The sequence below is a fragment of the Orbicella faveolata genome, unplaced genomic scaffold (genome assembly GCF_042242905.1).
Source record: "Orbicella faveolata isolate gen_17 unplaced genomic scaffold, um_ofav_v1 contig_24, whole genome shotgun sequence".
Classification (NCBI taxonomy): Eukaryota; Metazoa; Cnidaria; class Anthozoa; order Scleractinia; family Merulinidae; genus Orbicella; species Orbicella faveolata.
The window spans coordinates 33,253,419-33,323,154 of NW_028301552.1; the positions used below are offsets into that span (position 1 = coordinate 33,253,419).

Genomic DNA, 69,736 nt, shown 5'->3' on the forward strand with positions numbered 1-69,736 from the left:
TCCATGGGAAAATATGTCCCTAGTAAGAAACTTCCCGCCTTATTTTTTCTTTTTCTTTTTCTTTTTTTTCCGTAACATTTTAACATGCCACAGTTAAACCTGTATTGAGCGGACACGCTTGGGACACTCACTAGTGTCGGCTTAATACAAGGTGCCCGCTCTAAACAGGTTCTAATGTTTTGTACAATAATAGTTAATTATTAACCCTTTTGTATAAACACAGTGTAACACAATGTAGGAACAAAGACTGCTCATAGCCCAATGTCCAGTCAGTCAATGCATGCATCAATCTGGAATAATCTACTTAGCTTTAAACGACATCGCTGAACAAAGTCGATGGAGTCTGAGCTGAGCTTTTAGAAGTAAAAAGTCCTTGAAGTGTCCGCTTATGGCAGGTTTTGTGCAACAAAATGGCTTACTATTGGTGTCCGTGTCCGCTTAACAGAGTGCAAGTTTATTTTACAGCAAGAGAAAATGAGAGCAGTAAATCTGGGAAGAAAATTTTGGGACTCAAGCTGGTGTCCACTTAAAAGAGGATGTTCGCTTAATGTGGAGTCCGCTTAATACAGGTTTCACTGTAACATGTGTTTTTGCTAACGTGTGTCAAACTGTGATCGAAACATTTGCCTCCCGCATAAGTTGACACTCACTCAATATTCTTCATTTCTTTTCAGGTTCCTCCAGCTGAGCTCGAAGCATTATTGATTTCCCACCCGAACATTGACGAAGCAGCAGTGATCGGCATCCCCGATCTCGAAGCCGGCGAGGTTCCTGAGGCATTCGCGGTTCGTCATGGCGGTGTGACGTCAGAGGAAATCATCGAATTCGTTACCAGGAATGCTCCGCCACCGAATAATCTGAGTGATGGTGCGGAGTTTGTTGATGAGATACCAAAATCGTGCAGTGGAAAGATAGTTCGTCGTTTCCTTAAAGAGAAAGGAATTAAAAAGCGTCTTTAATCTAAATGTCGAACTGTTTCGAATAATTAGCAATTATTGGACGAGGTGGCTAGCGGATCAGTTTTTGAGGAAGCCGAAGACAAAGGCAAATAAATCTGCGAAACACGCGTTCTTTCCTTTCGATGAGCTGAAATAAACTAAAGGATAATTTATTGTTGCCCTTTTCGCATTTTGGCTGTTTTGGTCTAATTCTTACGTTTTATTAAGTTATTTTAATAAGCAAAAATCTAGTCCAAGCAGCTGCACAAACCTGCATAGGGTCTGCAATTCCACGATCATCAACCAATGTCATAGGATCGATTTCCAGCTGCTGTTCGAGAAAGGAGCCCGCGCTCCTCCCCCGAACTCACTCTCGGGAAGGAACGTAGACCGGACTCGAAAAAGCGGCGGAAATCGAGCCTACCAATGGCAAGGCCTACAAGCTAAATGTTATATCAGGGAGGACGCGACATAAATAGACGCCAGAATAATCTTCCCTTTACTGTCTCTCTGATCAGCCTGATTTTTCCAAGCTTATTATTTTCAGGCCTTTTGCGTCCAATGTTACAATTAGGGCAAACCTTCCAATATCTCCCCAAATTGACGTATTCTTGCAGCATATAATTACTAGTAAAAACTGGTAAATATATGACTCACTAGCACAAACTTACGGGGTAATTTTTGGCCGTTCTTGAATTAGCGAAGCCGCATTTTACCCAGACGGCATAAGGAAACGAACGTCATGTCAATTTCTCTGATCGCTGGTTAATTCTGTCTTCCACGGAATTTGTTAAAATTCATTTAAAGTCTCTCAAAGTGAAACTACACCTGAACCGTCATTTCCCCCATAATAATATGTAAAGAAACGAAGTACAAGGTTTAGAATATAAATACAAGGAAATACGTGTTGAAAAGCACGATGAAATTCTTGTTGCGTGACGACTAGCGTGACATCATTTATGTGTTTATATCTGAACAGTGTATTTCCATTGGGTTTCGAGCACATCACGCGATCGATCCCTTCACGTTGCTGTTCGAACTCGCATCGCCAGTGAATTGTAGAATTTCGGACAGATTTATTTTCTCAAACAACGTCTACTTACTCGTCGAAACTGTGCTTCCGCAGGAGGTTTTGTTCTACCTGCTCTAACCCCGATCTAACATGGCGATTTTACGAAGTAAACATCCTGATGTAAACATACCCGAGAATCTATCTTGGACGGAGTTCGTTTTCCGGAGCTTTGAGAAATATGGAGACAGGCCAGCTATTGTAAGAGAAGTTTCCTTTTCATCCTTTTTTCTGAGTCTGTAGTTTAACTTCAAAATCACTCGATATATGTTACGTTCTCCACTGCAGTTGAACACTCTATTCCATATTCAGTTGCTGAATATTGTCATCGTGTGCATTCAGGCCTATTGCATAATAACTAGGAATGTCAATGACATGTACATATGCAGTCAAAGCAAATGCTATGACTGTTTTCTGTTCACAACTATGCTGCAGTCTGAACCATTTTAATGTTTTTAATCTTTCCATGAGCGTCGGCATCAGATGTCTGTCATCTGGTACATAAACGATTAACTTCAAGCAATTGTAGTGATTTAAAATTGGAGTTTCCACGACTCGGCTTAAAAGGCAACATTTTTACTCTACCAATCGACAGAAAGCGATGAGAAACGTGAAACTGAACAAAATAAGGCTAATACTACTAGTGGTTAGAAGCTGACTTCGCCCAATATTCTGTCAGACATCAAAATGGGGTTTCCTTGACTTAAGCTTCAACCCACTTCCCCAGGTGGGAGGGGGAGGGGGAGGAGAGGAGTACTCAAGCATAATGGTGACGGGGAGAAACGAAGACTTTTTCTGGGCAGGAAATTTCAGATCTGAGGACTTTCTTGGTTAGAAGTTTTGCAACCCCTTTTTATGGGTGAAAGGTTTTGGTAAGAACTTTTTAAGGGGGAGACACCCTGTCATTTTGACGCTCAGTTGTCATTCCTGTTTTTGTTGTTGTTCCTTTCTTTTGAAGAATGACTGCATTCTACCTAGAGTTTGTGACAGCTGCATGATGAACAAAGAAAGGCGGATGGAATCTCCTTTTGAGACTTAAATAGCAAATCGTGTAGCCCTGTCTCGGACTAAACTAAACTGTTTAGATCTCCCCATAACTATGTAGCCGGGAGAAGCTTGTTGTTGTTAACCAATCTTGGCCTCAGGATCTTTAAGTCATTGAACTGGGTGGGGACAATGCTGGCAGCTTGCTTCGGGTACTTGGGGTGATATGGGTCGGTTAACCGTTCCCCTCCACCCTTCACCTGCACCCCTTTTCAAGGAGAAAGGGGTATGGGAATTTTCATGTTTCCCATAGAGATGCGGTCAGGGGCGGGAACTGGTGCTATGAAATTAATTATCTTTGTTTTTACTGACAGATTGACGCCGTTTCTGGACGCTCCCTCTCGTTTAGTCAGATTAAGGACAAAACTCGACGATTCAGCTCTGCCTTGGTCAAAAGAGGATTTAAAAAGGGAGACGTCCTTGCCATTTATCTCCCAAATCTCATAGAATACCCGATCATTTTCCATGGCGTGGCATGTCTTGGTGGCGTCATCACCACTGTTAACCCACAATACTCGCCCCAGGACCTTGCTCGTCAGCTGAACATCTCACGAGCAAAATATCTCGTGACCATTCCCTCTCTTGCAGTGCAGGCTTTCAGCTCTGGTACGTTGAAGGGAATTCGCTCCGTATTTGTCATCGGTGAAACTCAAGGCTGCGAGTCGATTTCTGCTCTTCTGTCAGATGATGGAGATGCATTTCCTAAAATAGTGAAAATCAACCCAAAAGAAGATGTAGTGTCTTTGCCATTTTCAAGTGGAACGACGGGTATTTCCAAAGGTGTTATGATTACACACTACAACCTGATAGCGCAACTTTGTATCGTGACCAAACAGAGTACTCCTCCTGACCTGCCTGTGGTGCCAACAGTGTTGAATGTGTTGCCCTTCTATCATACCTACGGGTTAACTCTGATAATGGGTTTATATCTCTATCTTGGAGCAAAGGTGGTCCTCCTGTCACGCTTTGAGCCACAGTCTTTTCTACAAGCCATTCAAGATTACAAGGTTTGTTTCGCACTCAAATTACAAATGTAAAGACTCCTTTATTGGTCTCAGTTTAGACTTGTCAGTAGAGATTATCTCCGATTCTCCAGACGTCTTTGCTTATGCTAATCAAGATTTCGAAATCGTAAGGGAAAGTTACATGGAAAAAATTGGCAAATAAAGCGTGCCAAGGTTTAAGCCAAAATGAACTTGGCACCAATGGATTCCTGTTTTAATTTCCCGCGCTTTCCTGTGGTTTCGTGTTTTCTCGCGCTTTCCTGTGGTTTCGTATTTTCCCGCGCTTTCCTGTGGTTTCGGACGGTTTTCCCGCGCTTACCGATGGATTTGTGTTTTTCTGCGCTTCCCTGTAGTGTCGTGTTTTCCTGTGCGGCCTGCCTGCGGTTTTGTGTTTTCCCGCGTTTACCAATGGATTCGTGTTTTCCCGCAGTATTTTATGCCTTAGTTTTTAGTATATTTATAAAGCAATTCCTGTGATTGTTTGGCTTATTTCCTTGCTGGAATTGTTGTTAATTTTACTTTATTTATAGTTGATTTATTTTTTTCTTCTGCAGGTGACAATTCTTCCTCTGGTCCCTCCCTTGGTGCTGTTTTTGACTAAACATTCCATGGTAGACAAATTTGACTTGTCTAGTCTCCAGTCTCTCTCTTCAGGGGCTGCTCCGCTCGCTCGGGACTTGGAAATAGGTGTTGCCAAGAGGCTACCGAGTTTGGTCGCAGTTCGACAGGGTCTTTGTCTTTTTTGTTTTTATGACATCAAATTAACAGAAATTTACTTGTTCTTCATAATGATTACATAAATAGCTATGATACTTTTTATTACCCGCCTGTATTTTGCTTATCCTTTTCAACTTACACGTACTTTTCTTTAGGTTATGGAATGACAGAAATGACTATGGCATCTCACTCCCTGGGCGTGACCGACAAAATAAAGACTGGGTCCGTAGGTTTATTGCTTCCAAACATGGAGTGCAAGGTAAGCCATGTTTGGTACGTTACAGTTCACGACAGGGATTGGTAGGATATAACGCTACTGTTGATTGGAGGAACATGAAATACGTTGTGATCTGTATAAATTAAGACCTTACACAAACCACAACGGCAACGCTAAGCAACTGACATCTCGTCAGGCAAAACAATTAATATACAGCTCTACAACTTTGCCATATTTTCATCTTAGCACATTTCACGTTTCTAGTTTGAACTTGATAATGCGTTTACAAATTACCTGAACATTAGTGAACACACTAAAAGTGAAGACAACCAAGTATTTGAACACTCTTAACGCAAATTGTATTGGCGTGTTTCTTCCTATTCCTGTTTTACCGTCATCACTACAGGTATGATTTAAACTTCTAGAAATTAACTAATGATTGATGGTAAAAGAAGATGAAAGTGAATTTTGCAATTGTCGACGAAGCATAGCACTCACATAACATTGGGTTGCCTATGTTACATGTACACAGGTCATTGATCCTGAAACTGGTAAGATTCTTGGACCAAACCAGGACGGAGAGATTTGTGTGAGGGGACCAAATATAATGAAAGGTGAGTGTTTGTCATATCGTCCTCAACCTACTATCCCTGTCATGTCAACAGAAAAGATGGCATAACCTGACTGGTACTGCTATTTTTGGAGAAGTTACGTACTGATCACACTTGATAATTTCAGGTTACATTGACAACCCAGAAGCGACTGCTAAGACAATTGACAGTGATGGCTGGCTCCACACGGGAGATATTGGACATTATGACGAAGAAGAATATTTTTTTATTGTTGATCGACTGAAAGAACTCATCAAGTACAAAGGATTCCAGGTATACTTTTGTCAGAAAACACTAAATAACTATATATAGGATTTTTAGCAGGAACTGGCGATAAAAAAATGTCTATATAAAACTTTTCATTTTTGTTTTGTAGTTTGAACTGGTGCAATCTCCATGCTCGAATCCTTCATAACCACTTTTTAGTCTCTAGAACCTTCAACTTAACTCTTGTACAGTTGTCAGTTCTCTAATACGCTGATTGCCGCCATTCATAAGCTAGACGGAGGACTGATCAGCTTTTTATGTAATCAGCGGTTATCACCTTTATAGTCCATTTAACAAATTGACGTCAGTTTTTATGCGTCTGTCCTCTTATTGATGATAAATTGCGTCATAAAATTGTCAAAGGGCCTGTGGAACCACGAGCCGCAGGCGAGTGGTTCCGCAGTAAACTTTGACGATGTTATGACAAAAATTATCATCAATAAGAGGACAGACACATAAAAAAACTGACGTCAATTTGTTTTTTACAATAACAAGACCACAAAATGGTCAAATGCCGGGATTAAATTAGGGGAAAAGACGCCGTAAACTTAATTGCCGTAAACAAAGATAAGTGAATTTTATTCAAAATGACGCGAACATTGTCGATAGCTTTTCTCGCTTTTCGTTTGGCTACTTAAAAAAGTCATTAGAATCTCAGTTTGACAACTGAAAGTTGAGCTTGAAAGCTTGCATAAATTAAAATTTTATCCGTCTGTACTCTTACTGAAAAATGAGCCGAAAAAACAAGCGCGGGAGAAATTAGAGTTATTGTAAAAAAAATATATTTTCGCTCACGTGCGATTGGTCTAAACGCGTCACGTTACTGAATGTTTCCCAGCTAAAACTGGGGAATATCCGAGTGATATTTCCCAATTTTCAAAACTCCGCATGTTACAAAAAAAATTATTTGAAGGATAATAAACACAAAGCCTCCGATCCCTTTGGCGCAAAAATATGCTCGGATATTTGTCACTGGGCATTCATATCTGTTCCTTAAAGCTCACAGTTTTCCTTACGCTCTCGGAAAACTGTTCTCGGAACAGCCGGATAATGACCGCGGACAAATATCCCAGCATATTTTCGCGCCAATTGGTGGTTATTGATTTTATTATCCTTCAGTTATAGTTTGTTTGTATATCCTACAAGACTGTATGCACTAAGACACATCTTGTATAGTTACCCGCGCCGCTATAGTTCACCTTCGGTGATTTTATGTCTTTGATAGGTTCCTCCGGCTGAGCTCGAGGCATTATTGATTGCCCACCCGAACATCGACGACGTGGCAGTGATCGGCGTCCCCGATCGTGAGGCCGGCGAGATTCCGAAAGCTTTTGTCGTTCGCCGCGGCGAAGTGACGTCAGAGGCAATAATGGCATTCGTGGCCAAGAGAGTCGCACCACAGAAAAAGCTAAGGGGTGGGGTGGAGTTTGTCGACAAGATACCCAAATCACCCAGCGGAAAAATACTTCGCAGGTTCCTCAGAAACAAAGAAAAGCAAAAGAGTCGTTTATGAGAATTAGGATTCGGTTAGTAGGCAGGGAGAACACTTCAACATTGGGCTGACATTTCAACTAATAGCCGAAAAATCGTCGAAAATTTAACTGATGATAGAGATTAATACTTAAGAAGTAGAAAACATGTACCGTGTTTCTAGCGAGTTTTATTGTAAATCTACTAGCGTTCTATCACGAATGCTGTTCTCTGATTGGCTACGCTACTCACTATCTATTCTGTGATAGATAGTGAGTAGCGTAGCAGTGTGCGCTTGTTAACAAAATGACGGCCGCTTTTTAGTATTTTCGAAGTGTCTGTGAACAGGATTTAGATAAAGTTTTGAACTACTAGTAGATATATACTAAAACAATTAGATTATTCGCTCTCGATTGCTATTCGTGATAGTTGACTCGGGCTGCGCCCTCGTTAACTATCACGCGATAGAAATCTCGAGCTCATAATCTAATTGTTTAATAGAAACACGATTTTTAACTAATAACCATAATTGATTTATTCATTCGTGTAATTTGTTTGGTAAACAATAGCCGCCATGAATGACCTCCTCGGAAAAATATGGCCTTGAACAATTTTAATCAGAACTTGGAATGCTACGTAGAATTTATTGCTGTAAACAAGTGCTTATAGAGAACAACAAATTGTTCTTGAGGATGATCTTAAACAAATAAAGTTTAATAAAAAAACATGTCAAACGAGAAAACTTGTTCTGGGCTATGCAAAAACTTAATTTTTGTTTTGTAGTTACGACGGATGACGTTACGACGCAAGCATTTTTGCTCTGGACTATGTATGACTCTTGCCCACGGCTCATCTTGTAAACAATGGCCGGTTTTATCACGTTTGATATTCTTAATCCCTTTTAATCTTGTCATTCCTATAAACTACCCTTATTAATTGTTGGAGTTTTTTATTGCTTCTTTGGTGATTTTGTATTTCAAAAAAAACTTTTGTTTTCAAGTTTTTTTCAAGTGGAAAGTAATTGCACGTCATAAAAATAACATAGCGAGCGGTAACCTCCTTGAAAGACTGACTTTTTCTCCTACGTCAGCTATTGTTGTCAATGTATGACGAGAGTTATAATTGTTTGTTTCACAGTTTGGCAAATTTGCTAGGAAACCGACCATGGCAACTGACACACATGTAGTAAACAGTTGTAGGCTAGCTCACGGTATTCAAGTTATTTTGTTGTTCATGGCTTCTACAAAATCTTTCCTGATGGAAGAGAATCTTTGCTATTCTTCTGTATGGTTTAAGCATCACGCCATTAATTGGGAGCAGTAGCGAGATTTATGTAGGTTATGGATATTGGTCCAGTTCTTTGTTTTTCTTATAAGTAAATGATGATTATTATAAACATGTATGAATTGAAGCGCATTCGAGGTAAAACAAAAAAAAAAGAACAAAAAGTAGAATAAGGCCGATATTCAGATATCTTGAACGAACAAGCTTGGTTAATGAATGAATTTGGATTGCATGTTGAACACAGGCGGGGGACAATATCGCATCATCTTACCCACTCGGGTGACCAATCATAGAGTAGGATTTCGTTTGTCTTTTTTCTTTATTTATAGATAGGTTTAATATCCGTAAAGGAAACCCGTTGGCAAGTAAACAAGCAGATTCGTGTTTTTAATTAGCCAACGCGAAATCTCTAGATTTGCCGAGTCATCGAGACACGACACTTATATAAAGGCAGTCCGTGACCTCTGATTCGTCCTAAATTACTCGCTGCGTATAGTAGAACACACTTGGATTTTTGAGAATGGCACATCGCATAATAACTCTCACGGCTTTGTTGAACCTTGTTGCGGTCGTTTCTTCAGCCGGTGTAGCATGCCCAGGATCAGCAAGTTACACGCTCACATTTCGTGGTCTTTGGAAATTAGACAGACATCCCAATACACCCTTACCTGGTGGCGCACATTTTTCACCTCTGATTGGTTGTTCGCATGGATCTGACTATGTCATGTGGCGCGCAGATGGAAAAGCCTCCCCTGGAGTGGAATCAGTGGCAGAAGCAGGTTAGAAACATGGCAACGTGTAACCCCCATAAAGCGAACCTCTCGATATAACTAATACTGAACCTTACTGAAGACGCGATGACTAGACAAAATTGTCGATCTTTGCAGCTTATCATGACCCATTCACGAAATCTCAGCTGAACATTTAAACGTATAATACCATCCTGCTTGTCCACTTTTTTCAGTTCTCTTGAAGTCAATTTTTACAGTAGTTTAATGTATACTTTTAGACTTATCAGTAAACTAGATTTTTAGTTTACCTTACAAAAAATAGTTCGTTTTACAATTTATATACTATTATTTTTGACATTATGCATACTTTGTAATTTACCAGTTATTAATCTTTGTCGATATTTCAACCATTATTCCTGTAAATTATTATTATTGTTATTATTATTATTATTATTATATTATTATTATTATAGTATTATACTTGTTGTAAAGCTCTATTGATCTTCTTATTGTAAATAGCACTATATAAAAAATAAATTATCATGATTATTTTTAATTATTCAAAAGAGTCATAAAATAGTACTTTGCTCGTGGTGAATTTTGATTTCAGTTTTGCAACCCGCAGTCGTGGGCCTTTTATTTGTTCGTTCCTCGAGGAGTACAAGTACATTTTTTTTTCTCTTGCTTTGAGAGATAACGTAACGAAAGTTAAGTTAACTCCCAATTCACTTTGTTTACAGGTTCAACCAGTACTCTCGAAAGTGAGATTAACGCCCAGATCACAGCCAAAAAGGCCTGGAAGAGGATTCTTCCTGGTGGTTCGCTGGACCCTGAGGAAGTGCAATCGGGAATTGATGTGGAGGTCACCGCGAACTTTTCCAAGGTGTCGATAATTACGATGTTGGCGCCTTCTCCTGATTGGTTCATTGGAATTGACAGTCTTGACATGTGTGACAATGGCAATTGGCGACAGAGCTGGGACGTCACAATGTTACCCCCATGGGATGCCGGGACGGAGGAAGGGAATCAGTTTTCGAGCTCCAATGCAGCCACTAGCCCGCATGTTAACATTTTCCAAATCACAAACGACATGGGGGGCGCGTTTAATGCCCCAAATCCCATCCCAAGCTTGGGAGAGTTTAGGTTTGTGAAGACAGATAGACCAGCGGAACCAACCGAAAGCTCAGTCGGCAAAGCATCTTCTAATTTTGCAGTGTTCACAAGCGCTGCTTTCATACTAGTGTTGTTGTTTTGAAAAACGTGAGAACAATCTTGCGGACATAGTGACGTGTAGACTTTTTGAACACATGGTAACATTTTTTATACTTTTTCAGTGGCACTTTGGGGAGTAGAAGGGTAGCATTTCTCTGCCTCTCTAAGGAACATCTACATTTCTACATTTATTTAGTCGGATAAAGTCCCGCAAGACATCACATCAACTGTACCAAACATATATGCACGTATGCATACGCTAGACAAAAAGGATAATTAAAAAATAATTCTTAAGTACAATTCACTTAACTCATTTCACGTGCTTTCCTAAATTTAACTTAAAATCAGATAATGACTTGCAATTTACTAAGTCAGCGGGCAGTAAGTTCCACTATGTTATTGATCTAGGAAAAAAAGAAAACTTAAAAACGTCCTTAGATACTTTTGGCATCCTATACTTAAAAGCATGGCTGTTGCGTGTTCTTTTTTCACTGTTTAGTATTAAGTGTTCTTCTATGGTTATGTCCATTAAGTTATGACTAAGTTTGTACATTAGAGTCAGTCTGTTTTTCTTTCGTCTTGTTTCTAATGTGTCCCATTTCAAGTCAGATAGCATGTCTGTCACGCTTGCTGTGTTGTTGAAGTTTTGAAGGCAAAAACGAGCAGCTTTCCTTTGAACTCTCTCCAGGGTTGAAATATCTTTTTTGTAATGTGGGTCCCACGAGGCACTTGCGTACTCCAATTTGGGTCGGACGATGCTGGTGTAGGCCGTTTCGCGTACTTTCCTGGGACAGTTCCAGAGATTTCTCTTCATCACCCCCAAGGATCGACTCGCCTTGCTTGATATAGATGAGATATGGTCAGACCACCTTAATTTACTGTTAACGGCAATTCCTAGGTACGATACAGTCAGACGCATAAGATTTGTAAGCCTCGCTGCGGATTTCGTTTTATAATTTAGTATTAGATGATAGAGACTATTTGGTCCGGTCCCCTTTTAAGGTAGAGCAATCAACTGATCAATCCCGTAGAACCAGTACTACAATCCCAACAGATGACTCTGTCGTCAAGACCTCTATTAGTTTTCTAGTGTTCGTAAGCGCTACCTTGATAGTGACTTTGTTCTTATAATTATATATTATTCAGCGGGTTCTGTTAATCCTTTACGCCCCTAATCATGCTGATTGGTTCGTGAAATAGATCGACCACGATTCTCGATCTATGGCTTAACAGCACATAAACTGAAGGCTTTAGACGGCACTTACTTGAAAATTATCCTACAATTTTTCAGCACGTTACGATTATTTTTAGCGACTAGTAAGGCAAGAGTATTTTACTGATAGTTTTTATGAAAAATGAAACATTGGCATACTTTGACTGAGAGCAAATCACGCGTTTCAAATTGTTTTCCTAGCTTGTCTGGATCGGCAAAGCCGCGGTTGTTTGCCAAAACAATATGTGAATATTGCAATATTGGCGGTGAAACTGATGCCGGTGGCAAAGTGTTTAGTAGTCACAATAAAAAGGAGCTTTCTCATGCATCACTACTCCTGGCGCGTCGAGTGGAAAACGGACAAAATTTTTTCTTACATGATAACCAAGAAAACTCCTCCTGCGCCAAGGACATCTTATTGAATTTTGCGATAGTGGTATCTTTACGATGAGACGTGACACGCTAGCAGTTTTGTTACGTCCATACTCTATTAATAAATTCGATTACATCTTGTAGACTTGTTCTTTGGACGTTCTGTGCAAATACGACCCGATCGATATCTGTTATAACATGCGCAGACCCAGTAACGAGCTGTTAAGTAGCGCCTTCTGTTAGGAATTTTCTTGACAAATGGCGCTTATAATTAGGTTTGAAGAGCGTTTTCGAGTGACCGGTTGGTCTAACTCTACAAATAAAGTTGCGTTTTTAAATTTCTTGCAGCGTAGTGTGGACGGGGCCCAAAATTCCAATCATTCTCTTCCAAATTCTTCAGAGAGGATACTTTTCCTTTGTCATTTTGAAAAAAAGTAATAAAACCTTAAAATTTGCGATAAGTAATAGCGATTGCAGTGGCGGATCCAGACCTTGAACTAAGGGGAGGGGGGCCGGTTTTGTTTTGCTTGCCCTGCCGGCTTTTCTTCCTTCTGTGATTTCTTCTTTCTTTACCCAAAATAAGGGGGGCCCCCGGTCCCCCCACCTCCCCCTAGATCCGCCACTGAATTGGACCGAGTGGAGTACAATTCAGGGATTAATCACACGAGTAATTTCAAAATCGATTTGAAAATACGAGCAAGATTACTCCCTAAATTATACGACACGAGGTCTAATTACTAATTAATCGTATTTATAACAAATTTCAGAATTAAAACTGTATTTTGGGATGTTCTTTTGAGCGGAAACGTCTGTAGCGCTTTTCATAAGCTTTGAAAACTGTAGGAAACATTGGGAAGCAAGCCATCAAAGCGCGCGTAATTGACGTGCGAATCACGTGGTTATCCAATTACAGGTATCCAATCACAAACAGTTCAAGTTGGATACCTGTAATTGGACACCCACGTGGTTGCGCGCCGATTATGTGACAAATAGTCGCGTGGACAACCAATCACGATTGAGGATTTTGTTATAGATACGATTAGTAATGGTAATGAGACTGAGTGGTGTCCAATTCGGTCTGTGATCATACGAATGACAACAAAATTGGACGACCGCGCAGCGGGAGTCCGATTTGTTTATCACGAATATGATTACAGACCGAATTGGACGATACGAAATCTTATTACCAACTGATCATAAAAATTATAATTTCCGAGAAAAGAAGAATAGCCAAGTTATGAAAGAAAGGTAAAATTTGCAGTAAAAGACTGACAAAGGAGACGTAAATTGTTTAATGTCGCTCTAAAATTGAGATTGGCTGATTTAAACTACAACTTTGAAGGTGACTGGTTGATTTAAACTACAACTTTGAATGTCGTTGGCTTATTGAATTGAACTGTCCGATAACAAACTGTCCGATAGCAACTTGGCAAGTGAATTAGTGGAAAATAGGACTTCTTAACCAATCACAATCGAGGAAATTGTAATTTTTATGATTAGCTCAGATATTTGTCCGCGGTTAATTTATTCCGAGCTGTGACCTTTGAGGACAAATATCTGACAAATATCCGAGCATGTTTTCGTGCCAAATGGAGGCTATTGTGATTATTATCCGTGAAATATGTTTCGCAATACACGCAGTTTTGAAAATTGGGGAATATCAATCGGATATTCCCTAGTTTAGAGCCATATTCGGTCGCGTGACGCATTTAGACCAATCGCCCGCGAGCGAAAATATTTGATGGATCATATAGATATTTATAGTTGTTAAGACAAAAGAGGTTTGTTAGTTGCACGCGAAATTAACATGTAAATTTGTATTTTGTGGCTTCTACACGAGTGAAAATAGCCTGTCAATGATTTTAGTGTGGGAATTAGGACTTTTCCATCATTTCCCCTTTTTCTTATTCTTTCCAGGATATGAGTGATCATGAAAGGAAAGTGTTTTTTCTTGCGGTGTTCGATTGCAGTTGTTAGCAATAACTATCCACTCGGGAAAAACGCGGGCAGCTGAATTTTAAATGTGTTTGCTCCCCGGGGCTACCAAACACAAATTTGCAATTTGCCGTCTCATCCAAACATCACATATAAAAGGTGTCATTGACCTTCTTTTTCCTGAATTCCTCGCTGCTTCGAACACAACTACATTTCTAAGAATGGCATCTGGGATGATAACACCTTCGGTCTTCCTGAGCCTTGTCTGCCTTGTTGCTGTCGTCTTGGCTTCAGACGGTGACGAATCTGACGGATGCTCTGGAACGGCCAACTACGTTATGTCCTTCTACGGTCTTTGGAAACGAGACAGACATCCGAATACATCTCTTCCAAATGGCGCACATTTTTCGCCTCTGGTTGGTTGTTCGCATGGATCTGGCTATGTCATGTGGCACCCGTGTGCAAAAGCTTCTGCTGGTGTGGAATTGGTTGCAGAAACAGGTTAGAACATGTTAAATTGTAACCCCGATAGTGCGAGCCTTTTGAGATAGAGTTCCATTTTAAACGCAGTCCGGGTTCGACAAAATCGTTTACATTTCAACTTTCAAGAACTTTTTTATATCTCTGATCACGAATGAGCCTGCTGCCGTGCAAAAAAACATCAATATTCGGTCCATGAATTAATCCGAGGAGTCTTCGCTTGAGCTCGAGATGATCCCGAGTCAATATCACGCATGCAAATCGAGAGCGAATAATCTAATTAAATGAAGAAGCGTTCTCAAGTCGAATTACTCATTTCACTCATCATTTGTCTACAATAACCTACTAGTCCTGCAAATCTTTATCCCTCGGCCTCTTTACAGACACTTCGAGAAAACGTAACTAGAAGCAACGGTCATTTTGCTGACAAGTGCACCCTGCTAATCTAGAACAGAATAGGTAGTGACTAGCATACTGGTCAATACGTCATAGAACGCTAACAATGTGAAATACTCTTCTGATTTGCACCCCTTGAAACAGTGATAGGTTTTTTTTTTCTTTTTTTTTTTTTTTTCAACGAAGGCTGACACCTTCGTCACAGTACACTTTGTACCTATTCTAAGTGAATGTATTCAGAAATATTTCTTTAGCGTAGAATTATGATATATTTCGTGATTCGTGCCTTCATCGAAGGTGTTTGTTTTCGACTGTATTGTCGCCGTTGTCTCTTAATCCGCATACTTAATGATATGCCCGTAGGCGAGTCTGTTAAATATGGTTATTGACCAGCCTTGTTCGGTCAAGATGGCTGGATCTTGGTTTCGTTCTTTTCTTATCCTTTTTTTTTTTTTTTTGGCGTGTTCACTGAGAGACCTCGACTCGGTATATCGGTCCATAAACACGGAAAAAAGAACGAGGCCAATATCCAGCCATCTTGACAGAACAAGCTGGGTCAATAAAGGATTTATTATATAGAAAAACAACACTATTTTCTTACAAGTCCTGCAGTGGCATGGGTAATCCCGAGCGGGAAGATAACGTCATCTTTCCCGGGGCAAAAACACTAGCCATTTCACATTTCACGGGGAAAAAAATAAGGCCATTCATAAATCACGAAAAATGACCACTTTCGTCGCTACCGGAAAGCAGCTTCAAATTAAAAATACGAAATGAATCTATTAATTGTACAGTTAAAACTGCAAATGCATAACTTGTGGATTATTTTATTTTCAGGTGAAACAGGCACTCTTGAAAGTGAGATTGCCGCTCAGATCACCGCGAAAAAGGCCTGGAAGCTAATTCTTCCTGGTGGCCCTCAGCTAGGCCCAGAAGCAATCAAAACTGGAATTGATGTCGAGGTCACCGCGAGCTTTTCCAAAGTGTCGATAATTACCATGTTGGCGCCTTCTCCTGATTGGTTCATTGGAATTGACAGTCGTGACATGTGTGACAACGGCAAATGGCGGGAAAGTATGAATGTCACCATGTTAGCCCCATATGATGCCGGGACGGAGAACGGAACAGCATTTTCGACCAACAATACAGCCACTAACCCGCCTGATAAAATTTCCAAAATCACAAACAACACGGCTGGTGCTTTTAATGGCCCAAATCCCATCCCAAGCTTGGGAGAGTTTAGGTTTGTGAAGACAGATGGACCAGCGGAACCAACCGAAAGCTCAGTCGGCAAAGCATCTTTTAATTTTGCAGTGTTCACAAGCGCTGCTCTCATACTAGCGTTGTTGTTTTGAATAACATGAGAACAATCTTGTGGACACAGTGACGTGTAGACGTTTTGAACACATGGTAGCATGTTTTACACTTTTTGAGTGGCACTTTGGGGAGTAGAAGGGTAGCATTTCTCTGCCTCTCAAGGGAACAGTTAGACACATAAGATTTGTAAGTCTCGCTGCGGATTTCCTTTTGTAATTTAGTCTTAGAGCCTAGAGACTATTTGGTCCGCGCATAGCAAGCCGGAAGTAGGTATAGATAATTCTTGGTGTGCGATTAACGATAAAGAGTCGACGAGCTTCCTCGCTCCTTTCACGTGAACGTAGGAGTCTCGCCTCGCCCCTCCCCCTGTAAAAAAAGGTTTCTGTTATATGGATACCAAGGTTGCGTTTTATTAGTACTTTACTTAGGTCAGTAACCGTATGCAATTATGACATGTAAGAATAACACTACAGGTGACACATTATGTGATACGCTAGAAAATTCCCTCAAGATTACATCAGTGAACCTTAAGCGCGGGTGCATTTTGAAAGAATTTTAAAATATTACTCGAGTAGTACAAATGCTTAATTGCTGATGCTTTCATACGATTACTCAGTTATTATGTGACTAAGAAAAACACAAACTCATCTGCATCAACATAATTCGCCGGGTGCAGTGCAAAATAAAAGTGAACGATTAAACTGGTCTCATGAAGTAATTTTCTCAGTCATATAAAAAGAACAAATATTAAATGCATGCCAGATTATTTTAAGCGTTTCAGAAACCTCTTTTGGCTGTTCATGTAAGATTCATGTAGAAGCAATTAGCGTTGTCAGTCGGTTATATTTAAGTTCCGCGGAACAAAGAAATTTTGTTAATTTTTCATATTTGCCCGCGGCGGTTAATGGGACAGCCCTTTTGGCGGCCACGGACAATATACTACGTTTGGCACGGACGATAAATTTATATAACCAACCATACACTATTCAGTTTGATAGTCTATCGCTTTAGTTAGCAAACATCACGGTTACAACCAGCTAGTGTTTTCAATCTATTTCTAATTAACGCGACGCTTAGGGAGAGCATTCCATGTAAGGATATAATTTTCGTGTATAAATAAAAATTGTGTGTGTGTATACGGACTACTCAACTAGTATTAAAAAGTAGAATTCGAGTGCTATTTACAAATCCATCGGAAATTGCGGTTTTGTTACGTCACTGTATCGGGCAGTATTGATGTCAATGCATATATAATTGCCGTTGTAATTGGTTGCTAGGCAAAAGAGTCCATTTGTTTTGTCACTAAACCGCAGCTGAAGGCATCCAAGCTCTTCTTTTGTAGTTTGTGGCTTCAGCACAAATGAAAACAACATGCAAATGATTTTACAGAGGAATCAACGATTTTTAAATTTTGTTTCTTACTGTTTCTTGAAAATCAACGCCGGGAAGCCTCGCTGTTAGATCTCAACTTGATTGGTAGCCGGAAATTCGTTGTTGAGTCAATAGCATGTGTTTACAACCCCAAGGCTGTTTCTTCCGAACATGAATTGCAATTTTGCCGAGTCATCCAAATACGACCCATATAAAGGATCGCTGATTTAATCTTCCTAATTATTGCCGACTGCGTAGAACACAACTGCATTTCTAAGAATGGCATCTGGGATGAAAAAAATATCGGCTTTCCTGAGCCTTGTCAGCCTAGTTGCTGTTGTTTCTTCAGCCGGTGAAAAATGCCCTGGGACGGCAAACTATACGCTGTCGTTTTACGGCCTTTGGAAACAAGATAGACATCCAAATACAGCCCTTCCGAGTAGCGCGCATTTTTCGCCTCTGGTTGGTTGTTCGCATGGATCTGACTATGTCATGTGGCGCGCGGGTGCAAAAGCATCTTCTGGGGTAGAAATAGTGGCAGAAACAGGTTAGAACATTTTAAATTGTAACCCCGAGAGAGAGCGAACCTTTCAACATAACCAATGAACCTTGATGTATAACAAAATATTATTTATGTACTCCCGTGTTTTCCGCGTTTGCCAATGGATTCGTGTTTTCCCGCAGTATTTTATGCCTTAATCTTTAGTATATTTATAAAGCAATTCCTGTAATTGTTTGGCTTATTTCCTTGCTGGAATTGCTGTTAATTTTACTTTATTTATATTCGATTTATATTTTTCTTCTGCAGGTGACAAGTCTTCCTCTGGTCCCTCCCCTGGTGCTGTTTTTGACTAAACATCCCATGGTAGACAAATTTGACTTGTCTAGTCTCCAGTCTCTCTCTTCAGGGGCTGCTCCGCTCGCTCGGGACTTGGAAATAGGTGTTGCCAAGAGGCTACCGAGTTTGGTCGCAGTTCGACAAGGTCTTTGTCTTTTTTGTTTTTATGACATCGAATTAACAGAAATTTACTTTTTATTCATAATGATTACATAAATAGCTATGATACTTTTCATTACCCGCCTGTATTTTACTTATCCTTTTCAACTTATACGTACTTTTCTTTAGGTTATGGAATGACAGAAATGACTGTTGCATCTCACTCCCTGGACGTGACCGACAAAATAAAGACTGGGTCCGTAGGTTTATTGTTTCCAAACATGGAGTGCAAGGTAAGCCATGATTGGTACGTTACAGTGCACGCCAGGGTTTGGTAGAATATAACGCTACTCGTGATTGGAGGAACATGAAATACGTTGTGATCTGTATAAATTAAGACCTTACACAAACCACAACGGCAACGCTAAGCAACTGACACTTCGTCAGGCAAAAACATAGGCACACAAGGCGTGCAAGAGTTTTTTTTTTAACTATAAGTCTCGGAGATAGGAGCATTCGTGGAACTGTTTACAGTAATGATTTGGTTGATTTGACAAGTCTTTTTGGTAGCGATGTACAGCAAGAAAGAAACTGGGAGTTTATGATGTACATACGATGTTACATCAGTTAGGGTAAGATAACTAAATAGTAAGACATAAAATGTTTGACTGAACAAACTACAGTAATCTGACACGTCTCCAGATTAATGTAGATACCATCTCATTTTCTAACAGGCAATTTTATTCGTTTTTTGATACAACCCACACTGTGATTGGTCTGACACGCGCACATACATAACTCCCTCACTCACCGATGACGTAGCCCTTCCCCCCGGGGGGAGGAGACTCCTCTATATGGGCTATATAGGTCTGTGCGGCCCCGAAGGGTATGGTTTTTTAGCCGTTTTGGTCATAAATAGGGTATCGATTTTAGCTGATTTTGGCCATTTTGGTCATAAATAGGGTACGGTTTTTGCACTCTAGCCTTGATATGGGTATGCTTTAAGGGCCCATTAACCGATCTTTTCGAGCCGTTGCTAAGGAAAATTTATTCTAATGTAATCTCATCATTTTTAGTTCAGAGTTATTTCATGTGTTTTAACTTTTTCATGATCAGCAACACTAATGATGACGTCATCAGGCCACGCCCATGGTCATGTGATTAATACTGAAAAAACGCAAAGGCTCCCAGGCAAATTACTTTATCGGGATTTTTTTTGCTGATTTAATATTTTGATATAAATTTTCATTACGCTATGCATAGATTTTGTTTCATTTCTAAAAGGTCGGATCTTGAGAGAATTTCAAAATATTAAAAAATTCGCGAATTTCTGAAAAAAGCATGATTTCGAAAAAGGAATGCATAGCTATGTTTCCAACGTTGGCGTTAATCGAAATCCGTCAAAAAAGGCTGGATTTAATGGAAAACCGCGTTTCCTTTAGCATTTAAAGAAACCGGAAGTGCGCCCGATATATATTGGAAGTTACCCTATCAGCGCGTGCACAATTTACACTACCAGCGCACTTCGGTAAGATCAAACAAAGCCACACGGAGTTAGTTTTTCTCTTTCTATTGCTCTTGTTTTTCTGTCTTTCTCCTATTTTGTCGTTGCTTGTACTTTTTTACTTTGCATTTTGTAAAACACAAAGAAAAACATCTAAAATGTGAGCGAATTTGGAAGTTATTGAGTTGTTTTTATTTTCCGCGCTCAGACTGACGTAAGTAACCGGAAGTGAAATTTCACCTCCTTAGCAACGCGCGCGAGCGCGCGCTTAAATCTGTTAATGGGCCCTTAAGAAGAAGCCACTTTTTCATCATTATCGAAAAGAAAATCAACAAAAGCCCTTCACAAATTTATATGTTAACGGTAATTTAACATTGGTTTGAACTAGGGAGCTAATTATAACGCAGTTCTGAAACAGGGTTTTGATTTGAGGGTCAGGTCGTAAATAGGGTTTCGAATTTTTGGTCAGGTCATAAATAGGGTAAGGAATATCGCAGATTTTGGTCATAAATAGGGTAAGGGTTTTGGGAAGCGGGCCGCACACCCCCAACCAATTTTTCTGGGAGTACCCCCTCGGGAGCCCTTCCAGCCCCCAAGAGGAATTTTTGCTCAAAAATACTCAAGTTAAGAGAACTTTTCGCATTTTATACGAGTAGTAAGTTTACTCTTTTTACACAACACAACGCAACAACGCTACTTCACCGAAAATTTAAAGAAAGAAAAAAAAATCTCTCTGAAACGTTGAAAGTCTGATTTAATTAAATTGCACTTTAACTTGGTGCCACACAGTCTTCAAAGAACATTTGAACAGTTTTCATACTTTTTACCTTTAAAAATATCGGACTGAAAAGAATGTCATAAAATGCTCATCAAATAAAAATATTAAACTGCTACTGCAGAGACGTAAAAACACTCTAGAAAGGAAAGCTTCTTTTTTGTTTAATATCCTAGGAACAATAGCCGATAACTTGTAAGCTCTAATTGAATTTACTCCCATATGAAAAACAGAAGTGTCGAGTTACCATTTGTAACTAAAAATAGCAAACATCTCGTGGGAACAAGTGGCGACGATTCGTCAGCTCTAATTGAATTTACTACCTTGTTAAAAACAAGAGTGTCAAATTACCCATTGTAACTAAAAAATAAAAATATCTCGTCATATTTGCACGCAATAAGAACAAAACAATCGTTACCTGCACTTACTATTGTAAACGTTAGAACTGCTTCAAATCTAAATAGTCTCGTCTCCTCTAAAACTTGTCCTAAGAACTAGAAACGACGATTCGTGACCTCTAATTGAATTAACTCCTTGTGAAAAACAAAAGTATCAAGTTACCCTTTGTAATTAAAAATAAAAATATCTCGTGCCATTTGCCTACTACTCATGAACTGCTTCAAAACTCAAGACTCATCTCGTTCATAACTAGCCGCCATTATACTGAAAATTCTGCACTCTAAAACAGCCAATGTACGTATGTAACTGTCACACTCCCCTCCAAACCGGACTAAAAATCACAAACCGGCAACATACACGTCACTCTTTATTTTTCAATTACCAAAGTCCTTGTGTTTATACATACCTTGTGTTTCTCACGTACCATTTACCTTTACAACAAGAAATTTGATTGGCTGTTCATAGTAGATCCAATCTGATTGGTGTGACATACATACATCTCTCACTCACTCACTCACTCACTCACCCATTGACCCGTCCATAACATACCCGACGCGCCGACTAAGAGGTATTTTTTTTACAAAAAAATAACTCAAAAATTAATATGCAGCTGTACACCTTTGCCATATTTTCATCTTGGTACATTTCACGTTTCTAGTTTGAACTTGATAATTCGTTTACATATTACCTGAACATTAGTTCTGAAACAGATGAACACACTAAAAATAAAGACAACCAAGTATTTGATCACTCTTAAAGCAAATTGTAGTGTTGCGTTTCTTTTTATTCCTGTTTTACCGTCTTCGCTACAGGTATGATTTAAACTTCTAGAAATAAACTAATGATGGATGCTAAAAGAATTAAGATGAAAGTGAATTTTGTCGACGACGAAGCATAGCACTCACATAAGATTGGGTTGCCTATGTTACATGTACACAGGTCGTTGATCCTGAAACTGGTAAGATTCTTGGACCAAACCAGGACGGAGAGATTTGTGTGAGAGGACCAATTATTATGAAAGGTGTGTGTTTGTCATATCGTCCTCAATCTACTCTCCCTATCTACAATGGCCGGTTTCATCACGTTTGATATTCTTAATCCCTTTTAATCTTGTCATTCTTAACTACCCTTATTAATTGTCGGAGTTTTTTATTGCTACTTTGGTGATTTTGTATTTGAAAAAAACTTTTGTTTTCAAGTTTCTTTCAAGTGGAAAGTAATTGCACATCATAAAAATAACATAGCGAGCGGTAACCTCCTTAAAAGACTGACTTTTTCTCCTACGTCAGCTATTGTTGTCAATGTATGACGAGAGTTATAATTGTTTGTTTCACAGTTTGGCAAATTTGCTAGGAAACCGACCATGGCAACTGGCACACAGGTAGTAAACAGTTGTAGGCTAGCTCACGGTATTCAAGTTATTTTGTTGTTCATGGCTTCTACAAAATCTTTCCTAATGGAAGAGAATCTTTTCTATTCTTCTGCATGGTTTAAGCATCACACCATTAATTGGGAGCAGTAGCGAGATTTATGTGGGTTATGGATATTGGTCGAGTTCTTCGTTTTTCTTATAAGTAAATGATGATTATTATAAACATGTATGAATTGAAGCGCATTCGAGGTAAAACAAAAAAAAAGAGCGAAAAGTACAACAAGGCCGATATTCAGACACCTTGAACGAACAAGCTTGATCAATGAATGAATTTGGAATTGCATGTTGAACACAGGCCGGGGACAATATCGCATCATCTTACCCACTCGGGTGACCAATCATAGAGTAGGATTTCGTTTGTCTTTTTTCTTTATTTATAGATAGGCTTAATATCCGTGAAGGAAACCCGTTGGCAAGTAAACAGGCGGATTCGTGTTTTTAATTAGCCAACACGAAATCTCTAGATTTGCCGAGTCATCGAAACACGACATGTATATAAAGGCAGTCCGTGACCTCTGATTCGTCCTAAATTACTCGCTGCGTAGAACACACTTGGATATTTGAGAATGGCACATCGGGTAATAACTCTCACGGCTTTGTTGAACCTTATTGCAGTCGTTTCTTCAGCCGGTGCAAAATGCCCAAGATCAGCAAGCTATTAATATTCGCTGACATTTCGTGGTCTTTGGAAACTAGACAGGCATCCGAATACACCTTTACCAGGTGGCGCACATTTTTCGCCTCTTGTTGGTTGTTCGCATGGATCTGACTATGTCATGTGGCGCGCAGGTGGAAAAGCTACTCTTGGAGAGGAGTCAGCGGCAGAAGCAGGTTCGAATACATGACAGTGCAACTCCAACAACGCCAAGCCCTCGAATACTGAACCTTACTTAAAACGCAGTGACTAGACAAAATTTCCAATCTTTTAATTGTCTTTGCAGCTTATAACCTATATACAAAATTTCAGCTTAATACACTGTTTTTTATAAGAATATTGTTTTTTTCCGGCCGGGGCTAAATATTTTTATACTCCTGCCGATTTTAGGCTGAAATATTCTTGTGAATATTCTTAGATTATAGCGTATGACATTTCTGTTTTCGAATGTATTTGGTTTCTGGATGGCGTTAAAGTAATTTTGGAGCCAGCCTGCAGGTATTATAGTCTGACATGACGCACATAACTTCTTGCAGAAATGTTACTAGCATCGAACATACGGCTAGTGCTGTTTTTGTTGCTTTTTGGATAGTTTTGCCGTTAAGAGAAAGGAAGATTTTTAAACGGTTTAGTTAAAAATCATATAATCATTGGCATTGTATTTACAAATTTTCAACGCACAAACTTATATTCTTTTCGAAATCTCAACCTCGGGTTTATTCTTAAAATTTTGCAAATTTCAACCTCGATATTCTTCTGAAACATATTCTTATAAAAGAGAAAGAATGTATTTGACCGTATGGTATACGTACCTCCTTGCTAGTTCAGTTTGAAGACGGCAGTCACAATCGCTGCCGGTAGTGAATTTTGATTTCTGTTTTGCAACGTGAAGTCCCTGGCCTTTTATTTGTTCGTCCCTTGCGGGGTACAACTTCGAAAACCGCCCAAGAAATTAATTTAATTTTGAGAGTTAACGTAACGAAAGTTGAGTTAACTTCCGGTTGTCTTTGTTTACAGGTTCAACCAGTACTCTCTTGAGTGAGATTGACGCCCAGATCGCGGCCAAAAAGGCCTGGAAGCGAATTCTTGGTGGTGGTTCGCTCGACCCTGAGGAAGTGCAATCAGGGATTAATGTGGAGGTCACCGCGAGCTTTTCCAAAGTGTCGATAATTACGATGTTGGCGCCTTCTCCTGATTGGTTCATTGGAATTGACAGTCTTGACCTGTGTGACAATGGCACGTGGCGACAGAGCTGGGACGTCAAAATGTTACCCCCATGGGATGCCGGGACGGAGGAAGGGAATCAGTTTTCGAGTTCCAATTCAGCCAGTAACCCACATGTTAACATTTTCCAAATCACAAACGACATGGCGGGCGCGTTTAGTGCCCCAAATCCTATTCTAAGCTTGGGGGAATTTCTGTTTCAGAAGGTAGAGCAATCCGGTACGACAATGCCAACAGATAATTCTGTCGGCAAGACCTCTGTTAGTTTTCTGGTGTTCGTAAGCGCTACCTTGATAGTGACTTTGTTCTTATAATTTTATATTATTGAGCGGGTTCTGTTAAACCTTTACGCCCCTGATCATGCTGATTGGTTCGTGAAATAGATCGACCACGATTCATGATCTATGGCTTAACGGCACATAAACTGAAGGTTTTGGACGGCACTTACTTGAAAATTATCCTACAATTTTTCAGCACGCTATAATTATTTTTAGCGGCCGGCTAGTGAGTCAAGAGTATTCTATTGATAGTTTTTGTGAAAATGAAACATTGGCATACTTTGATTGAGAGCTAGCGAATCACGCGTTTTAAATTGTTTCCCTAACTTGTCTGGACCGGCAAAGCTGCGGTTGTTTGCCAAAACAATATCTGAATATTGCAATATTGGCCGTGAACACGGAAGAAGTTCCAATGATTCACTTCCAAATTCTTCCGGGGGATACTTTTCCTTTTCATTTTGAAAATAAAAGTAATAAAATCTTCAAATTTACGATAACTGCAGATACCTTCGCGCGCGTTCATTGGCTAATTTTCATTGTCAATGAGCGGACAGACACATGAATTAATAACTTATGCGATGTGTCAACGAGAGCGAGGGCAGGCAATTTGACAATTTGTTTACCTGTATTTTGAAAAACAAATTCACGTCAGTTTTTCATGCGTCTGTCCTGTTATTGACGCTAAATTCCGTCATAACATTGTCAATGTTACTATAACAATTTTATGACGAAATTCATGATCAATAACAGTACAGACGTATGAAAAGCTGACGACAATTTCTTAAATCCAGTAGCGCCACGAGCGCGGGCGTCTTCCTACGCTCTCGCTACTTGCGGCTCGCGAATTCGCATGTCATTCTGGCACGCTCACGACCGCTCACTTGTGTCGCCTTCTTCGTTGCGTTCGTCCTCCCGAAATTTCGAGCAAAAGAGAAACTGCTCGCAGTCTAGCTACGTATGGTGCTTCTGCTCATGCGTTAGGTGAAAACCTCCCAATTGTTACGTCACCCATTGTTATATAACAAAAGCCTTCGTTTGGCGCGAAAATATGCTCGGATATTTGTCCGCGCACATCATTTATTCCGAGAAGCAAACAGTTGTTCCTCAAAGTTGTGAACTTAGTGAGGAACAGATAACGTTCAAGGACAAATATCTGAGCATATTTTCTGCCAAATGGAGGCTGTTGTGTTTATTACCCTTCAAACAGTTTTTTTGCAACACGCGCAGTGTTGAAAATTGAGGAATACCAATCGGATATTCCCCATATTCAGTCTCGTGACGCGTCTAGACCAATCACGCGCGCCCGAAAATATTTGACGTATTAAAAGTAATGGTAATAGGACTGAGTGGAGTCCAATTCGGTCTGTAATAATACGAGTGACAACAAAATCGGACAACCGCGCAGCGCAGCTCTGTATTGTATTAGAGAGATCATGATATAAGCCACATTAACCAACTCTTATCAAGACAAAAACGTCAGGTAGCCTACCTTTACACCACACTGTTCTCCGTTAAACTTCACCAATATTTCGGTCCACAAATAACTTTACTTCAGATATTTCAGTGCCTATACAATGCTCATACAGTGCTTTGACAGTACTAATTCAATTCACATCAAGACAGGCAAAGGTCCAGCCGAAACAGCGCTCACCAATACGTAAATTTTATGTGGACCCTTGACCTATCGTGTGTGCGACTTGCTTGTAAATCTAAAGTTGTATGTCTGGAAGATATGTTCTTAGTATGAGTTTGCCCGTGAACGTAAATTTATGCGATACTGGATAAAGCACAATTCCCAATCAAAATCTTGGTTTAAAAGATGAAATAAAAGGCACTCAGTAGATCCGTCAAACTGAAAAGGAACAAAGATGGCGTAGTCTCCTTTACCAACTCCCAGAGTGCATTTCGCTTCTACAGAGGGATAAATCGCGCGTGACATATTAAAAGCGGGAAGAAATAATTGAGACATCACTCATAACTTATCCAAAAGAATGGTCCACGCCAGTTTAATGCGGCAATATGTCATCGCTTCAAAAGCATTTACCTTACTAACAATACATATTTCTTCTTTCGTCAGCGTGAAATAATATAAATTCAGAATTGTGAACTCTTTCAAAGAACTTAAATACTGCAAAGTCAACTTGCATCTCTGCGGATAAAATGAAAAGTGTTATTTAAAGTGAATAAACAACGTACCCAAACGATAAAACTGAAGAAAACAAACAGTATTCTCACTGTTTCTCTTTGAAATCAACACCTTATTATCTTTAAAGACATTTGGCAAAGCCAATTACCTCACCGGAAATTTATTTGCTATTTTAACAGTATACCTATTACCAGTGAAGTTCGTATTGCTTTTCCACTGGCAAAACCATTATCGACAACCACTCTTTCATTGACAGAAACCATAAAATAGCACATTTGTGAAACTTTATAAAAAAAAACTGAAAACTGTAAATGAATCGTACCCTGACTTCATTATCACCACTGTAAACTGTATATTTCAGTGCTGCTACAATGCTCATACATTCGACACTTTATAAACCAAAATCCACCCCCAAATCTTAGTTTAAAAGCTGAAATAAAAAGCACACCGCTGATCCTACAAACAGCAAAGGAAAGCAGCGAAAGAAAAGTTACTCTCTCTGAAACAGCACCTTATTATCTATAAAGATATTTCTCAAAGCTAATTACCTCACCGGAAATTAATTTATTGTCTTAACCACATACTTGTAATATCGTGTGCGGGCGCGCTTGTCTATCTAAAATTACATGTATCGAAGAAATGTTTTTATGAGTTTGCCCGTGAGCGCAAATTTATCCGACACTGTATGAAACAGAATCCACTCCCAAATCTTCATTTAAAAGCTGAAATTAAAAGCACTCCCTTGATCCTACAAACAGCAAAGGAAAGCCGCAAAGTACAAGTTTCTCTCTCTGAAATCGACACCTTACTATCTTTAATGATATTTGGCAACGCTAATTACCTCACCGAAAATTAATTTGTTGTTTTAACCGCATACTTGTCACCGATGAACATTCGTATTGTGTTTACAATGACAAAACGATTATCGATTGTTTAATTACAACAACTCTTTCGTTGACAAAAAATATAAAACAGCACATTTCCAAAACTTCATAAAAATTGAAAACTGCAAATAAATCGTACCCTGATTTCACTGTCACCACTGTAAACAGTATATTTCAGTTCTCATACAATGCTCATACAGTGCTCTCACAGTGCTCATTCACTTCACACAATGTTCATTCAATTCACATCAAGACTGGCAACACTTCAAGACTGGCAAAAGTACAACTGCGCTACCAATCCGTAAATTTGATATAGACCCTTCAGCTATCGCGTGTGCGGCTTGCTTGTCTATCTAAATTTGTATATATGGACGATATGTTCTTATTATGAGTTTGCCAGTGAGCGCAAATTTATTCCACCGTGTATAAACCAAAATCAACCCCCAAATCTTCTTTTAAAAGCTGAAATTAAAAGCACTCCGCTGATGCTACAAACAGAAAAGGAAAGCAGCCAACGAAAAGTTACTCTCTCTGAAATCGACGCCCTATTATCTTTAAAAATATTTGGAGACACTAATTACCTCACTGGAAATTAATTTGTTGTTTTAACTGTTTACTTTTCATATCGATTTAAAGCTCTCCGCTGATCCTTCAAACAGCAAAGGAAAGCCCGGCGCAAACCCTTCACCTATCGCCTGTGCGACTTACTTGTCCTACTAAACTTGTATGTATGGAGGATATGTTCTTATTATGAGTTTGCCCGTGAATGCAAATTTAAACTTCTTAGATCCTTTAACAGCGTTTTGGCTGACTGGAATGACCTGTTGCCAACAACAACAAAAATTATCTTTAAGAGACTTTAAGAACGTCCTGCGCAAAACATTAATGCAAATATTAGGTATATATAAGCTAGATAGTTGTATTAACCGTAAATACTAATTGTATTTTTATATTTTACTACGAGTTTCAATGCTTCAACTTTATATATCTTTAGTTATATTTTTTTAGCTTTCAGAGGTTTTTAATCAACACTGCAATAATTTTGGTTTAATTTAATTTTTTTGATTGCCATCATTTTATTTCAGGACCTCCCTGAAAACCACATTAGTGAGTGGAGCCTCCTGTATAAAGATTATTATTAATATTATTATTATTATTATTATTATTATTATTATTATTATTATTATTAAACAGCAAAGGAAAGCCGCAAAGCTTTCACCTATCGCCTGTGTGACTTACTTGTCTATCTAAACTCGTATGTATGGAGGATATGTTTTTATTATGAGTTTCCCCATGAACGCAAATTTAAACAGCGAAGGAAAGCCGCAAAGCCTTCACCTATCGCCTGTGCAACTCACTTGTCTATCGAAACTTGCATGTATGAGGATATGTTCTTATTATGAGTTTGCCCGTGAATGCAAATTTATCCGATACTGTATAAACCAAAATACAACCCTAAATCTTCTTTTAAAAGCTAGAACTAAAAGCACTCCGCTGAACCTACAAACAGCAACTCCCAGAGTGCATTTCGCTTCCACAGAGGGTTAAAAGTGCGCGACAAAACCGCGACGGACATAAGCGCGACGAAATCACTATGCAAAGGAATTCAGCACGCCAGCATAAAAGCGATGACGTCACACCATACGTCATTGCTTAAAAATTAGAATTTCCGAGAAAAGAAGAATATAAATAGCCAAATTATGAACGAAGGACAAAATTTGCATTAAAAGACTGACAAAGGGGGCGTAAATTGTTTAATGTCGCTCTAAACTTGAGATTGGTTCATTTAAACTACAACTTTGAATGTGATTGGTTGATTTAAACTATAACTTTGAATGTCATTCGCTTATTGAACTATCCGATAACAACTTGGTAGGTGAATTAGTGGAAAATAGGACTTTTTTAAAACTAAGCGCAATCGAGGAAATTGTTATTTTTATGATTAGCTCAGACATTTGTCCGCGGTTAATTAATTCCGAGTTATGACCTTGGAGGACAAATATCTGACAAATATCCGAGCATATTTTCTTGCCAAATGGAGACTACTGTGATTGTTATCCGTCAAATATTTTTCGCAACACGCGCAGTTTTGAAAGGTGGAGATTGTCAATCGTATATTCCCCAGTTTAGAGGCATATTAGGTCGCGTGACGCGTTTAGACCAATCGCCCGCGAGCGAAAATATTTGATGGATTATAAAGATGTTTATAGTTGTTAAGACAAAAGCTAGAGGTTTGTTATTTGCACGCGAAATTAGCATGTAAATTTGTATTTTGTGGCCGTGTTCTACACAAGTAAAAATAGCCTGTCAATGATTTTGCTGTGGGAATTAGGGCTTTTCCATCATTTTTCCCTTGTTCTTAGTCTTTCCAGGATATGAACGGTCATAAAAAGGAAACCGTTTTTTTCTTGCGGCGTTCCATTGCAGTTGTTAGCAATAACTATCCACTCGGAAAAAATGTGGGCAGCCAAATTTCAAATGTGTTTACTCCCCGGGGCTACCAAACACAAATTTGCAAATTTGCCAAGTCCGCCCAAACATCTCACATACAAAGCGTCACTGACCTTCTCTTTCCTGAATTCCTCGCTGCTTCGAGCACAACCGCATTTCTAACAGGAATGGCATCTATGATGATAACACCTTCGGTCTTCCTAAGCCTCATCTGCCTTGTTGCTGTCGTCTCGGCTTCAGACGGTGACGAATCTGATGGATGCTCTGGAACGGCGAACTACCTTCTGTCGTTCTATGGTCTCTGGAAAGAAGACAGACATCCGAATACACCTCTTCCTGGTAGCGCGCATTTTTCGCCACTGGTTGGTTGTTCGCATGGATCTGACTATGTCATGTGGCGCCCGGGTGCAAAGGCTTCTGCTGGTGTGGAATTAGTTGCAGAAACAGGTTAGGACATGTTAAATTGTAACCACGATAGAGCGAGCCTTTTGAGATAGAGTTCCATTTTAAACGTAGTCATGGTTTGACAAAATCGTTTCAACATTACAACTTATAAAGAACTTTTTGATATCTCTGATCACGAATAAGCCTGCTGCCGCGCAAAGAACATCAATATTCGGCCCATGAATCAATCCGAGGAGTCTTCGGTTGAGCTCGATCGAGATTTTTTATCTTGAGTCAACTATCACGCATACAAATCGAGAGCGAATAATCTGTTTATTTTAGTGTAAACCTACTAGTCGTTCAAATCTTGATCCCTCGGTCTCTTCACAGACACTTCAAAAACGTAAACAAGCGACGGCCATTTTGTTGACAAGCGCACACTGCTAATCCAGAACAGAATAGGTATTAGGTAGTGACTAGCGTATTGGCAGGAGCCATAATCGGGGACGTCCCCGATTATGGCTCTGGTACTGGTCAATATGTGATAGAACGCTAACACTGATGTGAAATACTCTTCTGATTTGCACCCCATGAAACAGTGATTTTTTTTTTCAACGAAGGCTGACACCTTCGTCACAGTACTTTGTACCTGGCTATTTTGAGTGATAGTATTCAGAAATATTTCTTTAGTGTAGAATTACGATATATTTCGTGATTCGTGCCTTCATCGAAGGCGTTTGTACGGTTTTCGATTGTATTGTCACCGTTGTCCCTTAATCCGCATACATTATGATCTGCCCGTAGGCGAGTCTGTTAAATATGGTTATCGACCAACCTTGTTCGGTCAAGATGGCTGGATCTTCGCTTCGTTCTATTTTTTTTTTCCGTGTTAACTGAGAGACCGCGACTCCGTATATCGGTCCATAAACACAAAAAAAAAGAACGAGGTCAATATCCAGCCATCTTGACAGAAGAAGCTGGGTCAATAAAGGATTTATTATATAGAAAAACAACACTATTTTCTTGCGAGGCATGCATGCGGGGAAACCCGAGCGGGGAAGATAACGCCATCTTTCCCGGAGCAAAAACACTGGCCATTTCACATTTCATGGGAAAAAATTAAGGCCATTCACAAACCACGAAAACTAACCCCTCTTGCAGCTTCAAATTACAAATAAGAAATAAATTTATTCATTGTACAGTTACAGCTGCAAAGGCATAACTTGTGGATTATTTTATTTTCAGGTGGAACAAGCACTCTTGTAAATGAGATTAACACCCAGATCGCCGCGAAAAAGGCCTGGAAGCTAATTTTTCCTGGCGGCCCTCAGCTAGGCGCAGAGGCAATCAAAACCGGAATTGATGTCGAGGTCACCGCGAACTTTTCCAAAGTGTCCATAATTACCATGTTGGCGCCTTCTCCTGATTAGCTCATTGGAATTGACAGTCTTGACCTGTGTGACAGCGGCAAGTGGCGGGAAAGTGTGAATATCACCATGTTACCCCCATGGGATGCCGGGACGGAGGACGGAACTGCATTTTCGATCAGTAATGCAGCCAGTAACCCACCTGTTAACATTTCCGAAATCACAAACAACACGGCTGGTGCTTTTAACGGCCCGAATCCCATCCCAAGCTTGGGAGAGTTTAGGTTTGTGAAGACAGATGAACCAGCGGAACCAACCGAGAAATCCACTGCAATGTCCACGATGGCAACGACAACGGATAGCTCAGTCAGCAAGGCATCTGCCAGTTTTGCAGTGTTCGTAAGCGCAGCTTTGATACTTGATCAGCTGCTATTTTAGAAACTTCAAGAACAATTTTCCTCGAATGAAAAAAATGGCTTCAAGAAAGATCTTCCAGCACTTCCTCCCCGCGAATTTTTTCATGTTTATATTATTTCAGCTTTTTGAAAAACTCGCTCGTCTAAATTAATTCCAAATTGAACTCGAAACCGTATGATTACCTATACTTATAGTTGTTAAGACAAAAGAGGTTTGTTATTTGCACGCGAAATTAACAAGTAAATTTGTATTTTGTGGCTTCTACACCAGTAAAAATAGCCTGTCAATGATTTTGCTGTGGGAATTAGGGCTTTTCCATCATTTTCTCCTGTTCTTAGTCTTTAGTTCTTTAGTCTTCTCTAGATATCAATGATCATTAAGGGAAACTGTATTTTTGGTGTAGTTGTTAGCAATAACTATCCACTCGGAAAAACGTGGGCAGCTGAATTTTAAATATGTTTACTACCTAAACACAAATTTGCAAATTTGCCGAGTCTTGGGTATCCAATTACAGGTATACAATTACGAAAAGTTCAAATTGGATACCTGTAATTGGACACCCACGTGATTGCGCGCCAATTACATGACAAATAGGCGCGCGGACAACCAATCACGATCAAGAATTTTGTTACAGATATGATTCGTAGTGGTAACAGGACTGAGTGGAGTCCAATTCGGTCTGTAATCATACGAGTGATAACAAAATCGGACGACCGCGCAGCGGAAGCCCGATTTGTTTGTCACGAGTATGATTACAGACCGAATTGGACAATACGAAATCTTATTATCCAATCCTATTATTAATCATAAAAATTAAAATTTCCGAGATAAGAAGAATAGCCAAGTTATGAAAGAAAGGGAAAAATTACATTAAAAGACTGACAAAGGAGGCGTAAATTGTTTAATGTCGCTCTAAATTTGAAATTGGTTGATTTTAACTACAACTTTGAATGTGATTGGTTGATTTAAGTTGGCCAAACACAGTTTTCGCGCGCGCTTTTGCTGATGTAATTCAGCGCGCGCACAAGGATTGAAAAAACAAATATGCCGTCAATAGAACGATCCAGCGATCATTTTATTTACTCAACACCCGCACAATCTGTGCTATTTTTCTCTATATTTGAACGCAGTGTATTGATGGCTTTAGTCTTTTATTACAAAGATATATTTAAAAAGGTAACGATGCAAAGAACCCAGCAATTCTCAACTTTTTCTTTGTTACCGAAAGAACCCAGTTAAATGCAGCGCATGCGCAGTTGCTCCAAAAATTGAGACCGATTGCTTTTGCAGAAACTTGCCGATTTCTAACGATCCGGTCGTTAGAATTTCAAGAAATTTGGCAAAAAAATAGTTCAGAAACTACGTAAATGATGTATTAAAAAATCTGAATTTTGACATAGAGAATTTTTAATAATACAGAACAGACAGTGAAAACGATTTACGGCGAATTACCAAAATCGTCTATGTCAAAATTTTATTAGAACAGTGTTGACAGAGGGGATTTAATGTCAACTCGTGGTGGGCAAATGATGAAAAAAATCTAACGACTGGATTTTTTAAAATAAACAAATACTATTTTTAAGCCTTGTTTGTAACCAGCCCCGTTGCCATGGCAACAGCACACACCTTAGCCAAAATGCGAGAATAAACCCTTCTGTGGTTAACCTTGACTCTTGCAAAAAACGGGCGCCAAAGCAGAAATAGTTTAAAAGTGATGGTGAATTAGACATAGGCACTTGAAAACTGTGTTCGGCCACCTTAAACAATAAGTTTGAATGTCATTGGCTTGTTGAACTGTCCGATAACAACTTGGTAAGTGAATTAGTGGAAAATAGGACTTTTTTAAAACCAATTAAAATCGAGGAAATTGTTATTTCTACGATTAGCCCAGATATTTGTCCGCGGTTAATTAATTTCGAGCTGGGACCTTTGAGGACAATCATCTGATAAATATCCGAGCTTATAATATGGCTGTGTTTCACAAGGACTGGGAACTAACGAATTCACGAATTTGATTGGCTGAAATCGATATTGAAAGCGGTCTAGATTTTCCCATCTCGACCGGCATCTAGACCGGTTACAATTTGCGGTGAAAAAGTTGCAAACTAAAATGCAAAAATATTGACTATTTTCTTCTAACAGTGTTTATTTATGGAAGTGCCAAAAAGCCTGATGAGAAAAAAGTAAAGAAGAAACTTCGGCACAATTAAGTTCGCCTCACCGCCGTTCGCGAGCAAAATGTCACTTAGTACAAACCAGTTACATTAAACGAATTAAATTGTTCTCGTTTGCCATATAATAAACATTTTATTAACCGAGCTTAGTCGGTCTGTGTGGGAGAATCTTGACCTCGGTCGTGTGTGCAGACCTCACTACGTTCGGTCTGTACTCACGACCTCGGTCAAAATTCTCCCATACTAACCCTAACCCTAAGCTAAATATTTTCTTGCCAAATGGAGGCTATTGTGATTATTATCCGTCAAATATTTTTGGCAACACGCGCAGTTTTGAAAGTTGGGGAATACCAATCGTATATTCCCCAGTTTACAGGCCTATTCGGTCGCGTGACACGTTTACACCAATCGCCCGCGAGCAAAAATACTTGATGGATTATAAAGATGTTTATAGTTGTTAAGACAAAAGAGGTTTGCTATTTGCACGCGAAATTAACATGTAAATTTATCTTTGGGGCTTCTACACGTGTGAAAATAGCTTGTCAATGATTTTGCTGTGGGAATTAGGGCTTTTCCATCATTTTTCCCTTTTCTTAGTCTTTCCAGGATATGAATGGTCATAAAAAGGAAGCCGTTGTTTTCTTGCGGCGTTCCATTGCAGTTGTTAGCAATAGGTATCTACTCGGGAAAAGTGTGGGCAGCTGAATTTTAATTGCGTTTACTCCCTGGGGCTACCAAACACAAATTTGCAAATTTGCCGAGTCCGCCCAAACATCTCACATATAAAGCGTCACTGACCTTCTCTTTCCTGAATTCCTCGCTGCTTCGAACACAACTGCATTTCTAATAGGAATGGCATCTATGATGATAACACCTTCGGTCTTCCTAAGCCTCGTCTGCCTTGTTGCTGTCGTCTCGGCTTCAGACGGTGACGAATCTGATGGATGCTCTGGAACGGCGAACTACCTTCTGTCGTTCTATGGTCTCTGGAAAGAAGACAGACATCCGAATACACCTCTTCCTGGTAGCGCGCATTTTTCGCCACTGGTTGGTTGTTCGCATGGATCTGACTATGTCATGTGGCGCCCGGGTGCAAAGGCTTCTGCTGGTGTGGAATTAGTTGCAGAAACAGGTTAGAACATGTTAAATTGTAACCACGATAGAGCGAGCCTTTTGAGATAGAGTTCCATTTTAAACGTAGTCAGGGTTTGACAAAATCGTTTACATTTCAACTTATAAAGAACTTTTTGATATCTCTGATCACGAATAAGCCTGCTGCCGTGCAGAAAACATCAATATCGGTCCATGAATTAATCCGAGGAGTCTTCGGTTGAGCTCGATCGAGATTTTTTATCCTGAGTCAACTATCACGCATACAAATCGAGAGCGAATAATTTAATTGTTTTAGTATAAACCTACTAGTCGTTCAAATCTTGATCCCTCGGTCTCTTCACAGACACTTCGAAAACGTAAACAAGCGACGGCCATTTTGTTGACAAGCGCACATTGCTAATCTAGAACAGAATAGGTATTAGGTAGTGACTATCGTACTGATCAAATATGTGATAGAACGCTAATAATGAGAATTATTATCCAACTCTGCTTCGTAGAGTGCAAATAACGCGCGAAACGAGTACAAATATCACACGATATTTGTACTCGTCTCATTCCTCCTAGCCGTGTGGAAGGTTAAAGAACTTGGCAAGTCAGAATTTTGGGACAAGAAATCTTTGGATAATAAATGAAATATTTAAGACTCGCCTACGGGCATATCATAATGTATGCAGATTAAGGGACAACGGCAACAATACAATCGAAAACAAACGCCTTCGATGAAGGCACGAATCACGAAATATGTCGTAATTCTACACTAAAGAAATATTTCTGAATACAATCACTTAAAATAGTGAGGAACAAAGTACTGTGACGAAGGTGTTAGCTTTCGGTGAAAAAAAAAAAGAAAAAAAAAGACTCGTTGTTTGTATTTTGACTCGCCCTACGGGCTCGTCAAAATACGGCACAACTCGTAAAAATATACAGCGATACTACACACCAAAACATCTAATAAGATATATATACTCTTCTGATTTGCACCCCATGAAACAGTTTTTTTTTTTTTTTTTTTTACCGAAAGCTGACACCTTCGTCACAGTACTTTGTTCCTCACTATTTTGAGTGATTGTATTCAGAAATATTTCTTTAGTGTAGAATTACGATATATTTCGTGATTCGTGCCTTCATCGAAAGCGTTTGTTTTCGATTATATTGTTGCCGTTGTCCCTTAATCCGCATACATTATACTGATATGCCCGTAGGCGTGTCTGTTAACTATGGTTATCGACCAACCTTGTTCGGTCAAGATGGCTGGACCTTGGCCTCGTTCTATTTTTTTCCGTGTTAACTAAGAGACCGCGACTCCGTATATCGGTCCATAAACACGGAAAAAAAGAACGAGGCCAATATCCAGCCACCTTGACAGAAGAAGCTGGGTCAATAAAGGATTTATTATATAGAAAAACAACACTATTTTCTTGCGAGGCATGCATGCGGGTAATCCCGAGCGGGGAAGATAACGCCATCTTTACCGGAGCAAAAAAACTAGCCATTTCACATTTCATGGGAAAAAAATAAGGCCATTCACAAACCACGAAAACTAACCCCTCTTGCAGCTTCAAATTACAAATAAGAAATAAATTTATTCATTGTACAGTTACAGCTGCAAAGGCATAACTTGTGGATTATTTTATTTTCAGGTGGAACAACCACTCTTGTAAATGAGATTAACGCCCAGATCGCCGCGAAAAAGGCCTGGAAGCTAATTTTTCCTGGTGGCCCTCAACTAGGCCCAGAGGCAATCAAAACTAGAATTGATGTCGAGGTCACTGCGAGCTTTTCCAAAGTGTCGATAATTACGATGTTAGCGCCTTCTCCTGATTGGTTCATTGGAATTGACAGTCTTGACCTGTGTGACAACGGCAAGTGGCGGGAAAGTGTGAATGTCACCATGTTACCCCCATGGGATGCCGGGACGGAGGACGGAACTGCATTTTCGATCAGTAATGCAGCCAGTAACCCACCTGTTAACATTTCCGAAATCACAAACAACACGGCTGGTGCTTTTAACGGCCCGAATCCCATCCCAAGCTTGGGAGAGTTTAGGTTTGTGAAGACAGATGAACCACCGGAACCAACCGAAAGCTCAGTTGGCAAAGCATCTTTTAATTTTGCAGTATTCACAAGCGCTGCTTTAATACTAGCGTTGTTGTTTTGAAAAACGTGAGAGCAATCTTGTGGACACAGTGACGTGTACATGTAGACTTTTTAATGACATGGTAGAATGTTTTACTCTCTTTGAATGGCACTTTAATTTGAGAAGTAGAAGGGTAGCATTTCTCTGCTTAAGGGAACAGTTAGACGCTGCGGATTTCGTTTTATAATTTAGTATTAGAGGCTAGAGAGACCGGCTAGAGACCATTTGGTCCGCGCAGGGTAAGCCAGAAGTAGGTATACATAATTCTTGGTGTACGATTAACGATAAACAGGCACGAGCTTCGCCGCTCCTTTCACTTGAACGTAAGAGTCTCACTTCCCTCCGCCCCCCTGTAAACTTAGAAGGTTTCTGTTATATGGTTACCAAGTTTGCGTTTTATTGGCACTTTACTTAAATAATCGTGTTCAATTATTAAGAATTAACACTACAAGTGACACATTAAGTGATATTCGAAAATTCCCTCAAGATTACAGGAACCTTTAGCGGGTGCATTTTGAAAAAATTTTAAAATATTACTCAAGTAGTACAAATGCTTAATTGCTGAAGCTTTCATAAGATTACTCGTTTCTTATATGACGGAGAAAATTACAAACTCGACTGCATCAACATAATTTGGCGAGTGCAGAGCAAAATGAAAATGAACGATTAAACTAGTCTCATGAAGTAATTTTCTCAATCACATAAAAAGAACAAATATTAAATGCATGCCAGAGTATTGTAAGCATTTTAGAGACCTCTTTTGGCTGTTCATGTAAGGCTCATGTCGAAGCGATATTAGCGTCGTCAGTCGGTTATATTTAAGTTCCGGGGAATAAAGAAATTTTGTCAATTTTGCATATTTGCCCGCGGCCGTTAATGGGACAGCCCTTTTGGCGGCCACGGACAATATACTACGTTTGGCACGGACGATAAATTATAATCGACCATACACAGTTTGATAGTCTATCGCTTCAGTTAGCAAAAATCAACTGTTACAACCAGCAAGTGTTTTCAATCTATTTCTATTAAAACACGACGCTTAGGGAGAGTATTCCATGTAATGATATAATTTTTGTGTATAAATAAAAATTGTGTGTGTGTATATGGACTACTCAACTAGTATTAAAAATTAGAATTCGAGTGCTTTTTATAAATCCATCGGAAATTGCGGTTTTGTTACGTCACCGTATCGGCCAGAATTGATCTCAATACATATATAATTGCTCTTGTAATTGGTTGCTAGGCAAAAGAGTCCATTTGTTTTGCCACTAAACCGCAGCTGAAGGCATCCAAGTTCTTCTTTTGTAGTTTGTGACTTCAGCACAAATGAAAACAACATGCAATTGATTTTACAGGGGTATCAACGATTTTTAAATTTTGGTTCTTATTCTTTCTTGAAAATCAATGCCGGAAAGCCTCGCTGTCAGATCTAAACTTGATTGGTAGCCGGAAATTCGTTGTTGAGTCAATAGCATGTGTTTACAACCCCAAGGCTGTTTCTTCCGAACATGAATTGCAAATTTGCCGAGTCATCCAAATACGACCTAGTCTCCTCCGCAGCCCATATAAAGGGTCGCTGATTTAACCTTCCTAATTATTACCGGCTGCGTGGAACACAACTGCATTTCTAAGAATGGCATCTGGGATGAAAAAAATATCGGCTTTCCTGAGCCTTGTCAGCCTAGTTGCTGTTGTTTCTTCAGCCGGTGAAAAATGCCCTGGAACGGCAAACTATACACTGTCGTTTTACGGCCTTTGGAAACAGGATAGACATCCAAATACAGCCCTTCCGAGTAGCGCGCATTTTTCGCCTCTGGTTGGTTGTTCGCATGGATCTGACTATGTCATGTGGCGCGCGGGTGCAAAAGCTTCTTCTGGGGTAGAAATAGTGGCAGAAACAGGTTAGAACATTTTAAATTGTAACCCCGAGAAAGAGCGAACCTTTCAACATAACCAATGAACCTTAGTGTAGAACAAAATATTGTTTATGTACAGTACCGCTAATACAACATGCAATAGCAAAATTTTCGATCCAAGGTAAAGAATTGACTGTGATCGTTCAAGATAACCTGTAAACGCATTGGACAGTGGCGATAAGCAATCGTGTTGCGCTATGTTGCGTTCAAACGTTGCATTTACGTGCCAAAGCTGGAAAAGTTTGGCCAGTATAGCCGGAGAGGTCTTAATATAATCTGAGCCTATATCTCTTGTTGTTTATTTACGATTTCACAAAAAAGTTGAACACCGAACATTAAATATTTTAGGGTAAACGAAAAGAATATTTACTTCACTCAGATAAGGCGCATAGGGAATAAATGGACCACAGGGGCACACTTTTTTTTTTCCAATCTCAAAAACTGTTTCAAAATTTGATCTTGAAAAGGATTAAAAAGTATGCGCTAGTGTTCAGTATCTTAGACCTGAAATTTGTTTTTTTGACGAAGATCGTGTCGCCGAACGTAGAGGACCATAGACTAAAAAATAAAAGCCATTTGCACAAGCAGAATTGTTTTCTTCAACAATAATGTTACCAAACAAAAGAGTTGCGAAGAACAATCGGCATTGTGAATAGATCAAGACGATTACGAGAAGTTATCATGCGTGAAGAGCATATGCATAATTTGGTGGATTTTTCTATTCCAAAATAACCCATGAAAGTATATATCGCCTACCGAGCGAAAGAGAGGCTTTTCACTCTCTGTCTCAGAGCTCGAGGGCTCCCGGAAAGAAGCCAGAAGAAACGTTCTGCCTTCTGTGTCTCGCTAGATTGTCTTATCCAATTCAACCAGCGTGCAAAAACATTAGTGAACTTGCCTTCGGTTGAAAATTTCCTGCTGGGTTTTCATATCATTGAAAACCTACGCGTTTGTTGACAGCAACCCGCAAAAATGTTTTTTTTTTTCCTTAAGCCCTCGGGGAATCAATGAATCACATAAAGTTTATTTAAAGTTACAGTCTCAGATAAATACGTGGAGGACAGTGAATTTTGTTTATGCTCCCTCTGTTGAAAGCAAAAGACAAGTGAAAATTATCGTAAAATTCAAAAATAAAATTATCGCTAAAGCGCAAATTTCCGACAGCATTTCCGAACGTTACCGACGATCACCGAGTTCTTCCCGAACACTGCCCATCGAGAATTGCGTGAAGTTTTTTCCCCCAACGAGTTTCAAACACAATTAAAGAAGGATCGTGATAACTTTAAGAAACTAAAGCTATCGATTATCATCTATAGTGGTTTGAGTAGTTACTGAAAACTTCACAATAAACGTTTACTCATTCACCGCGATTAGGCTTAAATCTAGCATATCATGAAAGTGATTTTCATTTCAGTCAAGCAAGCAAGAAATTTATTCATTGTACAGTTACAGCTGCAAAGGCATAACTTGTGGATTATTTTATTTTCAGGTGTAACAGGCACTCTTGTAAGTGAAATTACCACCCAGATCGCCGCGAAAAAGGCCTGGAAGCTAATTCTTCCTGGTGGCCCTCAGCTAGGCGCAGAGGCAATGAAAACTGGAATTGATGTCGAGGTCACCGCGAACTTTTCCAAAGTGTCCATAATTACCATGTTGGCGCCTTCTCCTGATTGGTTCATTGGAATTGACAGTCTTGACCTGTGTGACAGCGGCAAGTGGCGGGAAAGTATGAACATTACCATGTTACCCCCATGGGATGCCGGGACGGAGGACGGAACTGCATTTTTGATCGGTAATGCAGCCACTAACCCGCCTGTTAACATTTTCCAAATCACAAACAGCATGTCTGGCGCATTTAATGGCCCGAATCCCATCCCAAGCTTGGGGGAGTTTCGTTTCATGGGCTTACACTTGCCAGAGGTATCTCAAGATAACTCTACTATCAACTCCACTTCCGCGCCGCCTGCAACCGAGAAATCCACTGCAATGTCCACGATGGCAACAACAACGGATAGCTCAGTCGGCAAGGCATCTGCCAGTTTTGCAGTGTTCGTAAGCGCAGCTTTAATACTTGCTCAGCTGTTGTTTTAGAAACTTCAAGAATAATTTTCCCACATAACTTGCACAGGGGTAGATTTCGGAGCATTTTAATCATCATTTGTGGTGGTTAGTGTGGCAAAATTATACCACTGAGATATTTTTTAGGAAAAGTATAATAACATTCTGGCACATTTCAAGTCCAGTCGTTACTGCTGATATTGATGAGTAGTTTTCAGTTTTATAAGAAGGCCACTTTTCTTGTCAATAACATTACTTAGAGCAGTTTTCAACCAGTGAATGTCGAAAGTAATTAGACGCAATTACTTTGGTTTTGGTTTAATCAAGGTTTAAGATTGGCTGAGTAGTCTAATTGGTAAGTAATTAGTTTGGTTTTGGTTTTACGACATCTCTCTAATAAGCAAACCTATTATTATAGTCGTTTACTTTGATAGCCACTTTTGATCATTTTTTAGCCATTGTCGAAAATTGCTCGTCCGAGAAAATTTGAATTCACTAAACCGACTAATCTGAACGTGGCTTAAACTTTATTTATCCCTCAAAAGGTGCCATTAGACTGTATAAAACAGACAGACCAAAAATATATTAGAGCTTGACTAACTTTAATGGCGGTAAAGTCATTGTCGTGGCATTCTTTGATCTATGACAAAAGTTTTGGAGCTTTCACTGCCCCAATGATTGCAAAACGGCGTCTTTCGTTTCGTTTAGAAATGTTGGCGTTCTATTCTGATCCCCGATCCGATACCAAAATCTTTAATTTCCCTTTCCATTTACCCGGTCTAGAGGAGAAGTATTCCTGCGCCATTAACCACTCTAGCTCTCTCTGTATGTCAGAATTCGGGCATTTTTCGGCCGTTAGTCAATACTTAGCCTGTGTAGCAGACATTACATTCCGCCGGTAGGCCTGTCCCGATTGTTCTCGGCAACTTTTGAGCAAATTCAACATGAATCTTAAGACATGGATAGCAAGAACTTAGTGGGAAGGCGGCTCCACAATCACAGACTTCCTCACCGTCGAATGCGCCGTAATTCACCAAGCAGCCTGTCTCCTGAAAGTGTCTTGCTTTGGCCGCTGGTAACACTTCTCTGACTCCGTAGTAAATAAGCAGGCCGAGGCCCACGTAAATTAAGGATTTGTATGTCAGAATTCGGGTATATTTTTCGGCCGTTATCCAATACCTAGCCTGCGTCGCAAACATTACTTACCACCGATTGTTCTCGGCAACTTTTGAGCAACTTTTTGCGGTTCTAGCAACCTCGAGCAAGTTTTGCCTTTCTGAGCAACGTTTGGGCAAAATATAGGTTAAGAGCACATATCGAGCACGAAAAAGTCAACGATTTCATAAAAAACTTCAATTTACGCGAATCTCATGAATGTTTATCAACCTTTTGAAGTTTGAACACATAACCGGACACTTGACAACGTCTCGCACTAGGCCGGTTACCAGGGAAATTTCAGTGACGTTCTTTTAATACTCAACGACAATTTTAGCCAGGGTAGCCTAGGGCTTTTGCCTTAGAGATTGGGAGGGGTCCATCCCAATCTCTAAGAGAAAAGCCCTAGGGAACGAGGTTACGTCGAATTACCATTTGTTAAAACCCACCTAGACCCTCTGCATCTCCCTGTATAATTACTTGGGGTCACAGGTGAGCATGACCATAGCATATTGTAGGAGTTTGTATTGAGCTCTATACGAGTTGTATTGATTCAATCTAAAACTCTGACTCTCCGTTTTTCCTTTAAACAGTTCAGCTCAATAAAGTTCTGGGACTTCTGTTTACTATTTGAGTGTTTTCTGTTTTAACGATTTGACCACAGGGAGCATACAATCCTGTTTAGCAGGATGAGAGTAAATGAAGGGATGATAGAAAGGAATAGTTGCCATCTTAATACGTGAACTTATAGGGAAAACCGCTACAGCGCGAAACTCGTGCCTAGGTCTCGTCGCGCTGTGCAACCTGAAGTAACATTGGAAATAAACATACAAGTAAACAAAGAAGAAAACCAGAAAAATTTTTGCACAGCACAAAAAGGCCTAGGTACGAGCTTAGCCCTAAACTAGTTATACAACGCTTTCGAGTAGTACACCATAGAATGTTCTATGAGTCACTCCTAGTCACTTGTATTTTCTCGGCATTCAGGCGAGTCTTTAGGCGAGTGTGTATACCAAGCTAAGGAAATACAAGTAACAAGTAGCATATTCCATGGTATACTACGGGAGACGGTTGCATAGAGAAAATAAAATGAACCTAAAATGGTCAGAGAAATAAATCATTTATTGCGTACGGGCACTTTCGGACTTGTGAGAGGCGGGGGGGGGGGGGGGGGCCGTGGGTGACCTTATTGCCCGAAAAATTTACACATTGCCCGAAAGCATGTGCTATACAAACGCACTCAAATCGCAGTGAAAACAAAAACGTTGACAACTCTCTCGTCTAATGAAAATGTTATCATTCCAAAATTATTTCGAACCTCCAAGGGAAACGAAAATTGGTTCGAAAAATTGGATATTTCGAGAAATCTGGGGTAAAATTACAATGTTCGACTGAGGGAAGGGAATGACTTTTGTTTCGAGTTATCGGGAGGTTAAAAAAAAATGAGGGTTTGAGAAATCGGGATTGCACTGTACTTATTTTGAAACCTCGCATACTTTATGACTTTGATCGACAGCCTAGTAAAGTCAGAAACTTATGAAAGAAACAGTACATTCTTCCTCGTACGAGAACTTCAAGAAAATTTTAAAACGGCTGTTTGTTGAGCCCTTCAAAACGACTCTTTTCAGAGCCACCACAAAAACAGAAGTCTAGGTTTTCGTTTGCTTTGATTCTGTCATTGTTTTGTTGAACTAATATCCATCTCAAGGATTTTCACGATACACATATATGGCTTTTTCAAAACAGATTTTCTGGATCCTAAGATGACTTTAGATCATTTGACCTTGACTCCGTTTTGACAAGGCAAACGTTAGAGAAAGTAGCCCAATATAAGTCTGGCCTTGACAACCTTTTAGAACGTTTTCTCCCGAGTACTTAATTTGTCCCCCCGCCGGTCCGTACGTCTATGTTATAAATGTGACACATGCGTGGCGCATGATAGTAAGGTTTGAACTGAACTTTGCCCCTACCAATGCTACATTATGTCCTTCGCCAAGAAAACTATACAAAAAAAAACCTCCAGCAGGGTAACAACCTTTAAGCATCAGCCGCCATCTTACTTGCACGTTGTGCAACATCTTTCTGTAGGGGTTCACGCTCCAGAAATATCTGGGGGTGTACATTACCAGCTCCCTCGAGTGGACCAAGCACACCGTGGAGGTAAAAGATAAAGGCCAACAGGATTCATGGTGTACTCCAGAGGAAGTTGGCATCTTATGCTCCGGCTATTAAGGAACGGGCTTAAATTTCCTTACACGCTTAAAGACACCCACTGGGTGGAGTCTGCTCAGCGTCACGAAGCACGTTTTGTGTGTTATGACTGTACTATCACCGAACCGGCGGTGTCAATGCCTGGGGTGTCAAGACTGAGAGTCACATAGAAGGGTCTCTGACTTGATAATGTTTTTTAAAAGATCAAGATCGGCAAATCGTTAGGATACCATTCCCAAATGACTTGTAACGCGAGTCCGACTTTTCCCATAACACGCGAAATAATATGCAGCATATACTCTAATTTGAACGCTTTTCGTCTAGCGCTAATGCTCATAAGTACTCAGAACTGTCCCGACTTGGATCGGCCGGAGCGCCTTGCTTCTTGTCTCTGTCAACGCTGACTCCATCGCCATCAACTCAAGCATTTGTAATTACAGTCGGACCTCCCGAAAGCGACTATCCAAAATGTCAAGCTAGCCTAGGTGGTCGCTTACGGGAGGTGGTCGCTTACGAGGGCTTAGACCATATTGGGTCAAAATTTTGCCTCAGTAGCATATGGTAACTACAGAGAATTACCCCATGTTTTAAACGTTTTATTCATGTGAAAAATTAATTTCGAGAAAAATACAGGACTCCCATTGCGAAATTTCCGTCTCTTGTACTACTTAGGAATGTGAAAATGTTACAACATTTTATTATCCAGTGTCTACTATATTATCTGTCAAGTGGTCGCTTACGGGAGGCCGGTGAAAAACAAAAGAAAATTTCAAACTTTTAACCTTAAAAGTGGTCGCGGTCGCTTACGAGAGGTGTTCGCTTACAAGGGGTTCCAAATATAGTGATTTGACTCAAAAACTTTTGGTATTCTGGAAAACTGGTCGCTGAGGAGAGGTGGTCGCTTACGAGAGGTGGTCGCAACAGGAGGTTCGCATTGTTTAATAACTCAGTTTATTGTCGCTTTAATCTATTGTTTATTATAAGTGATACGCCCCCCCCCCCCCCTGGAGGGTACTCCCTTATATGGGCTATATAGGTATGTGAGGCCCCAAAGGGTATGGTTTTCAGTCATTTTGTAAAAAAAAAATGGGGTATCTATTTTCGCCATTTTAGTCATAAATAGGGTATGGTTTTTGCACTCCAGTCTTGAACTGGGCATACTTTTAGAAGAAGCTACTTTCTCAGGTAATTTTTTAAGGTCATAAATAGGGTAGGAAAAATCGCAGATTTTGGACATAAATAGGGTAAGGGTTTAATTTTGGGAAGCGAGCTGCACACCCCCACCAAATTTTATGTGCTAAATATTTTCATGATCACATTAGCTGGTAATGTTTAAGCATAAAAACTAATTTGTAAAAGTATATTTCTTTTACGTACATTATTCTAAGTAGAGTTATCGTCATTAGCGCCTCCCCTCAAATAAGCGCCCCCCCCCCCCCCCGCCCCTTCGAATAAGCGCTTTTCCTATCGGCCAAAATTTAAAATGAGCGCCTCCCCTTGAATAACCCGCCTCCCCTCCCCTTCCCCTGTTTTATGGAAGAGTGATGAGACAGCAAAGGATGTATAGTTTTGGTCGTGTTCAGTCACAAGCAAGTGATTATCGACTCATTCAAGCACTGCACATTGACGGTCGCAACGTATGGTAGTGAAGAACCAGCCTTGTGCAGCAGGCCTAGACTGGCTAAAGGGATTGTATTACATAGTTCTTTACTGCGCCTTTCAAATTTTTTCAATAACATGCGGACTCTAAAATTCAAAGCTCAACCGACAAATGTGTTTTTCGCTACCGTCAATCAAGTGTTCGGCGGCTCCTCCCAGCTTCCGACTACTGCCAAGCGCGCGGTAATCAAATCGTTGAGCACAGTTCAGACAACGAAACAACGCTCGGTAGTAGTCGGAAGTTGGGAGGAGCCGCCGAACACTTGATATAGACGGTAGCGTAAAACGCATTTGCCGGTTGAGCTTTGAATTTTAGAGTCGGCATGTTATTGAAAGGCGCAGTAATAGGGAGAGGATCTCTCTGAGACTACTGAGGGACTGACACATACAGATATTGCAAAAAAACAAAAACAAAAAAAAAGGTGATATCTAACCATGATTTGGGAAAAAAGTAAAATAAGCGCTCACCTCGATTAAGCGTCCCCCAACCCCACCCCACCCCTTGAATTAGCGCTCCCGTCTCCTCCTAAATTTGAAATAAGCACCGCCGGCGCTAATTCGAGGATTTACGGTATTAGCAGTTCTTTCTCGATTCTTTCCCTTAGGCGGCCGTCGAGACGCAGCCGAGGGGAAAGAACAGGCCACTTGTCATTTACCATGGACCTTCATTGAGTTAGTAAGCCAGTGAAGCATCACACTAACTGCATCTCACTTTTTTCCGCTTCAAACTTACTTGGTAGCCCAGCTAGACTACACGTACAACTTTGCAGAACTTTGAAATTTCAACTGTTACAACTTTCACCTGAGCCCAGTCCTGCTCCTTCAAGTTGCACCGCTACCCTAGCCATCTAAGCCGCCAATTTCATCGTCTGCAAAAGTAGACAAAAGCAGACAAAAGCAGAAAAGACGGAAGGATGGCAAGTTCATTTGTTTGTACGCGTTCTTTGATTTTTGCGCAAAGATCGCTAAACAGTACAGGGATAAGACGGTTTCCTTCGCCGCGGAGCTTTATCGCATTAGGAAACCGATTCTACTCGCGGTTTCAACTAAAATCTCTTCTGTTGCTTTCTCGGTCGAATGGACGTCGACAAACGCCACTTCGATTCAGGTCAAGCTCTTCTGCGGGCATCGTGAAAAGCGATTATACAGTTGAAATACCAGAGATTTCCCTCAGTGACTTTGTGCTGAGCAAGTTTAGTGAATATCGAGATAATATAGCAATGGTGAGTTATAGGGAAGTAACGAACGACAAACATAGTAGTGCGATAACAATCTAATTTGTTTGTGAACCTTGCTTTTCATCAGGCACGCTTGGAATGAACTTATGCAATCATTAGATAATAGAGAAGTCTTGTATTGTTTGAAGCAATGAGGCATATCAAGTAGCATTCTAGTGCATAGCAGTTTGCTCAAGTGGGCTTGAAAATGTATTAATGATGCTTTACATGTAAGCTTTATGTGATTACAAAGTTCTCTGTTCGAATTCTGCATGCCCTGAACATTATTAAGCTCCCGTTGAAAGGCAGAAGGGTAAATACAATGAAATCAATTCCTCTCGATCTTAGCCGCATAAACAAACAAAATTTAGTCATTGATTTGGGTTTAAATTATTAATATGTAGTTTTCTGCTTTCATGAAAAATATGCAAGCTAGCTGACAAGCTGTATCAAAACTATACATTAAGGGCCCATTAACCGATTTTTTCGAGCCGTTGCTAGGGAAAATTTATTCTCATATAACCTCGTCATTTTTAGTTACTTCAGAGTTATTTCATGTGTTTTAACTTTTTCATGATCAGTAACACTAGTGATGACGTCATCAGGCCACGCCCATGGTCATGTGACTCATTCTGAAAAAAACGCAAAGGCTCCCAGGCAAATTACTTTGTCGGAATTTTTTTCAGTGATTTAATATTTTAATTTAAATCCTCATTACGCTATGCATAGATTTTGTTTCATTTCTAAAAAGTCAGATTATGAGAGAATTTCAAAATATTAAAAAGTTTGTAATTTTCTGAAAAAAGCATGATTTTGAAAAAGAAATGCATAGCTATGTTTCCAACGTTGGCTTTAATCGAAATCCATCAAAAAAGGCTGGATTTGAGGAAAAACCGCGTTAATTCCTTTAGCATTTAAAGAAACCGGAAGTGCGCCCGATATATATTGGAAGTTACCCCATCAGCGCGTGTGCAATTTACACTACCAGCTCACTTCGGTAAGATCAAACAAAGCCACACGGAGTAAGTTTTTCTCTTTCTATTGCTCTTGTTTTTCCGTCTTTCTCTTATTTTTTCTTTGCTTATACTTTTCTTACTTTGCATTTTGTGAAACACAAAGAAAAACATCTAAAATGTGAGCGAATTTGGAAGTTATTGAGTTATTTTTGTTTTCTTCGCTCAGGCTGACGTAAGTAACCGGAAGTGAAATTTCACCTCCTTAGCAACACGCGTGAGCGCGCGCATAAATCGGTTAATGGGCCCTGAAGGTCATTCCTCACATTTGCATTGCGCATCCTCACTGCGCATAATTTATGGCGTCATTAGCGCGCACTCGTGCACGGGCATATTGAAAACATGACGGATTTGCCTTGATATTGAGCTCTGTCAGTTGAAAAATGGCTCTAGCTCACCAAAGAGCACGGGCACCCCAACTTTTTTTTTCACTCATTGTAATCAACTAATCATAAGCTTTGCATGAGAAAAGACTGATCTAATTTCTAGTGCTGAAAATTGAATAAATAAGAAAAATAGCAGATACACGGTGGTCTTTTCTATTTGGCAGTCGGTAACCACGTCAAGAAATTTGGTTCAAATTTTTAACCAAGGATTAAGCTTTCTGTCTGAATCAAACTTAAAACATTTATTTGTGTCTGACACGATGTATTGACTGTAGTTTAATGCATGTTCTTATGAGTCCAGGCTCACAAAGATGTTACAATTACTGGGAATGCGTTCTTATAATAAGCATTAAATAATGCCAAAATGGGGCATTTTCAATGCCTCACTGCTCCTTAATGAGCATGGGCACCCCCCTTTTTTATTTCAAAATTGAAGTTATCATATGACAAATATTCAGTGGACAAAGTTTGAACAAAAATCTATTGTCACTTTTATTTCAGAGGAATTACCTTTTGAAATTTTAAATTCCCTTTATGTTTCTTTTTTCCATTTTTACAGGTTGATGGTGTGTCAAATAAATCTTACACGTACAGTGAACTCAGTACATCAGTGAAAAACTTTGCATCAGCCGTAGCAAAAAGGGGTTTCAAGAAAGGTGACGTGTTTGCGCTTTATCTTCCAAATGTTCCCGAATACCCAATTTTGTTCTTTGGCATCATCGCCCTTGGAGGTGTTGCAACAACTTTAAATCCAACATTCACAGGAAAAGAGATTGCCTACCAGCTAAAAGACTCTGGTGCTAAATATATTATAACGGTGCCAGCCATTGCTGACAAAGCCAAGCAGGCAGCAGCAGAAGTTGGGATAAATCAAGTCTTTGCAATTGGTGAAGCTGAAGGTTGTGAACCACTTACATCACTCCTCAGTGATGATGGTACAGCCTTTCCAGACGGTGTGCCAATCAATCCTAAAGAGGATGTGTGTGTCATGCCGTACTCCAGTGGCACAACTGGCTTTCCTAAAGGGGTCATGCTGACGCATCATAACTTAGTGTCTCAGTTGTGTATGATAATGCACAACAGTTTCAGGTCTCATCCATTGCGAGGAACTGTTCTGGGGCTTCTGCCTTTTTTCCACATTTTTGGTATGATGGTTGTTATGGTACAGTTTCTCCAACGTGGAGGGAAGATTGTTTGTATGCAGCAGTTTGATGGTGACCACATGCTGAAGCTTATACAGGATTTTAAGGTTTGTTTAATTAGCTCTATAATATCATCATTGTTGCCATTATCCACTCTCTAATGTGCCAGTTTTTTAATGAATGGAGATTTTCAAACCCTGAATTGACTGATTTGAGGGAAGTGGTAGGAAAAAAGTGAAGGACTGCGAAAACTTGATTCATATATTAATCCAGGTTTTTATACTGATTTTCTGTTTTCTGTTATCTTCCAAACTTTCTGCATTGGATCCTTTTTATTTTGTTAAATATCCAATAACAGTATATAAATCCCCAATGATCGGAATATGTCAAAAAATTTGAGACTGTCACAGTCTGGGATGGAAATAACCACCCAACTCAAGACTTCTCAACTTATCATATTTAGAGGCTTTAAAGACTTATTCTAGTTCAGATCAAAAGTTTCTGAAACCCAACATTTTCCAGGTCTTAGGTGCCACTTTCCACCCCACCAGTTAATTCTCTCGCCGCCAGGTTAGCCATTTGAGTGCATTAGTAGTGTATCTATAATTTATTATTTTATGGTAAATAAATGGTGATAATGCTGATGATGATGATAATAATGATGACGAGGACAACTATGATGATGATGAGGAGGTTCAACTTCATACCAGTCTGTTGTTCAATAATTACATGATCGTACTTTGCAGATACATTGTTTGTATCTTGTGCCACCAATTATCACATTTTTAGCCAAGCATCCATCTGTGAAGAATTATGACCTGACAAGCATTGACACCATCATCAGTGGTGCTGCACCTCTTGGTAAAGAACTAACCCATGCAGTGAGGAAAAATCTTCCCAGTGTGGTCGCTCTTGGACAAGGTGAGAGATCTTTGTAACCATTTACAATATTAAATAAAGGAAACCATGCTCATTTAGTTCAGAGTACATGAATTTCTGTGAATAAAGACATTGTCTCCCTTCATGTCATCTTTAAATTCTCTTACCACTTGGATGTCAGAGGTTTAACTGACTGTAGAGGTCTGTATAACATTGTATCTGCCTTGTTATGCTCAGTTTTTAATTTCAAGAACATTAATGGTCAGGAATTAATGGGCAGAGTGCAGTAATTCTTGGTCTGGCTTTTTTTCTGCTGACTTTACATTCACACTGTTCTCTAAATAAGGTGATGGGGCTGAACAATATTGCACCTAGATAATTACTTTAATTGTTGATATCATTAAAAAAAACATTAAGAACATCTAGAGGTTAGGATTAAAAGGGTTGTGCCCTCTTCCAATCAAACTATTTTTTCTTTCATTTCATGCCAGCACCCATGTTACCAATAATTAATTATTAAATGGTTTGAATAAGGGTATGGTCTAACAGAGACAAGCCCGGCAGCAATGCTTTGTCCTCGGAATAGCTGCAAGCCTGGTGCTGTAGGAGTTATGTTGCCAAACCTTGAAGGAAAGGTAAGTGCTATATATCTGCTACATTTAATATTTTTTATCAAATGCCGTTATTTATAGTGATCGATGCACTTACATTGTAGCTACAACTAGCTAGTTTTCAGGCATGCCACTTGAACTGAAAGAAAGAAATATTGCAAATAATCATAATAGGTTTAGAAATCCCAACTGGTTGGAGGCAGACCAGTTAGCTATTTACTAGTATGACCAAGGAGTTGAACTGGGGTCTACTAAGAAACAACTCTAGCTTAGTGGTCAGACAGCTACAATAAGATAATTTTACTTAGAATGAAACCTTGCTCAACTCTATTCATCACCATTGAGGCTAATTTCAATATTTTAAGGGTGCTGTTCATCCTCTTAAAAAGTGAAACCTTTGATTGACTCTGTCATTTCCAGGTGGTTGATGTTCAGACTGGTGAACTTCTTGGGCCAAACCAAGATGGAGAAGTGTGCATGAGGGGACCCACTGTTATGAAAGGTTAGATAGAGGATGGTTGTAATAAAATGTAAGATGATTTGACACTGGCCTTTTACAATGCTAAAAACTGCATTGAACGGTAACTCTGAAAAAGACATTTCTACCAAACATCTTCAGCTTCTGTCAGTTTAGAACGGTAAAATAAACAATTATAGCTTTTTTTTTAACAGTTCACAGCTTACGCTGACAGCTGAGCAAGACATACAAAGGATGGTTATATGTATAATAACAACAATGACATGTTTACTTACAAGTTTTATATTTTCCAATGATTAAAACATTGTCAGGCCAATGTAGTGCATTGTATAGGGCATATAATTGTAATAAATAATCATAATCATAATAATAATCGAATATTTCCTCAGGATAACCCTTCAGTACATAGTACCGTTATCAACAGGGTCCTGCTAAGAATTAAAAACTAATAAACAAGAATTATTAAGATATATAAAATAAGATACATATTAAAAACCGTTAAAAATACAATAGAAATTACAAGTAATAATTGTCTAAGGCTTTCCTAAATAAAACTCTAGAATTAATGTTTCTTAAACTTAAAGGCAATAAATTAAAAATCGAGGCACCTAAAAAATAAAAGCTACGGCGCGCAAAATCCAGCCTGACTTTTGGTAGTTTTGCAGTAGGATAGTAGCCATATCTTTCGTGTTGACAATCCCTTTTAGCTGGAGGCTGAGCAGTTGTGAACTCTGGCCTGCCAGAAACAAACTACAGTTAGAAGTGGTAATATGGGGGATTTTTCTAATTCCCAGATCCCACACATGCAGCAATATAGAGTGTGATGATCTGAGCCTATCATATTAACCTTCACTTGATTACCTGTAAGTTGTTAATAAATATGTTTTATTGCACTGATAGGCTATTTGAATAATGCAAAAGCTACAGCTGAGAGTATAACCTCTGATGGATGGTTCCACAGTGGTGACACAGGCTACTATGACGAGGAAGGACATTTTTACATTGTAGACAGACTTAAAGAGCTCATTAAATACAAAGGATTTCAGGTAAATTTCTTTGAAGTTAATTAAGGTTGATGTAATCAACACATTGGTTAACTTAACAAAAAAGATATTCCCCTCTCAGGGTTTTTGAATTTAAAACCCCTTTTGAATGCCCAGATGACCTCTCTCAGGAGAGCCATGGTTGAAGGGGTCTTTTGAAGTTCAGGATTTATATCTTTTTTTGTTGTAAATAACTTTTGTATCGTGTGTATTGGTTAACTGTCTGCATCCAAGCGAAGTGGTCCATCAGGCCAGAGCTTGTCCTGATTTTGTTTGTTTGTTTTGTTTTATTGTTCCCTCCATTCACATTCCCAGTAAATTCTGTAACATAAAGAGACTAGGAGTATTTCTACTTACATGTACCCCCTGGATGTGATACTAATCCATCACAGTGTTACCCCCAGCATTTTAATTTCTGCAACTCATTTATACCTGGACACCTAGGTGGAGAGAGGCACTGTAAGAATAAAGTGTCTCCACTAATATAAGAACACAACACAAAGTCCCTGGCCAGGGCTTGAACCTGATGCCAAGCACACTATCCACAAGGCCATCGTGCCTCCCACATGTTGTGCGTTTACTGTGTTAAAATATTGAGGTCCTTTTTAAAGTCATATCAGTTTTTGGAGGTAATTTATTATTTTTACAGCTCACTGCTAAATGGAGATTGGTTGACTTGTTGCAAATCAATGATCATAATTTCACTGTGCCTAGGTTGCACCAGCAGAACTAGAAGCTCTTCTTCACACCCATCCAAACATTCTGGATGTTGCAGTGGTTGGTATCCCTGACGATGAGGCTGGAGAGATTCCTAAAGCTTTCATTGTCCCAAAAGGAGACATCACAGAGAAAGAGATCATTGATTTTGTCGCTGACAATGTTTCACCACATAAAAAGCTTAGAGGAGGCGTGGAGTTTCTTGAACAGATTCCCAAGACAGCCAGTGGCAAAATATTGAAACGAGAGCTGAGGAAATAACTGAAATCATGAAATACAAATACAGATTGTTAACAATGTGGACCGTAGTTGACTGTCAATGTGAGTTGTCAATCACTTGTGATCATAATTTACAGGCAAGTGAGGTAGTGACATTGCTCAGGCCAGAAAACAAGTGAACTGCAGAAGGGCTTACAGGCAACTTATTGAGTTACTTACTTAACTCAATTGTCAAATTATGAAGAGTTGGTTAGCTGTGTTTCAAATTAAGTAAGATAAGATTTAGTGCAAGTCCACCAACACAATCAGAATTCTTGGACAGTGTCTCTTTTTCTCTTGAAGAAATTTAATACATAATTTGTGGATCATGTGAACATAAAAAATTGTAATGAGTAGACGTACAAACTCCCAACAATTGGGAGAATGCAGGTTACATTTTTCATGCCATAGTAAATAATAAGAATAATGACTTTAAACAAGATAATATGGTAAATATTTTTTAGTATGCAGTACATGTGCAGAGACATCCAATTCAGTCATTCTTGGCATTGTGCATTATGTCTTGAAATCACTCATTAATGAATTTATTATTAGAGATGTATTTAAATGTACAATGTTGTGAATAATTACCTATTGGTACGCGTTTTGGAATAAAAAGTACTTTAAACAAATTAAGTGTTAATTCAAATTTTGTTGAGCAGTTGCTATCACTGGAACATTAATGAGATCTTAACCTCCTTTTTATGTTTTTTTTTTTATTGCCCCCTCCCATCTAGACTGTTCACAGCCTCTCTAGTTCAATGCACATGAAAGAAAAAGCAAACGAAGCAAGCGTGAAGCACGCAGGTTTGGGGGTGGGCAAGCGAGCAAACCGAACCAAATGAAGAATATTTTTCTGTCCCCACCCTCAACCCTGACAAGTCTTCTGGTTTGCGCTGGCATCCAGTTCTCTTACGATTTTATCTGCATGTTCAACAATCAATTAAAAATATGAGAAACTAGAGGGCTGTAAGAGTCTACCTCCCCCCAAAAACACAAGCTGTGTTGTTGCGAGGTAGGTGGCAAAAGTAACACCACAGCACCCATCGTAATCACTTCAAGAACCATAGCCACAAAGTAGAGCATTACTACCAACATTTTATTTCCATTACGTTATTCTACAGTAGACATGCAACACCTCAAAAGCTTCCAAAACTGCCCTTCCAAAGCTTTTTTTTTTTGAACAAACAAACAAACAAAACATTGTATGAAGTATTGTAAGGATGTCCAGTGACCATTAATTGTGTTCATTTTGTTTGCCATTCAAACGTTTCTGTCTGTGGGTGTCCTAGTGCATAGCAGTCTCTTTCAGTACTTTAAATTAACTTGTTTCAATGGAAATTCTCCAACTTGCTATTGCATGTTACTCAGGAAAAACCTGAATATACAACAGCAGGATCATAAGGTGTCAACAGAGCAAGAAACTGTGTACCATTATGACCTACAGCTGTACCAGAGGAGAGAAAGCAGAGGTGTTAACTGTCCAGTAAATGTAGAATGGATGCAAGCAAAACTAAAGGGTCAATGAAGGGTAAGATAGACAAGCTGCAAGAGAGGATTTACAATGCCCTATTCAGACTACATGTACATTTTTGCTAGGCAACATCTTGAGCAATTTGTCTCACCGGTTTGTTGCCACACAAGCTACAAGAGAAACTGCCTATGTAGATGTTGACCTTGCATTACAGGGGCATTCTATGCATCCTTTATAAAAGAGCATGGCTTTGAAATGACTTTGCTAGCAGTGCTGGTCTGCAACAAGGGAGGGAAGAGTTGCAATTATTGTAATAGTAAAAAAAGGCATGCTGGCCAATTTGGCGGTAGTGTGTCAGCCAACGCATCGTATTATGTTGGCTAAGGTGTCAGTAGTATGTTAGTCAGCCCATGCCTTGGTCTGCAGCTGATGCATTTGTAGTCTGTCAAAAGTGTGTCAGCCAGTGCCTTGGCCAACGTTAACTGGTGCTTAATTGAATACAGTGATCGTTCTTACAAGTAATTTATACAAATTTTATCTACACTAATTTGTAGTTGAAACATCTTTTTATATAGTCAGCCCTCCGAATAGTCCTTTAAGGTGCTCTCATCTAAATGCGTGTTCAGTTTCTTGAAATTTCGTTTTCTGTTTGGTTTTCTTCGCTGCTGGGTCTGCTTTGGCTTTCTAATCCCAGAGTCTTGCATTGTCGAGATCCCAGCATTTATCAAATACTTTTCAATGTCGTTTTCCCCGATCCCATCCACAGACACTCCTCGCCAGTGCTTCTGGAATTCTTCATCCACTGCAAGCTGATATTGTTCATTTTTAAAGAACAGAATAACTTTCTTGTCTGTAGAGCGAGTTATAAACGTGATTCGACGGCCGACTGATTTGACCACTTCGTCTGCGTCGGGTAAACTTTCCCTGATATCGTCAAGAAGTATTCCACCAAGGCCGGACTCTTCGTGTCGCTCTAGTAACTTCAGCAGTTGCCTCTTGTCCTTAATGTGATATTTCGGGTTGAACACAAATTTACCGTCCCTGTGAACGAGTTTAGAGTTTTCTTTCAGCGCCTCATTCCCCAGCCAAGCTTTGTCGCTCTGGCTGATATCCGTGTATTTAATTTGGTCGAGGATTTCATCTAAACTCAGAGGATCGAACTCTCGTTGAAGATGGCGCTTCTTCATGAAGTCCACTATAGCTGCAAGCACGGCAAATTTATGTTTGCTTCGAAAAGGGTGCGTTTTGTAGTCAGTAGAAGGAGCTGTTGGTTTCTTTGGTTGTAACAGCTCCTTTGGAAGATAGCTGCTCTTAGGAACTTTTGGTTTTGATCTTGGTTCGCTACTTGTTGGTTTTGACTTTTTCGATTCAACAGTCGGCTGTTTTATACTTCTTGCCTTGAAATCTTTTAAATCCTTGAGCAGGGAAGGGTCCATGTTTCGATATTTGATTTTTCTTGCTGTTTGTGTCTATGCACACGTTTCTATTTTCAGCTTATGACCTTTTCTCACGTTCAAATGCAAAAATGGCCGGACCAAAAAATCTTCGTAACCAAGCCTCTTTACGAAAATACTCCGAGGTTGTCTCGACATATTCCGAACTTTTATCGACATGCCAACGATAATTCGAGGTTTGGCGCGAAATTTGCTTTTGTTTCTGGTCTTTCTGCAATACGTGAATGAAAATGCCCGGAGCCGTAGATGTACTTCAGGTAAGACTGTCTTCAGTGTTTCATTACTTTTCAATTCGAAAGTAACCCTTTCTTGTTCGGAAATGGCACAGCAATTCGCAAACGATGACTTATTCGACGCGGAGCTCGGCGAAGACAGTGATGGCGGTCAAAATGGCGACTGCTCGGAGGATGGAAACGCTTCTAAGTCTTCAGCGCCCGATTGGCTTGACAAGGAAAACCAAGAAAACTCAAATGAAGAAGCTGCAAATAGTGATTCTGACGAAGATACAATGCCTAAAAAGAAGAATAAACAGAGAAAACGAGAATCAAGAAAGAAGGTAAGCTGAGTTAGAGGTAAAAATATTAAGCTTAGAAGTAACCTGTGTAAGTTGGACCTTAACTTTGATAGCTACCACTGAGGTGTAAAATGCTTCTAGAAGGTTTTATTGATGACTTGATCGTCGGCACACTTGTCCTTACGTCAAATCCTCTGCCAATTTTACACGAGTGGATTGGTTTCAGAACTAGTCCCTTTTAGTGTTTACACGCGTGTACTAATTGCACAGGAATACAGCGAAAACTAGGGGCAAATCGAATTTGGTTTAGCGTTGTCTGTACTCTTATCAACAACGATATGGGTCATCACAGTTGTCAAAATTTGTTGTGTACTCACTCGGTTGCGCCTCGTGAGTCCACAACATTTTGACCACTATGAAATTTTTTTTTTCAGGGCGTGACCAAGAGCGTGACACATTGACACGAGCATTGTTGTCTGGACTCTTATCGACAATGGCAAATTAATCAATCAAATTGCTAGATTAGTGGCAATTGTGGTAAAACATTCTCTCGCTCTGCGGCTTTCCCAAAGTGAAACTGAATGATGTTATATATTTACAAAATCCCAGTGTGAAATTTTCTTATAAATCTTGTGCTGAAGATGGTCTTCCTCCCAATATACTGATGGGATTAATTTACTGGAGGGTCTGTACGGGTCCACAAATGATCCCAGGACCGCAAATGATCCCCGATAGGGACCGCAAATGATCCCGACTATAAAATAACGAATGGCATGGATGGTGGGATGGTGTGGATAGGGAATTGGCTCATGTGAATACCGATGTTTTTATTAAAGCCATCTTATAATTATAATGACTTACAACTTGCTTTTTTTTTCATACTCTCGACTAAATTTTGTTGCTAACTACAATGTTATGAATATCACCACTCAATCATCAAAACACGAGTTGGCTCGCATTTCTTTGCAATCCTCAGTAAAATTATGATCAGTGCAACATACGCTACATATCCTCCTCACGTTTTATCAGCCATTAACGCCACTCGTCTAAAGTTTTAAACTAAAATCTAACCATGAGGCAACTATTAAGGAAGACGCTGTCACATGAGTAGACCCACAAGCCTACAATGCTTCATCACTCGGTAAAACACCTAGTGTGTAGCAATGGTAATTTGAACAAATTTATTTTGTAATTTTTCCTTGGTAGTATTTTGGCTTTAATTCCTTGGAAATGACTACTTGAGTATTCTAAGAAGCCGAAATTCCAAGCTATAGTTATGATGTTCAGCTTCATGACCAAGCCGGAACGCCAAGGCTTGCACTTCGTTTTGACAAGTTAGCTGTTTGATAGATGTTTGATACTATCGCCACTGGGAAATCGAGAATGTTTACAAGTATGTGTTTTTCTAAGACTTCTAATTCAATAGATTGTCTTCACGTGACGTGTTTTTATCCTCATCAGGCATAAGAGGCGGTATATTTATATCTGTTTACAATTAGCGTGCTTTGTTTGGAAACCACAGCATTTTGAATTTCAGGGTTATGGAGGTTGCGTGACCCAAGGCTACGATTGAGTTTGTTCAAAAATTTATACTTATCTCATGATTTTGAGCCTTTTTAGAAGTTAGAGCATTAGGAAAAGTGCTTATGTAAATGCTTGTTTGTTTACTAGTAGTACTGATAATCAGTCGCCTAGAAAGCCAAAGTAAGGTCCAGATGTTCACACTATATTCCGGCTGCCATATCAGTGTACCACTGATGTATACCAACATGGCGTTTTCTTACTGGGCTCTGTAAATTTCTGGGAAACATTTACGACGAATTTCTGAAGTTTGGGGAAACGCACACGCCTAAAACTTGGAGAAGTGTCTTATTTAGTTATCTTCAATAGCGTACATCACAATTTCTTAGCTTTTTCCATTGGTTGGTTTTTGGTTTATTATTATTTTTTTATTGCGTGACAGTGAAAACGATCTGTACTGTTTGAAGAACAAAACAGCAACTGTGGAAAATATTTTTTTTTCTTTGTAAAATGATTAAACATGTTTTTTAGTTCATTATTTTTGTACATGTTCTCACCTTCCTCTGATATAAATCCATGCCATTCCTTATTTTTTGATCGGGATCATTTGCGGTCCAATATGGGGATCATTTCCGGTCCAGGATCATTTGCGGTTCAATTTGGGGATCATTTGCGGTCCGGGATCATTTGCGGTCCTAGGATCATTTGCGGACCCGTACAGGTCTGCAAAGGGACATGACATGTGGTATGTTTTTATATTTTAGTCTCCTAAGCCTCACAAGGCAAAGAAGGCGGAACTCATTTCATTGTATAGTGAAACACAAAGAATTGTCAGAGGTTTGTGAAATAGTTTATTCTCTTTTGTCATTACTCTAGATTTCTCAGACAAACACTACAACATCACACTAGAACTACAAAATGTAGTCCAATATGATATGCCATTTCCAAGTTACCTTTTGCCACTGTGTCAAAACAAGCCACTGCTACTTTCTGTGCGAAACCATTCATTTAAAATTGTGCCCCCCCTCCCTACAAGTTCATTGTCTTGCAAATCAAACTCATTTTTATATAAATGGTTTCATAAGAGGACTTGTTTTGAGACATGCCCAAGCTAACTCAGAAATGGCCTATTTGTATACTAAACAGCTCTGCTAGCGCACAAGGGTGGATCTAGGAGGAGGTTGCAGGGAGTGTGCACACCCCCCCCCCCCCCCCACTCCCTGAGATGACCTACTCACTTTTAAAATTTGTTTACCTCACCAGTCAGTTATGTCATTCCTTAGTAGCACGAGCAGGCTCACATTGGACCACAAACGTGCATGGCGAAGCTACAAAACTGGAAAGTGAAAGTCTAAAGTTTATGTCTAGCAAGGACACACACTTGATTCCAAATGATCTTGCTTTGGCAGTCTGGTCTTTGATGATGCTGGTAAACGGGCAAACGCCTTCAACTGCTGTGTCCTGCTTTCTCTCTAGTCAAGTTTGAAAGATTGGAACTTTGTTTAAACATCAGTAATACGTGTACTTATTTTTGGATGACTTATTTTTTATTGTGAGGTGTGGTAAATTACCAACTCCATGGGGATCTAATTGCTCCTCATCAAACACAATAGATTGAGAGTTTTCTTGCCTTTCCCGCTTTTCGACCAATAGTATTTCACTTCACTTAGGTGAAGCAAAATGAAAAGATTACAGACATCAAGGCAGGCTCACTTTCTTGTCGCCCGTTCACCAGACTCCTTCCCGCCGGATTGCTTTGCTCTTCGCTGCTTGCTCGTGTGACTCAAAGGTGAGCCTGCTCCCAGGCTATTCCTTAGTGGTGCACCTCCCCTCCTGAGAAAAATCCTGGATCCACCCCTGGTGCAAGGGTATGCTCACTGTGATATTTTGAGTGGTTTTCTACAGTGAGGATTTTTTCCTGTATGTATACATCTGACTTGGAATGTTTTCCTTTCTCCAGAGCAAGAGTTATAAAATGTAAAAACTTCTTATTGCAAGTTCAAATCTGTGGCATTATCCCCCTTAAATTATACATGTAGCCCATACAGCTTACACTGGGACCACAGTGCAGACCTTGAAACTTGATAAATGAGATATTTTTTTGAAGTAGAGAGTTCGTGTAGCTCAATGGTAGAATTAATAATACATTTAGACATGGAAGGTAAGGCATGTAGCTATTGACAGTGGAACCTTGTTTACATAAATAATAATAGTTCATTTATATATCACACACATCCATTATTTACCCGAGGTGCTTTACAAAAATAATTATCCCTAAAAACTACAATTTTGCTCTAAGAAACTTACAAACTAAAAAGCTAGCAAAATATCTAAAAAACCTAGAATCTAAAAAAATTAATGAATATATAATGAAGAATCAAGGGATTGACACAATATTTTCACTTTAACAAGGTTTTATTTTATTTGAAGTACTGTTCCATACCTTTTACTATTAGTGGGATGAGGAATATCGTTCTTAGTACCGAGGACTTCTCTATATAAAGGTTTGTTAAATCAATGTGCTACAGTATCTGAAAAACAAGGTTATGTCTGATCATTACTTTCTTTATTTCAGAAAAAATAGTCAGACTGCCATACCACCAGCCAACAGTTCTTCCAATATCACATTTTCTGAAAAGGGTGCCACTAACAGATGAAAAAACACCAGCAAGGTAATAAATTGATCAAGATATTGTTTCTTTTTACATTGCCACAGAACACTAACAAGCAAACTGGCGATGACTCACAATAACTTTACTGAACATTTGTGTCACTGACAACTTTTAAGCGAAATGACTCATGAGACTGGGGTAAGGTACATAAGCGGAGTGGCTTATATCTACTACAGCTCATATATGACTCCAGTTTCTATAGCATGAAGCAACAAGGAGTGTCAGTCCATTGTACATTATTCCGCAGCAATCCTGCAGGGTAGAAAGAAAGTCAATTTGGAGGATTTTCTTTTTGGTCATATCTGCAACTAGTAACTGTGATGTACCAACCTGAAAGTCATTCTCACAAGCCCCTAAAAATGTCATATCTTACAGTACCTCAGTCTGTAATTTGAATTTCCTCAAAAGTATATCTCAGGAAACTTCACTTGCCATCAGGCCAGTGAAGGACAGAATCCACCAGCCCAAATGCAAAATCCACTAGTCCTGGGCTATCAGACTTAATTTCCTTTTTTACTGAATCTGGTTGCTCTAACAGTTCTCTGGTACCTTTTTACACACCTCTGCATGCATGTAAGTAAAGAATGGCACTGTAAGAGTAAAGTGTGTTGCCCAAGAATGGCTTCAACCAGGGATTTCATTAAGGGCTGGGCACTGGGCAAATTGACCAGCTGTGACCATGATTTTGCCTGCCTGGTTTGACCATCTAGAGGAAAGTTTTCCGTATATAGAAGTTCAGTTGAAAAAATTTTGCCCACCTGTGAAAACCAGTTGCCCTCCAGCTGAAAACGTCAATGAAACTCCTGTTTAACTCGCAACCTAAATTCCATGAGCCAGAGTCAAAACTGTTGAATATTAAAAGCTATTACATCTCTCATAACATCTCCCAAATTGTGATACAATGCTCTTTCTCTCACCAGGAGGCCAGAAGTTGCAGAATCATCAGGTAATATGCCAGAAAATACTTCTGAATCACCAGTTAGTGACGATAAGCCTGATGATCAAGAGCTTACTAGTCCTGTTCCAGGGGATACTGCCAGTCCCACAGGAGCTGTTAATGGAGTAAAGTGGGCCATTAAAGCAGCCACACCCAAACTGAGTGCTGCAGCAGATCCCTTCTTCCTAGACATGGATGATACCCCATCTTCATCAAAACATGCAAATAAAGGAGTTCAGAGTTTAATGGAAAGGTAACTGTTTCAGAATAGAATGGTTTCAAAAAGCTTGATCATGTGTTCCTTAGGCATCTGTGGTTGAGTGTCGATTAATACCCTTGATCGACACTTGATTGACATCTCAATCGATACTCGGCCGGCACTCAGTTTACACTTGATCAACATCTTGATCGACCCTCCATTGACAGTTGGTCGATAGTCGGCTTAATATTGTCATCTGACTCATTCATGTACATTCAATGGAAGTGTCTGCAAAAATTAGTCAACTCTGTTTTTCTGTGTAATTTTTTGCAGCTTATAAAAACTTTTAAAAAATTAAACAAACTGAAATATATCCACGTGAAGTATGTGACAATCTAACACTTGCTTGCTCACCGTAATATAAAACTGATATAGTAGCCTTAAAGTAGTCAGAATTTATCGCAAAAATGTTCACATAATTTTGTATGATTTGTTGGGGGGATTCTTGTTCCATAAAAAAGGCCATTGGACAATAAATTAATAGATAAGTAAATGTGTCCCATTCTTGTAGTTGAAGAAAATTAGGATCATGTGTTCTTAAGGCATCCACAGTCAAGTATCGATGAATACTCTTGATCGATACCCTCGATCAACATCTCGATCAATACTCCATGGACATCCCGATCGACACTCAGTTGAAACTCTATCAATACTTGATCAACAGTCAGTTGATAGTCGGCCAAGTGTCGACCAGCTCATATGAATTGATCAAAAATATGGTTGACTGTCAAGATGTTGATGGAGTGTCAATTGAGGGTTGATCGAGGTTATCAATCGACACTCGACCGCAGATGCCTTTAGTGCACATGATCTGATAATTACACTTTAAGCCAGCTTGTCAAATAACCAGTGGCAATCTTAGTTGGTAATTACATTCCATCTTTCATTTTTTTTTTCCAGGTTTATGAAACACACGTCAAAGCCTCAAGATAAATCTGTGACTCCAGTGCAATCTACTGATGCAAACGATAATCAAACAGATGTGATAAACACTGAGGGCACACCAAAACCTAGAGGAGTTATCTCTGTAGTTTCTGATGACAAATTGAAGGATGCAACTCCTGGTAAGGCACTTCCTTCATCTTTAGTTTATATTATTTGAAGTGATTTTAAGAAATACACTTGATATGCAATAGTACAAGTCAAATTACATCCCTTGACATTCTGGGAATTTACATAAATTACACAATTATATAAATTTACTTTGATGACCAACTAACTGGCCAACTGACCGATCAACTAAGCAACGGACTGACTGACTGCTGATTGCTGATTGCTGACTGCAACTTGAAATGCACATGGTTGAAAAAATGTATTTGTGAATATTCAACCCCAATAACAGCTGAATGCCTGCATTTTCTTTACATTTTTGCAGGCTCCAGACTCCAACTTCTTAAGGAGCAACTACAAAAACAAATGAAAGTGAAACGAGCTGAAGTTAGGAAAATACAGGAATCCCAGCGGAAGTTAGATAATGAAGAAATGAGTGAAGAGGAGGAAGAGGAAATGACAGATGAAGAAGGCATGACAAAAATAATTTGTCTATTATTTGTTATTGGTAATTGGTGGCTCACTGGAAAACTGGTGGTACAGGAAATTGCCCCACCTTGTTAAAAGCAAGCTTCCAAAGCCCTAGAATGCAAATTCTACTGTCTTGTGATGTGCCTGATGAAGACATGGAAGCATTGTCTCAAATTGAAGCTGCAAAAGTGGAGAAATAGAATAATAATTATAAATTAATATAACAAGGCTCAACAGGTCTATAGATGTAAATGTTAACACTTAATTATATGACTTGTGTTTGTAGCTGATATAACGTGCTCTGATTGGCTAATTGTGGGGCATTATTCTCTTGTAATGCCCTGGCCTAATTAGGAGCCTGGAAAACAAAGCAAAAAGTAAATCATTGTTTTTTTGTGTGTGTGTGTGTGGGAAATTATGAGTGACAAGGAACACTGTGATAGTGAATTCTATTACCCTAATGAGCTACAATTTCAGAAGAACAGCAACTCCACGGTGTTAAGTTACAATCAAGTTGGTGCCAGACGTGACAAAGGAAACAGCCAAACAGCTTTTAATAGCCCAGACGAAAAACTACTTAAATTAACCTCAAATGTTTGGCCTTTGCAGGAAAATCTCAAACCAATACTTTGCTATCAATCTTGGTTTGAGATTTTCCTGTGAAGACCTCACTCTGGGTTAATAAGTACATGTAGTTGATATTACCTAAAGCATCACACATAATTTATCATTGTGATCCCTTTGAATGTTATATTTCACAGATGATTCTGATTTTGAACTAGACAAATGGAATGAAGATGATGAAAGAAAACAAGAGGAAGGTGACAGTGAAATGGAAGAAGAAGAAACAAAAGATAAGAATGCCTTTATAGAAGACGAGGCCGATGAAAGTGATAATGGTGAAGATGATAACAGGAGATATGATGTTGACTCTGGATCTGAGGGGGACATTAGTGATGGAGGTGAAAGTGACAACAGTGCCGATGAAAACTTGGTATTTAGTGACGATGAATTGCCTGAGACAACCTCCAACCAGAAATCAAAAAAGAAAAGAAAGAAACCTAAACAATCAATGGTGAATCTTGAGGAGAAAACAATGGATCTTTTCTGCGACAGCCACTCAAAAGGAGGACCACTAGATGAACCTTCACTAAAGAACAGCAACACAGAAAAAGTTAGTGCGGAGAGTGTGGCAAGTCTTTGCCTTCGTCTTGACAGCTTAGAGGAAGGCGATGACACAAATTTCAATTTCCCAAGCTTGCCAGTCTCAACAAAGCTCACGACAGGAGTGAGAAAAGGAGAAAAGCATTTGGCAAACATTTCTGACATATCACAGGAATCCAGCCAATCCAGCTTTGGAGAAGGGTCAGCATTGGCGTCGGCGCTTGGTGAATGTACTAACAGCCTTGAAGCCAGCAGTGACAGCAGTAGGATTCCTCCAGGGCAAGGGGATAATAACACTCAGGAAAATGAAGACAGAAGTTCTGACAAAAAGACACCAGAGACATTCTCTTCATTCTCAAGGCTCAGGAACTTGATTGGCTTAACAAATGATGGAGATACACAGTCTATAAAGAAGGTGATAGGCAGACAACAACAACTTTATTTTATTTACACAATTTTACAAAAAGATATAAATATAAATAGATGGACAGAAAAATAATGTATATTTTAGTCTGGAGACTGAGGTAGCACGAAAGTTTTCTAGTCAGTCTCCAGTTATTTGAAGGTTTCTATGGATATTGAGAGTAAAACTATATTGAATTCTTAAGAGAAGAGATGTGTACATGATAAAATAGAATGGAGAAAATCAATTCAAGTTTTCAGAGTGTTGTTCAGACAGTCTGTCACCTGCAGAAATTAAATTACTGTAGATAATGAACCACAGTGTGCACAGAAGTGTCTGATTCAACTTGTATTGAAATGAATTCTGTGATTTTTTAAGTCTAGAATATCCAGACATGTTTTTCAATATGATTAGTTTGCTGATACAGCAAGGACAAATCAACAATATAATTCTATGTAGTATTTTCAACACAAAAGTTAGCAAAAGTAATGAACGATGTTTCGACATCGTCGGGATGACATTGTCAAGTAAATGTGTAGGTTGGTTTTTGTATTATAAATAGATACAAAATACATTAAGTTCCCTAATAGTCACTTTGTCTTGTTTCGTTGTCACTTAACACATTTTGCCACCTTCTGTGCATAATTGTAGATCAATTTATAATGGAAAAACTAACCTACACATTTACTTGACAATGACATACTGGCAATTTTGAAACGTCGATTATTACTTTAATTTGTTAATTTTTGTGTTGAAAATGTTCCCCGAAGCCTTAGTTATTTGATCCATGTAGTATTGTTGTTTTTGCTTCACAAATAATTGGAAAACTGATAAAAAAGACTAATACAACATAAAAAAGTAAATTAAAATAGTCATGTGTACTTAGATCTGTTTGTAGAAACGTCAACATTCCTATTAAAATTGTGTTTGCTTTTCAGCCTGGTAAACTATCTCAGCTAACACTTCCAATAGAGGATTCTCAGGTATGAATTTAATTGAACATACTGTTATCTGTAGCTTGTTATTTTATGTTTGTGAATTGCACTGGATTAGTCTAATTTAAACTGCAAGCTTTCACAAAAGAATTAATGCATTTCTTTGAATTTAAATATTTTTCTAATCCTTCGCACCTCCCTGCTACATTGTATATGTAAGAAATTTTAATCCATGAATGAATATGGTTTGGGGCGTTTCGTAACAACAGGGACCTAGAGCTAAAGCTAAAGCGGTTTTCAATATTATTGAGTGTCTCAAAACTTAAGCCAAAGCTATCACTGTAGACAATCGCATGCATAGGACACAGACAGTGAACCAATCAAACTCGAACATGCATGTAGCTGATGCAAACTGTGGGAAAACTTGTTCGAGTGAGTCACGATTAGTCTTGGTCTTACTTTTGATTGGATGAAAAAATAGTGCAAATTTATTAAGCCAACAGTGTAATGTAGTAATACAAAATCAGTTCCCAATTTGACTTGCTCTAACTGGAGCTCACAGGATAAACTCAGTAGACACATGTTCTATTCTCTTGGACAACTGTAAGTTTCTAACTATGTCTTTTCCTGTATGTCAAGCTGTTTCATTCTAGGGGTCTGGAGGTCCACTTCGCCTTCTACTAAAAATAGAATCAATGCATTGTTGTATCATCTTTGGCTGACTCTTCAGTGGCAGATCTAGGGGAGGGGTCTGGGGGGCCCACCCTTCACCCCCCCCCCCTTTTATTTTGGGTACAAAAATAATCACAGAAGGAAAAAAGCTGGGAGGGCAAGCAAAGCAAAACTGACCCCGCCCCCCAAAGTTATTTGTCATCACTGTTTATTCCTACCATTGTTTTTGAAGGATTTGTTTGACAATGGAAGTGACAGAAATGCAGAAACCGACAACTCCGAACACGTTGGGAGCAGAGCAGAGACTAAGTCTAATGATTTCCACTTCTCTCTTGATGAAGATACACAGTTTACGCAAATACTAAACACTCAGGGGTATGTCTGTCACAGCAAAACACTCAGTTGCAGTTTGACTCATTCCTTTGCCATCCCAAAGGGAAAGATAGTACAGTTGGACCCTGTTTATTTGAACTTGGTTATTTCAAATTCCCTGTTACTTTGATCTCAAAACTATTTCCCTTGGATTTGATCCTCAGTCATTTACTATCGGTTATTTTGAATTCTCACTTTTTCGAACTACTTTCCGTTTCCCCTGAGAGTTCCAAATGGCGAGCTTCAACTGTATATGAGGTAGAGGTGGTGGAAAAGTAGCAAAATGTTGATAAAATTGAAAGTTGTCTTTGTGATTAGAAAAGCAGCTGTCATTCATTTGTGTAATGGACGTGTTGGACAAGATGCTTTACGTCGCAATGCCTCCTGCCTCCACCCAAGAGTGTAACTGCCTGTGGGTACAGCCAAATTTTGGGGAAATGGTGTTAGAAGAGGGGATTGGGTAACCAGAACCTACATGCATAATGAACTAGCGTCACACTGTATTCCCAGTTGTATCATGCACCCACTGAAACTGGCAATAATTGCCAGACTCTAGACAAATTTAGCACTTTATTGGAAACGTCTGTAATCTTCTCATCTAAGCACCTGATTGGTTTTCGAAAAGTACGTAATTTTATAATGACATTGTTCTCCACATAATTTTTGTCTTGCAGTTTCCTTAACTCCAGTAAAAAGAGTAAACCAAAAACAAAGAAACTCTTTGATGACGACCTGAACAGCGACACCCAGCCACACATGAAGGAGCTGCTTGGTTTATGCTCAGGAAGATTTAGTGACAGTGAAGACAGCAGAACTGCTAAAAACGTTGAAACTCAAGATAATGCAAAGGGACCTCAGAAGGGTTTGACATTTCACACACAAAGCAAGCAATTTGACATGAATGAGTTGTTGGGCTTGTGTTCAGGAAAGTTTACAGATGGCGAAAATGAGATTGATGATGATGTCTCAAGGAACTTAGAAAATGATTCTGAAAACAGTGAATGTGAGTTGGGTGAACAGGAGGACAAGACTATGAAGAGTGATAACGATGATGATGAAAACAGGAAACCTGTCGAGAAGAGTAACGGAGAAGAGGAAAGTGATCCTGAAGAGATGATCATACAAAGAAAATATGGCAAGAAATATGAGGCAAAGAAAAGGTGTGCGACA

At 39.4% G+C, this 69,736-nt stretch overlaps 8 protein-coding genes and 2 pseudogenes across 11 annotated transcripts in view; 9 read left to right on the forward strand and 1 right to left on the reverse strand.

The window, feature by feature from the left end:
* Positions 1-1,869: 1,869 nt before the first annotated feature.
* LOC110056171 (uncharacterized) lies at positions 1,870-8,079 on the forward strand. Its single transcript, XM_089291031.1, has 7 exons — positions 1,870-2,208; positions 3,366-4,058; positions 4,610-4,784; positions 4,928-5,031; positions 5,522-5,603; positions 5,728-5,873; positions 7,093-8,079. The coding sequence occupies exons 1-7, from the start codon at positions 2,101-2,103 to the stop codon at positions 7,378-7,380; spliced, it is 1,596 nt and encodes a 531-aa protein (XP_089147157.1). The 5' UTR covers positions 1,870-2,100; the 3' UTR covers positions 7,381-8,079.
* A 270-nt stretch (positions 8,080-8,349) lies between these two features.
* LOC149111355 (spondin-2-like) lies at positions 8,350-11,139 on the forward strand. The gene is made up of 2 exons (XM_089291033.1): positions 8,350-9,400; positions 10,093-11,139. Exons 1-2 carry the CDS (start codon positions 9,142-9,144, stop codon positions 10,605-10,607), a joined length of 774 nt encoding a protein of 257 aa, XP_089147159.1. The 5' UTR covers positions 8,350-9,141; the 3' UTR covers positions 10,608-11,139.
* A 2,868-nt stretch (positions 11,140-14,007) lies between these two features.
* On the forward strand, positions 14,008-17,413 carry LOC110053898 (spondin-2-like). The gene is made up of 2 exons (XM_089291032.1): positions 14,008-14,585; positions 15,798-17,413. Exons 1-2 carry the CDS (start codon positions 14,171-14,173, stop codon positions 16,313-16,315), a joined length of 933 nt encoding a protein of 310 aa, XP_089147158.1. The 5' UTR covers positions 14,008-14,170; the 3' UTR covers positions 16,316-17,413.
* An 87-nt stretch (positions 17,414-17,500) lies between these two features.
* Positions 17,501-23,876, forward strand: LOC149111356 (putative 4-coumarate--CoA ligase 2). 2 transcript variants are annotated; one of them, XM_089291035.1, is made up of 5 exons: positions 17,501-18,195; positions 18,457-18,631; positions 18,775-18,878; positions 22,203-22,284; positions 22,600-23,876. In XM_089291035.1, exons 2-5 carry the CDS (start codon positions 18,511-18,513, stop codon positions 22,614-22,616), a joined length of 324 nt encoding a protein of 107 aa, XP_089147161.1. In that variant the 5' UTR covers positions 17,501-18,195; positions 18,457-18,510; the 3' UTR covers positions 22,617-23,876. The 2 variants fall into 2 exon arrangements, with proteins under 2 accessions (XP_089147161.1, XP_089147160.1); XM_089291034.1 differs by having other exon boundaries at positions 22,203-23,876.
* LOC149111357 (spondin-2-like) lies at positions 23,262-25,349 on the forward strand (annotated as a pseudogene). Its single transcript, XR_016207718.1, has 2 exons — positions 23,262-23,526; positions 24,368-25,349. The product of XR_016207718.1 is annotated as a spondin-2-like (transcript).
* Positions 25,350-30,359: 5,010 nt separating this feature from the next.
* Positions 30,360-32,901, forward strand: LOC149111358 (spondin-2-like; annotated as a pseudogene). The gene is made up of 2 exons (XR_016207717.1): positions 30,360-30,780; positions 31,963-32,901. The product of XR_016207717.1 is annotated as a spondin-2-like (transcript).
* Positions 32,902-35,192: 2,291 nt separating this feature from the next.
* On the forward strand, positions 35,193-43,683 carry LOC149111359 (uncharacterized). Its single transcript, XM_089292435.1, has 4 exons — positions 35,193-35,807; positions 37,429-37,943; positions 39,523-39,826; positions 41,331-43,683. Exons 1-4 carry the CDS (start codon positions 35,528-35,530, stop codon positions 41,930-41,932), a joined length of 1,701 nt encoding a protein of 566 aa, XP_089148561.1. The 5' UTR covers positions 35,193-35,527; the 3' UTR covers positions 41,933-43,683.
* A 3,814-nt stretch (positions 43,684-47,497) lies between these two features.
* Positions 47,498-55,300, forward strand: LOC110056170 (uncharacterized). The gene is made up of 7 exons (XM_089291384.1): positions 47,498-48,147; positions 50,100-50,789; positions 51,429-51,603; positions 52,096-52,196; positions 52,593-52,674; positions 53,551-53,696; positions 54,408-55,300. The coding sequence occupies exons 1-7, from the start codon at positions 47,839-47,841 to the stop codon at positions 54,669-54,671; spliced, it is 1,767 nt and encodes a 588-aa protein (XP_089147510.1). The 5' UTR covers positions 47,498-47,838; the 3' UTR covers positions 54,672-55,300.
* Positions 55,301-55,746: 446 nt separating this feature from the next.
* On the reverse strand, positions 55,747-57,686 carry LOC110056082 (general transcription factor IIE subunit 2-like). The gene has a single exon (XM_020762521.2). The coding sequence runs from the start codon at positions 57,576-57,578 to the stop codon at positions 56,718-56,720; it is 861 nt and encodes a 286-aa protein (XP_020618180.2). The 5' UTR covers positions 57,579-57,686; the 3' UTR covers positions 55,747-56,717.
* A 49-nt stretch (positions 57,687-57,735) lies between these two features.
* Positions 57,736-69,736, forward strand: part of LOC110056169 (uncharacterized) — a 17,121-nt gene continuing 5,120 nt past the window's right edge. Inside the window, exons 1-11 of the mRNA XM_089291383.1 lie at positions 57,736-57,853; positions 57,925-58,152; positions 60,396-60,468; positions 62,207-62,303; positions 63,224-63,493; positions 64,400-64,563; positions 64,875-65,021; positions 65,782-66,599; positions 67,526-67,570; positions 68,427-68,569; positions 69,241-69,726. Of these exons, the coding sequence (XP_089147509.1) occupies positions 57,821-57,853; positions 57,925-58,152; positions 60,396-60,468; positions 62,207-62,303; positions 63,224-63,493; positions 64,400-64,563; positions 64,875-65,021; positions 65,782-66,599; positions 67,526-67,570; positions 68,427-68,569; positions 69,241-69,726 (2,504 nt within the window). The 5' untranslated portion in view covers positions 57,736-57,820. The remainder of the gene's footprint in view (positions 57,854-57,924; positions 58,153-60,395; positions 60,469-62,206; positions 62,304-63,223; positions 63,494-64,399; positions 64,564-64,874; positions 65,022-65,781; positions 66,600-67,525; positions 67,571-68,426; positions 68,570-69,240; positions 69,727-69,736) is intronic.

Bases quoted from the DNA above. Each gene is read 5' to 3' on its own strand.
- LOC149111359 (XM_089292435.1), top strand. From the start codon at position 35,528: ATGGCATCTATGATGATAACACCTTCGGTCTTCCTAAGCCTCGTCTGC. The intron at 35,808-37,428 runs GTTAGAACATGT...TTTTATTTTCAG, and splicing joins GGAATTAGTTGCAGAAACAG to GTGGAACAACCACTCTTGTA. The intron at 39,827-41,330 runs GTTAGAACATTT...TTTTATTTTCAG, and splicing joins AGAAATAGTGGCAGAAACAG to GTGTAACAGGCACTCTTGTA.
- LOC110056170 (XM_089291384.1), top strand. From the start codon at position 47,839: ATGGCAAGTTCATTTGTTTGTACGCGTTCTTTGATTTTTGCGCAAAGA. The intron at 48,148-50,099 runs GTGAGTTATAGG...CCATTTTTACAG, and splicing joins ATCGAGATAATATAGCAATG to GTTGATGGTGTGTCAAATAA. The intron at 53,697-54,407 runs GTAAATTTCTTT...CACTGTGCCTAG, and splicing joins TTAAATACAAAGGATTTCAG to GTTGCACCAGCAGAACTAGA.
- LOC149111356 (XM_089291034.1), top strand. From the start codon at position 18,511: ATGGTAGACAAATTTGACTTGTCTAGTCTCCAGTCTCTCTCTTCAGGG. The intron at 18,632-18,774 runs GTCTTTGTCTTT...ACTTTTCTTTAG, and splicing joins TTTGGTCGCAGTTCGACAAG to GTTATGGAATGACAGAAATG. The intron at 18,879-22,202 runs GTAAGCCATGAT...ACATGTACACAG, and splicing joins TTCCAAACATGGAGTGCAAG to GTCGTTGATCCTGAAACTGG.
- LOC110056082 (XM_020762521.2), bottom strand. From the start codon at position 57,578: ATGGACCCTTCCCTGCTCAAGGATTTAAAAGATTTCAAGGCAAGAAGT.
- LOC110056171 (XM_089291031.1), top strand. From the start codon at position 2,101: ATGGCGATTTTACGAAGTAAACATCCTGATGTAAACATACCCGAGAAT. The intron at 2,209-3,365 runs GTAAGAGAAGTT...TTTTACTGACAG, and splicing joins ATGGAGACAGGCCAGCTATT to ATTGACGCCGTTTCTGGACG. The intron at 5,032-5,521 runs GTAAGCCATGTT...ACATGTACACAG, and splicing joins TTCCAAACATGGAGTGCAAG to GTCATTGATCCTGAAACTGG.
- LOC110053898 (XM_089291032.1), top strand. From the start codon at position 14,171: ATGTGTTTGCTCCCCGGGGCTACCAAACACAAATTTGCAATTTGCCGT. The intron at 14,586-15,797 runs GTTAGAACATGT...TTTTATTTTCAG, and splicing joins GGAATTGGTTGCAGAAACAG to GTGAAACAGGCACTCTTGAA.
- LOC149111355 (XM_089291033.1), top strand. From the start codon at position 9,142: ATGGCACATCGCATAATAACTCTCACGGCTTTGTTGAACCTTGTTGCG. The intron at 9,401-10,092 runs GTTAGAAACATG...CTTTGTTTACAG, and splicing joins GGAATCAGTGGCAGAAGCAG to GTTCAACCAGTACTCTCGAA.